General features: G+C 50.9%; 1 protein-coding gene and 1 long non-coding RNA gene across 3 annotated transcripts; one reads left to right on the forward strand and one right to left on the reverse strand.

The window, feature by feature from the left end:
• Positions 1 to 28,147: 28,147 nt before the first annotated feature.
• On the reverse strand, positions 28,148 to 60,101 carry LOC149127379 (uncharacterized). 2 transcript variants are annotated; one of them, XR_016231515.1, is made up of 4 exons: positions 59,157 to 60,101; positions 38,254 to 38,356; positions 29,883 to 30,002; positions 28,148 to 29,407 (listed from the first exon to the last, which is right to left on the reverse strand). It is a non-coding gene; the product is annotated as an uncharacterized LOC149127379 (long non-coding RNA). The 2 variants fall into 2 exon arrangements; XR_016231514.1 differs by lacking the exon at positions 38,254 to 38,356 and having other exon boundaries at positions 59,157 to 60,096.
• A 2,316-nt stretch (positions 60,102 to 62,417) lies between these two features.
• On the forward strand, positions 62,418 to 65,765 carry DLX2 (distal-less homeobox 2). The gene is made up of 3 exons (XM_051848519.3): positions 62,418 to 63,201; positions 63,604 to 63,788; positions 64,272 to 65,765. The coding sequence occupies exons 1-3, from the start codon at positions 62,790 to 62,792 to the stop codon at positions 64,671 to 64,673; spliced, it is 999 nt and encodes a 332-aa protein (XP_051704479.1). The 5' UTR covers positions 62,418 to 62,789; the 3' UTR covers positions 64,674 to 65,765.
• The last annotated feature ends 4,799 nt before the right edge of the window (positions 65,766 to 70,564 follow it).

The raw sequence follows: 70,564 nt of genomic DNA on the forward strand, positions 1-70,564 counted from the left end.
CCCCTGCAACTGCGTGGGAGACCTGGAAGAAGCTGCTGGCTCCTGGCTTCATATTGGCCCAGCTCCAGCCATTGCAGCCAATGGGGAGTGAATCTGCGGATTGAAGACCTCTGTCTCTCCCTCTCACTGTCTAACTCTGCCTGTCAAATAAATAAATAAAATTTTTTTAAAGTTTTGCTTCTCTTCTCAAAAAATATATAAGCAGGTAAAAATTTTTTTAAAAAAAAAGTACATAAAAACAGTAGAATGGTGGCTAGCAGAGGCTGCAGGGAGTGGAGAATGGAAGCGATTATTAAATTGGTAGAATTTTTGTTTGGGATAGTGAAAATTTGGTTACAGGAATTGATGGTGGTGGTGACTACAACACGAATATACGTAACATCACTAAACAGCACACAGAAAAATTGTTCAAATGGTAAATGTCTCTAACAACTTATTTATTTGCTTTCTTGTTTGAAAGTTAGAGAGAGAGAGGACAAAGAGAGATTTTCTATCCTCCATCCTCCATTTGGTTTACTCTCCAAATGTCTACGATGGCTGGGGATGGGTCAGGCTGAAGCCAGGAGCCAGAAACTCCATCCAGGTCTCCCACGTGGATGGCAGGAACTCAAGTACTTGAGCCATCATCCACTGCTTCTCAGGTGCATCAGCAGGTGTCTGGATTGGAAGCAGACTAGCCAAGACTCAAACCAGCTCTCCAGTATGAGACATGGACATCACCAGCAGCAGCTAAACCCACAGCACCACAACACCCGTCCTTCAAATGGCATAGTCTATGCTATGTGTATTTTATCTCAATATAAAAAAAACTGGCTATATCCTTGTAATTAGTAATTCCAACTTTCAGACTCTATCCTCAGGAAACAGAAGAAGCAAAATTTAGTTGCCAGCATGAAGCCCACTTAAGTGTGTAACAGAAGGGGAGAGTCCGAAGGAAGCCACACAGCTTCTCGTGGACTGAGCATCAGGTGGCATTTGAAGCTTTGATGACAGATAGTCACTGATGAAGAAACTCCTCTCAATGTCAAACTGAGTCAGGAAGAAACAAAGCAAGACACACACCAGTACGAAAGGAGAGGAAAATAAATACACAAATAAACGGTATTCCAGAGGAAAATCCCCCTAAATTCATTAAATTCTGGCTCCTTTTACTTTCTCTAAACTTCTCTATGCTTTTCTAATTTTCCTTAATAAGCATACATTTTAGTTGGAGGGGAAAATACATTAGTTACTTCTAAGGTCTGAAAAGAATAAATAAGGAGAAACCGCCTTAAGCCACCACACGATGGGCGTCACAAAGGAAATGAAGGTGGGAGAGGCAGCTGGAACTTCCCGCAGGGGACAGCCAGAGACTCCGCTAACTCTGCTCCCGATCTCTCGCGGGGAATAGGAACCAGATTGTCCCGTGGCCTCTGGGCTCACCAGCCTAACCGCACGTGAGAGCCGCAGCTGGATTTGGGGAGGTCTTGAAAACCCACATGAAGGGCTCGGAGCTTCTGCAGAGGCGGTCAGGACAGCAAAGGCCGCTTTGGCAGCAGGTTCCAGGCGTCATCGAGGCGGAAGACGGAGGCGAAGGCCCAGGCAGGGCACCCAGGCAGTACAAGTGTGCAAAACAAAGGCCTCAGGAACCGCCATGTATACCCACGGCGAGAAATAAAACACAAAAGAGCCTCTTCCCCGAGCACATTCCTGTGCCCCAACCCACTCCCTCCCCCCCACCCCCCGGCACTGGGCAGTGCCTCCCATGCCAGCCTCCCCAGGGAGGCAAAATACCACCATTGTGTTTGGAATTTCGCGTTCTAATAATGGAGAGAAGCTTGGGCCAGCTTCCAGGGTCCACAAATACATGGCGATGAGACAGGGACTGTGCCCGGCCCCTTACATGCGAGATGCTATTGATTTTTTTTTTTCTTTTTCCTCCAACTCCAGAATTTGTCAGAGCGTTTTAGACTCCCAGACAACCCGCTGCCATGCTACCTCCCTGGGAGCTGATAGTTCTCTAAGGTCTATGTAGAGATTAAAGAGAGGGGAAGTTTCCATTTTAAAATGCAAATGTGTACTCTTCAATGTTAAAGCTTCACACCAGAACTCAACCCCCAGTCAAGGGCACTGACACAGTGGCCCTAAAAAGACCCAGGTGATTCCGATGTGAAACTAAGTCCTCACAGCAGAAACTGAACTACGCAGATGCATTGTTTCCACCAAACCGGAGCCTCTGCTATGGGCCAGCATATAACACCTTCTGAGTCTGCCTTAGGATAAGTGGGAGGGTCTGGTGTGGAAGAGCAACGCTTACCTGTCCCAGGACTTCCAAAATGTCCAAGGGGCCAGTGAGAGACACAATAGGTGGCTGGCGCACATACACAGCAGAGATGAGGGGCCCTTCCTGCTGAAATGACCAGAGACACCATCATGGTGGCCCCAGAGCTGTGCTTAGAAGGCCAAACATGGGGCCGGCGCCATGGCTCACTTGGTTAAGCCTCCGCCTGTGGCGCCGGCATCCCATAGGGGCACCAATTCTAGTCCCTGTTGCTCCTCTTCCAGTCCAGCTCTCTGCTGTGGCCCGGGAAGGCAGTGGAGGATGGCCCAAGTGCTTGGGTCCCTGCACCCGTGTGGGAGACCAGGAAGAAGCACCTGGCTCCTGGCTTCAGATCAGCGTAGTGCTGGCTGTGGCGGCCATTTGGGGAGTGAACCATCGGAAGGAAGACCTTTCTGTCTCTCTCTCTCACTAACTCTATCTGTCAAATAAATAAAATTAAAAAAAAAAAGACTTATTAAAGAAGGACAAACATTAGCAAAGCCACAAGGGAGAGCAACCAAAGGCAGAGAGAGGAACTTAAGGACGGCTGAGAGAAATGAGACACCTTTTTGCCTTCGACTGTAGTTCATGGGACATTTTAAACCAAAGGAAAGAGACAGGTGCTTGGTCCAGATTAAGACACTGCTTGGGACACCCACATTGCATTCGCAGGATGCCTGGGTTTGGATTCTGGCTTCACTTCCTACTACTGCACACCCTGGGAGGCAGCAGGTGATGGTTCAAGTATTTGGGTCCTTACCTCCCATGTAGGAGATCCAGATTGGCCTTGTGGCTATTGGCTCTGGCCTGGCCTAAGCCTGACTACTGCAGGCATCTAGGAAGTGAACCAGCAGATATGTGTGTGTGTGTATCTATGCACACACATCTATAGATATACACATACACACACGTATACTCATATGTGTGTATAAATATATATATGTATATATATATATATCCTTCTGCCTTTTAAATAAAAATGAAGATAAATGCATAAAATGTTTAAGCAAAAGGAGGTCTTCCCTTTGTCAGGGGAACTGAAGAGAGTGAAGCAGGGAAGGGCGTGGGAGGACTGTTCAGAGGCAGAGGTTGAGGAGAAGGAGGGACTGAGGACGGCTTCACTGCTCACTTGCTCAGGGCTGCCGTAGCCTCCCCCAGTCACCCTCCCTCCAGCCCAGCCTGCCTTTCGGGACAGTCTTGGGAATGAAGTAGCAAGAAACAGACACTTTGGGGAATCGCATTTGATAGGAACATTTCAAAACTAAATGTGAATGAATTCCATCACAGTCCAGAAAGACATGCTGATGCTTGCAAACAGATACAGGGTGCCAGGGAGCTGACTTGGTGAGCTGGAGAGTAGCAGCTGCCACTCTCACGCCGGGACATCAGTCCAGGTCCCCTTGTGTGTATGGCAACAAGCTAGAGAGGAAGCCAGGATACCCGTGCACATGTTCTCACACACTTGCCAAACCACTCCACAAGGAGCCACAGGCCTGGTTAACCACAGGGGTGCAGTGGGAGAAGTAATAAGACCAGATTCTGGCTCTGACCCAGCTTTGGGGGAACTTTTCTGCCCCTGGGAAGTCCCTTATGGCATGACTGCTTCTCGTGCATCTACTGTGAATGGGCAAGGCCCAACCCAACTCGGAGCTGCAGGTCCTCTGGTCCTGCCAGGTTGCCTATAGAGGAAAGATAAGAAAAGGACATAATGCTTCATAAAATGCCTTAAAATTCTCTGATAAGGAGCAGTCACATCCACACTGCAGATCATTTGCAGTTGTAGAAAAGAATGAAGGAACTCTGTATGAGCTGACAATGAAAGATCTCCACAGTATGGTACTGGGTGACACAGAAGTCACAGAGTAGAGGCCAGCATTGTAGCTCAGCGGGTTGGGCCCCAATTTGTTTTGTCAGCATCCCATATTAGAATGCCAGCACCAAGTTCCAGATCCCTCATTTCCAACCCAGCTTCCTGCTAGTGTGCCTCGGAAGGCAGTGAATGACGGCTAATGTATGTAGGCTTCTGCCACCAACAGGGGAGACCTGAGTGGGGTTACTGACTCCTGGCTTCCACCTGGCCCAGCCTGGGCTGTCATAGGCATTTGTGGAATGAACCAATGGCTGAAAACAACAGAACTACCCTCAGCTGACGCCCTGGGATCCTGAGGGCTGTCTGTCATGGTGCCCTAATTCCCCCTCTGCCAGAGCTGGGCCCACACCCTGGCTAGCCCGTCAGGGTATCCCCGTCCCCTAACTACAATTAGGAGTTCGGAGTTAGGCAAGTGTCCTAAGCTGGACCAATCTGAATCTTCCCTAATATTTCACACATGGGCACTAGAGGAGAAACGTTTCTTCCTCTAGGATCTTGAGCTGTATAGACCAGGAAATCCCAAGCAAAGCCAGGCAGAGGTAGAGTGGGAGGTGAGGCACAGAGCTGATGATGTCACTTGACATCCTGGACTTGGCCATGTCTGAAGCCCCAGTCACCCACATGGACTTCCCATCTGTGAGTTAACTCACTCTCCCTGGTGGCTTAAGCTGGTGCCTTAATATGCTTCATGTCACGCTAACCAAATACCTGGGCTGGGTACTTTGTTTACATGAGGTGTCTTCAAAAAGTCCTTGGAAAATGCATCTAAACTAAGCACAGATTTAAATTCTTTTGCACCAAAATCAACTTACCTTTTAATTCTATTTTTTCATGAATCCCCTCATGAAGAACAGAGATTTCTTTAACTCACAGTTTTGAAAGCTGAAGTCCAAGACCAGGAGGCCCTAGCTGGTTGGCCTCCAGTGAGGGCCTTCTGTGAGGCGGATGGCACCACATGCAGGCAATGCACAGGAGAGACCGCAAGGCCAGAGAGGAAGCGGGAGGCCAGGCAGAGGCAGACTCGCTCTTTTATATCAATAGGCTCCCAGGAGAACCAACCCACCCCCCAGGAACAGCTTCAATCCTTCAGAGAGGTCATGACCCAATCATCTCCCACCAGGCCCCACTTCTTTGGTCCCACCACCTTTCAATGCTGTTCTATTGAGAACCAAGCTTCAATATGAGTTTTTGCTTTTGTTTTCTCTCTTTTTGGGGGGGAGGGGAAATGTTGGAGGATCAGCCACAGCCAGACCACAGCAATGGCATTGTGTTGATTTTCTTTCCCTTGAAACCCAAAGGAACCTACCTAAAATCACCATTTTCTCACTGGAGAAAGAGAAAGAGAGAGAGAGCAAGAGAGAAAGAAAGAGAGAGAGAAAGAAAGAGAGAGAGAGAGAGAGAGAGAATGTATGAGAAAGAGAGAGAGAGAGAGAAGAAGAGAAAGGAAGAGAAGGGAGGGAGGTGTATTCAATGTCAAAGCAGAGTGTTATCTGTAAAATCTACTAGGGGAAGAGGAAGTGAGAGAGATTCTTTCTTGATGTATTAGTTCAGCCACAACCAGGACAAATCAACCGCAAATTCCTCAAATTCCCAACCATCTGAGCTTTGTCAGACTAACCTTGTTGATTTCCTGGTCAAAAATATTCTTAGCAACTGGATATCTGCTCCAAAGAAGTGTTTCTAAGTATACTTATCTTCAAGTCAATTAGATAAAGGACGCCAAAGCTCTCATGTTTGTCTAAAGATTACTTTATAGTATAAATGACAGCCCTTATAAAAACAGTTCACAATCTTACAATTCAATAGAAGAAAAACAAACCAATTTAAAAATGGGAAAAGGACCTTAAAAGACATTTTTCCAAAGACAACATAAAAATGGCCAACAGAAATATGAAAAGGTTGGACTGGCTTTGTGGCACAGTAGCTTAAATTGCTGCTTGCAATGCCAGAATCCCACATCTGAGTGCGGATTCCAGTCCTGTGCTACTCTGCTTCCCATCCAGATCCCTGCTAATGTGTCTGGGAAGCAATGGATGATGGTCCAAATGCTTGGGCCCCTGCCACCCCCATGGAGGACCTGAATGGAGTCCATGTTCCTGGCTGCAGCCTAGCCCAGCCCTAGCTTTTGCAGCCATTTGGGGAGTAAACTAGTAGATGGAAAATAGCGCGCTCTCTGTGTGTGTGTGTGTGTGTGTGTGTGTGTGTGTGTGTTTTGTCACTCTGCCTTTCAAATAAATAAAAATTTTTATAAAGAAATACGAAAAGGTCCTCAACATTACTAATAATCAGGGAATCCAAATTAAAACCATTATGGGCTATCACTCACACCTGTTAGAATCAAAAAGACAGGAGATAATAAATATGGTGGGGCCGGCCCTGTGACACAGCCAATTAACACCCTGGCCTGAAGTGCCTGCATCCCATATGGGCTCCAGTTCTAGTCCCAGCTGCTCCTCTTCCGATCCAACTCTCTGCTATGGCCTGGGATAGCAGAAGATGGCCCAAGTCCTTGGGCCCCTGCACCCACATGGGAGACCCAGAAGAAGCTCCTGGCTCCTGGCTTCAGATCGGCGCAGCTATGGCCTTTGTGGCCATCTGGGGAGTGAACTGGTGGATGGAAGACCTCTCTCTGTAACTCTGTCTTTCAAATAAATAAAATAAATCTTTAAAAAATAAATAGGCCGGCACGGTGGCTCACTAGGCCAATCCTCCGCCTGCAGCGCCGGCACCCCGGGTTCTAGTCCCAGGCTGGGTTCTAGTCCCAGTTGGGGTACTGGATTCTGTCCTGGTTGCTCCTCTCCCAGTCCAGCTCTCTGCTGTGGCCCGGGAAGGCAATGGAGGATGACCCAAGTGCTTGGGCCCTGCACCTGCATGGGAGACCAGGAGGAAGCACCTGGATTCTGGCTTCGGATCTGCACAGCGCACTGGCTGTAGCAGCCATTTGGGAGTGAAACACGGAAAGAAGACCTTTCTCTCTGTCTCTCTCACTGTCTAACTCTGCCTGTCCAAAAAAAAAAATAAATAAAGTAAAAAAATAAAAATAAAAAATAAATTAATAAATAAATATTGGCAAGAGTGTGGAGAAAAGGGAACCGATGTTGGGAATGTAGTTTGGAACAGCCACTATGGAAAACAGAATAGAGGTTTCCAAAGAAATCGAGAATAGCAGGGGCTGGCTCTGTGCTGCCGGCAGCCTATATGAGTGCTGCTTCCATTCCCAGCTGCTCCACTGCCCATGCAGCGTGTGAGAAAGTGGAGATGCCCAAGTGCTTAGGTCCCTGTCTCCCAGGTGGGAGATCTGGATGGAGCTCCAGGTTCCTGACTCTGGCCTGGCCCAAGCCCGATCATTGCAGCCATTTGGGCATGAAAGATCTGTTTCTCCGTCTCTCCCTCTCTTTCTCTCTCTCTAACTCTGCCTTTCAAATAAATAAATAAATCCTTTAAAAAAAAAAAAAAACAGAACTACCATGTGATCCAACAATCCATTTTCTGGGCATATACCCTAGGGAGACAAAATCATCACCTCATGAAAATATCTACACTCCCTTGTTCTTTGGGCATTATTCATGGTAGCCAAGATATGGAAATAATCTGTCAACAGACAAGTGATAAAGAAAATGTGAGATATATGAAGGTACTTCAGAAAGCTCGTGGGAAATGCATATTATAAAAAACTAGGTATGAATTTCAAAATTTTTGCATCAAAATAAACTGGTCTTTTTAAAAACAACTATTATTAGTTTATTACACATCTTTTAAAAATTCACATATGAATATATATATATATATTTTTTTTTATTTGAAAGGCTGAAAGAGAGAGAGAGTCAGGTCTGACAGATTTCCCATGTGCTTGTTTACTTCCCCAAATGCTCTCAACAACCTCGGCTGGACCAGGCCAAAGCCAGGAGCCAGGAACTCAGCTCGGGTCTCTCACATGGGTGACAGGGACCTAAGTACATGGGCCATCATCTGCTTCCTCCCAGGGTGCATATTAGCAGGAAGGTGGAATCAGGAGCAGAGCCAGGACTTAAACCTAGGAACGCTGATGTGGGACACAGGTGTTTTAACTTGCAGCTTAACTGCTATTCCAAATGCCTACCCCTAAATTTACCTTTTAATGCATTTTCCATGAACTTTTCAAAGTACCCTTGTACAAGCACACACACACACACACACACACACACACACGCAAGCACTGGAATATTATTCAGCATGAGAAAAAGAAATCTATGGAATGCGCATTCAGCCTAGCAGTTAGGATTCCAATTAAGATGTCCTTATCCCAGGGCCGGGCGCTGTGACATAGTGAGTAAAGCCACTGCCTGCAGTGCTGGCTTCCCATACGAGCGCCGGTTCAAGTCCCAGCTGCTCTACTTCCAATCCAGCTCTCTGCTATGGCCTGGGAAAGCAGTAGAAGAGGCCCAAGTCCTTGGGCCCCTGCACCCTCATGGGAGACCTGGAAGAAGAAGCTTCAGGCTCCTGGCTTCCCATTGGCCCAACCCTGCCTGTTGTGGCCATTTGGGGAGTGAACCAATGGATGGAAGACCTCTCTCCTCTCTCTCTCTTTCTGCCTTTCAAATAAATAAATAAATATTTTAAAAAAGATGTGACCCCACAGCAGAGAGCCCGGGTTCTATGTCTTGCTCTGGCTCCTGGCTCTAGGTTCCTGCTCACGCAGAGGCTGGGAAGGCAGTAGCTTTGGCTCAAGTGGCTTGGTTCCCACCACCCATGTGGGAGAACAGGATTGTGTTCCTGGTTCCTCAGTTCAGCCCCACCCAGCCCTTATCAATGTGGGCATTTTAAGAGTGAACTAGTGGATAGATTCTCTCTCTCTCTAATACTTTAAGATTTATTTATTTATTTGAAAGGCAGATTTAGAGAGAGAGAGAGATCTTCCATCTGCTGGTTCACCCCCCAAATGGCCTTAATGGCTGGAGTTGGGCCAGTCTGAAGCCAGGAGCCAGGAACTTCATCTGGGTCTCCCATGTGGGTGCAGGAGCCCAAGACTTGAGCCATTTTCCACTGCTTTCCCATGCACATTAGCAGGAAACTAATGAAGTGGAGCAGCCAGGACTCAAACAGGCATCTATATGGGATGCCAGCATTGGCTTTACCTACTACACCACAAGGCCAGCCCTTGTTTTGTTTTTATTTATTTATTTATTTAAAAAGGAAATCCTGCTAATTGCCACAACATAGATAGAGCTGGAGTACTTTATGCTACGTGAAACAAGCCAAGCCAACAGGGAGAGAAAAATACTGTACAGTCTCACTTACATGTGGAATCTAAAAACAAACAAACAAAACAGGATGGTCATTTGGTACAGCCGTTAAGACACTGCTTGGGATGCCCATGGACTATATTACAGTGCTTGGATTTGAGTCCTGGCTTCACTACTGATTCCAGCTCCCTGCTAACATGCATTCTGGAAGGTAGCAGGTAATGGTTTAAGTAGTTGAGTCCCTGCCACCCACATGGGATACCCAGAACAATTAGAAACTCCCTCCACCTCCTACATCTAGGGTTGTTAGACACATTATGTTATCCATACAACTAAAAAAGATCCAGCAATTGAAAATCTGTTCAAAGAATATTTAATATCCTGAACAAAATTCTCTCATATTATTCTACTTTTAAGTATGTTATAAAATATAAACAGTTTAAATGGATATATAACATTTAATATTTATGTATCATAAGTCTGAGTGGTAGAATTATAGATGACTTATTTTCTTCTTTACATAATTACACATTTCCAAATTTCTCACAATAAAGCTAATCTTTGTAAGTAAGGGAGAAATGTTATTTGAAAAAAAAAAACTGCTTGACATCAAATCATATATTTTTCCCATGGAAAAAATAATATGCCCTCCTCCATGCACTAGCATACAGTAAACATTTTGTGAGACCCAGGTCTCTTTAGAAATTGCTAGACAAAAACCTGGGAGCATTTGGATGTAATATTTGGGTAGGAAATTCGTTCCAGACAAGCAGAAAACCCAGCAGCTATCAAACAGAACACTCATAAAAGTGACTCCATCAACATTTAGAATTGAAGAATGATAACTACCACACACAAAGTCAAAAGACGGAGTAGATAGTCAAAGGCCTAATTTCTTCAATATTTAACAAGCATTTGCCTTTCTCCTCTTTCCCCACCATCGTGCGGAGTGCACCTGACCCTCACCGTGTCTTCTCACAAGACTTTCAGAACCAAGAGATTCCTGGCCCAAACACACGGTCACTCCGTGCCCCCCACGGATTTGGATGAAAACCAGTCATAGAATCAGGTGTAACTCAAAGAGGAGACACTGGAGAAGGACCACGCTGGCTCCACAAGGAACTGGACTGGAGACGGATGGCACACACACATACGCTGCATCAGGTCACTGTCTTCTTAACCACATCCAGCTGGAGCTGTCGCCACTGTCTGCACAGCTGGACATGCTTGACTGGGGCTGTGACCAGGGGGTCGGTTCGCTGATAAATATGTCAAATCTTTGGTGGGGGTGGGGAGCATTGCGATTCACGAGAAAATGCCAGCAATCCAGTAGAAATAGGCAAAGCACATAAACCATCCAGTCCTAGAATTCAAACAGCTTTTACTCACATGAAAAAGAATTCACTCAAAACTTAAAAGTTGCAAATTAGCTCAGGCAGATCTCATTTGTTAACCTCTTCCTGGACAAATACCTCAGTGTTATCAGGATGGGCAATGGCCTGCGGTCGTTAATACGACTGAGAATGGAGGCCACCTTTTCAGGGTTAATTGGCAAGATCTAGAAAAATAAAAAACTGCAAATAATCTTCAAAGGGACAATTCTACCTCCAGAAATTCACCCTGTAGACCCAGCTGCATAGGTAATCCAAAATGCACACAGCAGATACTCAGTGCAGAACTGCTTCTAACATCAAAGGGCTGGAAGTGACCTCAGTACCCTACACACCTGATGTGATAACCTGGAGGTGCTGGCACAGCAGAACGCCCGGCGGCCACTCTGAAGGAACGCGTGGATCCTCACGCACCGCCCTGCGACCATGTCCAGGACACAGGATAAGGGACAGGGGCGGCCCCATCCACGCAGCTGGGATGTGCGCCCAGCATGTTAGGAGGTAGCTGTGTCCTTGTGTTCCGTAAGGAATCACAACAAAGTATTCGCAGTATCTGCCCGCTCTGAAATCAGGAGAGACGGGCACGGATTATTTTTCCATTTGGAAGGCCTGCTAATGCTTAAAATAGACATGAAGTCAACATTTAAGACAATGGGGGGGGGGGGAGTGGGTGAGGATTCCCTGGCGCCTTGAGCTTCGGTATCACCAGGAGTCCCCACATTCCACCCAAGCAAAGAGCGAGTCAAACTGGGGGAAGAAGAAAGGCAGGACGGGGGGAAATCAGTGGAAGGAAATGTACAACGTCGTGCAGATATAAAGAAAATAAAAACGAGGCAAGGAAGGCTTGGCAGGAGGCACGCACGCCCTCTCTCCTCCAGGGGCGGCCGGGAGCTCAGTCGCTGAACTCGCTCCCTGCCCCCAGGGTGGGGCGGGCCCGCCCGGCAGGTGCAAAGCTGCAGCTGGCCCTCGGTCGGCCTGCCGGCCCCTGCTCCGCCCCGCGCGCATTCGTAAGGCCACAGTGCGACCCAGCGGGCCGCGGGGAAACTGCGCGGCCGCAGGCCGGCACCCGGCCCCGCAGAGTCGCCGCCTCCTGCCCGGCCACCGCGCTGCAGGAGAGGTGCGTGCCGGGGTTAGTCTCCTGCCTCCAGCGTGCGCTGAGACCACGCTGCTAAACCTGGCGGCCCTTGCTACTCCACGCTCACCCAGGTGAAAATGAGTGTGCTGGAGCTTTGTGGTTGAGGGATTCAGAATCCCAGCCATCTGGTCCTTGCTACAGTCCCAGAAAGGAGCTGTAGGTTTCTGGCTGAAGAAGAAGGGTACCAACCGAGTAAAGCCTATAGATGCCAGTTGTAGAGGCAGGCTCCGCGGAATGGCCACTCCTGCCTGCCCTGTCTGCCCGCCCGCTGCCCTGGGATTGTGGCTCGGCTCTCACCACAGGCCGCTGTGATCGGGATCTGCACGTCATCCTGCCTAGCAGACCCTCAACCTCCCTGAGCTGAAGCCCAGCCCTCCTCACCTGTGACAGGAACAGCGGGAAAGACAAAGCCTGCAGAGGTTAGGAGCATAGGGCAAGTCACAGCAGCCACACTCCCCTATTTTACTGGCCTCCTGAGTGGATTCCTGAACACCAAGTAACCGTTCATTATGCTGAGCCCTTGAACCACCGGTCTCCGTTTCTCAAGGAATCCCCTAGCACATTAGTTTGAGGCCACAGTAAACCCACATAACCTGTGGGCTCACGTGGTGGTGCAGTGGGTTAAACCACCCCTTCCTTGGCTTGCTGGCATGCCACATCCAACTCTGTTGAGTTCTAATTGCTAGGGCCCCTGCCACCCATACAGGAGACCCAGAGGAGCTCCTGGCTCCTGGCTTCACCCTGGCCCAGCCCTGGCTGTTGCAGCCATTTGGAGAGTGAACCAGTGAATGGAAGATCTTGTTCTCTCTGTGTGTCTCTCCCTGTCACTATGCCTTTCAAATAAAATCTTAAACAGACATGTAACTTAAAAAAAAAAAAAAGATTTATTTACTTATTTGAAAATCAGAGTTACACAGAGAGAAGGAGAGGCAGAGAGAGAGAGAGGTCTTCCATCTGCTGGTTCACTCTCCAGTTGGCCACAACGGCCAGAGCTGTGCCGATCTAAAGCCAGGAGTCAGGAGCTTCTTCTGGGTCTTGCACATGGGTACTGGGACCCAAGGACTTGGGCCATTTTCTACTGCTTTCCTAGGCCATAGCAGAGAGCTGGATCAGAAGTGGAGCAGCCAGGACATGCACTGGTGCCCATATGGGATGCTGGCACTGCAGGTGGTGGCTTTACCCACTATGCCAAAGCCCAGCCCCCAGCCATGTAACCTGAATATCAGGCAACCACATATGCGGTGAGCTCACATTTTACAAAGGAAAATTCCCTGAAGACACAGACTGGGTTTGGGGAAATTGGAGCCCACTTGAAAATATGCTGTGGCATAGTAGGCTAAGCCTCTGCCTGCAGCACCAGCATCCCATTTGGGCACTGGTTCATGTTCCAGCTGCTCCACTTCCAATCCAGCTCCCTGCTAATGTGCCTGGGAAAGAAAAAATGACTCAGGTCCCTGAGCCACTGCCAGACGCATGGGAGACCTAGAAGAAGCTCCTGGCTCCTGCCTTTGGCCTGGCATAGCCTCTGTCCTTGGGGCCATTTGGGGAGTAAACCAGCAAATGGAAGATTTATCTCTTTCAAATTAATAAATTGCCTTTCAAATAAATAAATCTTTTTTAAAAAGATAAATATTTAGGATATAAATAATAAGGGAATAAAATGGCTGTGTCTATGATTGGTGTCATTCAGTTGTGCATAAATGTTTAAATCACATACTTGACCCTGCACCTGCATGAGAGACCAGGAGGAGCACCTGGCTCCTGGTTTCGGATCAGCGTGATGCACCAGCCAGTGCACGGCGGCCACAGCGGCCATTGGGGGGGTGAACCAACGGAAAAGGAAGACCTTTCTCTCTGTCTCTCTCTCTCTCTCACTCTCCACTTTGCCTGTAAAAAAAAAAATCACATACTTGAAATAAGATAGTAATTTTGAAATACTGCTCTTTGTTCCTCTCTCACATTTTATGAATTTTATTCAAACTCTTATCCGACTTTCTCAATGTCTTAATCATGGCAAGATGCACTTCTGACAGCATCTAACACAGTCTCTTTAATTAGCATGCAGTATTCGTTTGAATAAAATGAATTGGCCATTGGCCATTTTATCCTAAGCCCTAAGTATGCACATTCCGGGCTTTAAAACCTTCCCACCCTGTAGTTTGGGCTTGAGATCACTTCAACATGGCCACAGGCTGTCATGCTTTTTCTTCACCGCTGGCTCGCCTAGGGGAGGCCCTAGCCTGCACTGGTCAGCGAGGGTCCAGCTGCAGGGAGTCACAACAGAAGCATCACCGACGCAGCAGGTGTGGGGGAGCACCTGGCAGGCAACAGACTTGAGGCCGAGCTTCTGGGAGTAATTCCAAAGCCACACGGGAGGCCTGACCAGAGAACAAGAAGCCACAGGCCAAACCTGGCTCTGCCGTCGCATGTAGAATGGCACCACCTCCCCAGCATAAGATGCCAGCCGAGTCAAAACATGGCTGCTACGCAGTCCCTCTGTGCACGGGTCTATATGTCTACCTGGTCTCTCTCCCCCTTCTCATAAAACCACCAGGGTTCAGTCACGGGGGCTCTACTCCTGATCACTTCCCAGCACCCCCCAAACCCCACAGCCACATCGTTTCCACCCTCTCAGAGCCTCACAGCGGGGTCAGCTCTCAACACGGAAGTCTTAGAGAACCATTCCAAGCCACAGCAGCCCCCATCTGCCTCCTTCCAATGGCAAGGTTTATGCAAGTGCACCTGTTAGCACCTAAAGTACATCAAACATGCTCACTGCAGGATGGTCCAGAAACTTTGGTTATAACTTTCCAGCTTCTTCAATCTAAGAACAGATGGTGAGGGGCCGGTGCTGTAGCACAGTAGGTTAATCCTCTGCCTGCAGTGCTGGCATCCCATATGGGCGCCAGTTCGTGTCCTGGTTGCTCCACTGCCAATCCAGCTCTCTGCTATGGCCTGGGAAAGCAGTAGAAGATGGCGCAAATCCTTGGGCCCCTGCACCCACGTGGGAGACCAGGAAGAAGCTCCTGGCTCCTGGCTTTGGATCAGCACAGCTCTAGCCGTTGTGCCCACTTGGGGAGTGAACCAACAGAAGGAAGACCTTTCTCTCTGTCTCTCCCTCTCATTGTCTGTAACTCTAACTCTCAAATAAAATCTTAAAAAAAAAAAAGAAAAGAATAGATGGTGAGCAAGTCAACAGTGTCTCATTATATGCCTGAGGGTAATTACTAATTTTGTGTTGTTTCTTCCTCCCTACCTCCAATTTCATCAGAGAACTTTCTCCCCAAATTTTTTTACTTATTTGAAAGCAGGGAGAGAGAGATCAATCTTCCATTTGCTGGCTCACTCCCCAAATGCCCACAACAGCTAGGGCTGAGCCAAGCCAAAGCCAGGAGCCTAGAATTCAATCCAGGTGTCCCACATGGGTGGCAGGGACCCAACCAAGGGAACCATGTCCATTACCTCCCATGGTGCACATTAATAGGAAACTGGATCAGAAGTGGTGTTAGCATTCACCCGGGGACTCCAATTTGGGATGCAGGCATCCCAAGCAATGCCTTAATCATTGCACCAAATGCCTTTCCCCAGGTAACTTTCAAGCAACTAAAATTAGCGTTGATTGAAGTGATTTCAAGAGCAACCAACAATGCTCAAAATGCTCAAAAAGAATGGGGAAAATGCCCTGAAATATGAGCTCTTGGAAGCCCTGGAACCCATGGAGATGTCATCTTTTCTCAGGAAGTATTTGGGAGGAAAAACCCTAGCCTCATATCTGTGCATGCATGGTAGCCACACCAAGAAAAGGTTTTGTTGTTGTTTTTTTTTAAGAGTGTTGGGACTGGTGCTGGGGCGTACTACGTTAAACCTCCTGCCAGTTCGTGTCCCTGCTGACTCCTCTTCCAATCCAGCTCTCTGTATGTGGCCTAGAAAAGCAGTAGAAGATGGCCCAAGTGCTTGGGCTCCTGCACCCATGCAGGAGACCCTGAGGACGCGTCTAGATCCTGGCTTCAGATTGGTCCAGATTCGGCCATTGCAGCCATTTTGGGAGTGAATCAGTGAATGGAAAACCTTTCTCTCTATCTCTCCCTCATCTGTAACTCTACCTTTCAAATAAATAAATGAAATCTTTATATACATATATATGTAAACAAAAAGTTTTATGGGCAAATGCATCCATTTCCTAGGGTTCCTTTAATGAGTCATGGCAAACAGAATGGTTTAAAGACAACAGAAATGCATTCCCTAACAGTTCTGTGGGCCAGAAGTCAAAAACCAAGCCGTGCAGAGTGCAGACTTCCAGCTGGAGGTCCTAGGGGAGAAGCCTTCCTGGACTCCCAGCCCCTGGTAGCCAGCAACATTCCTTGGCCTGTGGTCACATCACTCCAGACTCGGCCTCCATCTTCATGTTATTTCTCATCTGTGCCTATCTCCTCCCCTTCTGTCTGTCTCAACTATCCCTCTGTCCTTCTCATAAAAGGCCACCTTCAGGGCCGGCATTGTGGCATAGCAGGTAAAGCCATTGCCTGTACTTCTGACATCTCATATGGGTGTCAGTTTGAGTCCTGGCTGCTCCTCTTCCAATCCAGCTCCCTGCTAATGGCCTGGGAAAGCAGTTAAAGATGATCTGAGTACTTGCACCCCGGCCACCCACATGCGAGACCCAGAAATAGCTCCTGGCTCCTGGCTTCAGATTGGACCAGCTCTAGCCAATGCGGCCATTTGGGAAGTGAACTAGCAATGGAAGACGCTCTCTCTCCAACTTTCAAATAAATAAAATAAATCTAAAAATGAAAAGACCACTGTCATTGGATTTGGGCCCCACTCATAGTCCAGGATGGCCTCATCGCCACACCCTTAACTTAACCACATCTGCAAAGACTCGCCAAGTGAGGTCACGTGGATGTACCTCTCGAGGAGGCCGCCATTCAGCCTTCTGCAGTAAGTGAAGGAGATGCTGGCCTAACCAAATTAAATCCATTCTCGGCCACAGGATTTTGCAAAGCATTTAGCTTGTTGTATGTGTACTGTGAGTTTCCAAGAGCAAAGTATTGTCAGGCTGTGGAAGTCAGGGTCCAGGAGGACTTTACCTATCCCAGAGAAAGTACCCAGACATTTATTTATGGGAGAGACTGATGCCTGCCTGCCATGGGTCCCTGACCAGAGCCCCCCACACACACACACTTCCTCTGGGGACACAGCATTATGTGCTTTCCCTACAGACAGCTGTGTGGTGCCTCCCCTGCGTATTCAGCCGGAATCCTGCCTGCCAAGCAATGCTCTGCAGAACACAGAACTCACCTGGCCTTGTCACCACCTTGGTTTTGGGCCCTGGCCTCCAGAACCTTGCAACAATAAGCTTCTGTTATCTTGAGCCCCCTAGTCTCTGGTGTTTTGTCGCAGCTGCCCTGGAAAACTAATATGGAGTCCCTTGAAGACACTGCAGTTTTATTTTTTTAAAAATGCTTGAAATGTCTTCAAGAATTCTTATTATTGGGGCCGGTGCTGTGGTGTAGTAGATTTGAGCCTCTGCCTGTGGTGCTGGCATTCCACATGGCCGCTGGTTCAAGTCCTGGCTGCTCCACTTCCATGCAGCTCCCTGCTGATAGCCTGTGAAAGCACTGGGAGATAGCCCAGATACTTGGGCCCCTGAACCCATGTGGGAGACCCGGAAGAAGCTCCTGGTTCCTGGCTTCAGATTGGCCTAGCTCTGGCCATTGTGGCCATTTGTCGAGTGAACCAGTGGATGGAAGACACCTTTTTTTTTGTATCCCGCTCTCTCTGTCTGTAACTCTCTCTCTCAAAAAATAAATAAATCTTTTTTTAAGAAAAGAATTCTTACTGTTGACCATAACCACAGTCCTGATTTATCTAATTCACTCCTGATTTATCTAATTTTGAGATTAGGGAAGTGGACTATTTATACATCTCAGGGAAACGTGTCACTAAATATTGCTGTCTGTGGATTTTACTTCCATGTCAATGTGCTCCAGTGGCAATGCTCTAGCACCCGGGCCTTGAGTTACAAGTGCCATGAGTATCCTCTGATGAAATCCTGCTTCCAGGCTGGGGACAGGGACAATACAAGGGAGCCTGGAACATTGCTCAGAAAGCAAGGAAGTGCTGAAGACCGACCAAGACACGCCACAAGTGCATGGGGGCCAGTTTGAAAGGACTCCTGCTACCCGAATCTGGAATGATGGGAGCAGCAAATAGAATCATGGAATAGGATGGTCACTGACTAGAACACAGTGAATTACCTTTTTAAAAAATCTACAGTCCATGGTGATCCTCAAAAGGGAGAGGGAGAAAGAGCCGTTTTTAGAGAAATGTCACCTGATAAATACAGCAGGAATGATTGGATTATAAAAGAACCATTGGGGCAGGTGTAGTGGCATAGTGGGTAGTGGGTAAAGTCGCTGCATGTGATGCCAGCATCCCATATGGGGATTCATTTCCCAGCAGCTCCACTTCCGATCCAGCTCCCTGCTTATGGCCTTCGAAAAACATTGGGAGATGGTCCAAGTGCTTAGGCCCCTACACCCAAGCGGGAGACCTGGAAGAAGCTCCTGACTTCACATTGGCTCAGCCTTGGCCATTGCAGCCACTTGAGGAGTGAACCAGCAGATGGAAGATCTCTCTCTCTCTCTCTCTCTCTCTCTCTGCCTTTCAAATAAATAAATAAATCTTTTTAAGGAAAAAGAAAAGAACCATTTTTGCAGCCTGTAATAAAATTATCAATTCAGGCAATGGATGCTGACACTATAGGGGAACCGCGTATTTACATGGATTTAAAGTGTGACTGCACAGAGACCTTGGTAATTATAGGTGTCAAAATGGAAGGATATGGCAGGCACCTCATAATATGTTACAACCTCCAGACCTGATGCCAAAAGAAATACACACCATCTCATATGTAGCACTTTTGCCAAAATTGTTTCTCTAAATGTAATCATGAGGAAACAGACAAATTCAGAATTTGGAACATTCTACAAGACAACTAGCTTCATTTGTTCACAACAGCCAGTTTCATTGCAAGCGTTTAGCCTACATCCACTTTCAGAAGGCATGGTTTTTTGGTTTTGTTTGTTTGTTTGTTTGTTTGTTTGTTTGTTTTTTGACAGGCAGAGTGGATAGTGAGAGAGAGAGACAGAGAGAAAGTTCTTCCTTTGTCCTTTGCCGTTGGTTCACCCTCCAATGGCCGCCATGGCTGGCGCGCTGCAGCCGGCGCACCATGCTGATCCGAAGGCAGGAGCCAGGTGCTTCTCCTGGTCTCCCACGCGGGTGCAGGGCCCAAGCACTTGGGCCATCCTCCACTGCCTTCCCGGGCCACAGCAGAGAGCTGGACTGGAAGAGGAGCAACTGGGACAGAATCCGGCGCCCAGACCGGAACTAGAACCCGGTGTGCCGGCGCCGCTAGGTGGAGGATTAGCCTGTTGAGCCGCAGTGCCGGCCATGAAGGCATGGTTTAAGAGCAGGCTCCACAGGGCTGCCACAGTGGCTTAGTGGCTAAAGCCACCATCTGCAGTGAGGGTGTTAGGTAGGAAGTAAGATATGAGCTTATGTGTGTGTGACAAAGGCCTAAAGAAAAGACGTCTATGTCCAGCATATGCATCTGCATCTCAAAGTCATCCCGATACCGTTTCAGGGGCAGCCCAGTATTCGCATCCTGCCCTGCCCCCTCCTACGCGATAACCTGCCAGGTGGGGTCCCTGCCCCTTCTGCCTGACAATCTTCCACCATCTCCCAGATGCAGCTCAGTATCTGCATTTCAAATACCCTGCTCTGGATCCTGGGTTAGGACGGTGCCAGCTAGGCTTCCTCCTGTCTGATACCTTCAGGGGAAAACTCAGATAGCTCAGATAGGAGCTTCTTAATATTTACATCCATAAAATCCTTTGTGAAGACAAAGACCCATCTCCTTAAAAACCTCCAGCCTCAACCAGACAGCGAGCTCAGCCCTCTGCCTCTCTGCTGAGTCGCCTGCCTGCCCAGGTGTAATCTCTCCACTCAACCATGTAATCTCACTCTCCCCCCACCCCAGTCCGAGCAACTGGGCACTCTCTCTCAGGTTCTGTCTGGACAGGTGCCCATCCATTCTTATGGATGTCCCTTCCCTAATAAACTTTGCTATTTTACTTTCCACTACTCTCTGTCTCATGCCAGAATTCTTTCTTGCATGAAGACAAGAACCCTGCCATTCACTGGTAACTAAGGCATCCCATGTGGGCGCCAGTTCGAGTCCTGGCTGCTCCACTTCCAATTTGGCTCTCTGCTATTGCCTGGGAAAGCAGTAGGAGATGGCTTAAGTTCCTGGGCCCCTGTACCCTCATGGGAGACCCAGAAGCAGCTCTGGTTTCAGATTGGCATAGCTCTGGCCATTGCAGCCATCTGAGGAGTGAATCAGTGGATGGAAGACCTTTCTCTCTCTATCTCTGCCTCTCTGTAACTCTAGTTTTCAAATAAATAAATAAATCTTTAAAAAAAAAAAAAAAGAGAGAGAGAGAGAAGGCTCCACTCCCAATTCCAGCTTCCTGCTAATACATGGCCTGGAAAGCACATGGCAGCTCAACTGTCCCTCCACCCACATGGGAGACACAGACTGAGTTCCCAGTTCCCAGCTTCAGCCAAGCCGAGCTCCAGACATTTCAGGCATTTGGGAAGTGAACCAACACATGGGAGGGTTGGCCTCTCTCTCCCTCTCCCTCTCCCTCTCCCTCTCCCTCTCCCTCTCCCTCTCCCTCTCCCTCTCCCTCTCTGCCTCTTAATTAGTTAAATGTTTAAAAACCAATGTCATGAGAGAAAGAAAAGAAAAAGTGGGGCATTCTTTCTTAAATGAGACTGAAGACATTTCATGAATTTGATTGAATCTCATATTAAAAAGGAATAGTTATAAGAAGCCAACTGGAGGCATCTTGCACTTCAAAGTCCTGCCCAGACCCTGATAACCTCCCAGGTGGTCCCAGCCCTTCCCCCAAGGAAAACTCCCAGGAGAATTCTCTCCTCAGGACCAAATGGGTTACCTGACCTGATAACATGGGGCAATAAAACCTTCACAGATGCCCAAAAGGCAGTCCCTCTGCTTTGTCCAGCTCCCATGCCAGCCACCAGCAAATCTGGGGAGGAATTGGCTAATTTTCACCCAACAAACCCTTCCGCCAGGACTCTCCACCCTTTGTCCTGGAGGAGAGGGGGAGGTGGGTAAACAGACTCCATTAAAAACCTAGGGAGTCCAAACGGACTGCGCTCAGCCCTCTGCTTCTTGGCTGAGCCGCCCACCTGGCCTGCCCAGGTTTATTCCCGCCCAGATGTATTCTCTCCATTCAACTGTTAGGTAGGAAGTCAGAAATAAGCTTATGTGTGTGTGACAAAGGCCTAAGGAATTGACATCTAGGTCCAGCATCCGCATCTCAAAGTATCTGCACTTCAAATGTCCCGCCCGGGTCCTGACTGCCTTCTCTACCCATAACCATGCTTTCTTTCCTCTAAGGCAGGGGCGACGCCAGCCAGGTTTCCTCTATCTGATAACTTCAGGCGGAAAACTCAGAAAGGAATTTTTCGTATTTACATCCAACAAGTCCTTTGTTCAGGAGGAGGAGAAGGAGAGGGGGAGGGAAGGCAAGATCCATCCCCTTAAAAACCCCAGCCTAGGGCCGGCGCGTGGCTCACTTGGTTAATCCTCCACCTGTGGTGCCGGCATCCCATATGGGCGCTGGGTTCTAGTCCCAGTTGCTCCTCTTCCACTCCAGCTCTCTGCTGTGGCCAGGGAGTGCAGTGGAGGATGGCCCAAGTGCTTAGGCCCCTGCACCCGCGTGGGAGCCAGGAGGAAGCACCTGGCTCCTGGCTTCAGATCAGCGCAGCACCAGCCATTGCGGCAATTTGGGGAGTGAACCAATGGAAGGAAGACCTTTCTCTCTGTCTCTCTCTCTCTTGTAACTCTACCTGTCAAATAAATAAAAAAATAAAATAAAATAAAATAAAAACCCTGCCTATATGTTAACTGGGCACTCTCTCTCAGGTTCTGTCTGCGTGCGATCGCGCTATTGTGGTTATGTCATTGTTCCCAGGAGAGGCACGCTAAGGTAACGTCACAATGTCTGCAACTGCCAAATGCTAGCAGTGGCTAGATGGAGGTGAAGGAAATCCAGGTGTTAATGTGTCATCCAATCAACTTTCCTGAGGGTATGAAAGCTTTCAACTAAACTACTGTGGTGAAGATTTGACTGTGACTTCTGCACAGTGGGTTTCCTTTTTCCCATTATGATCCTGGATGGCCAAACATCCCCCTGTGTCTTTTTAGATTATCTTTCTACCCAGTGTCCTCTGCCCTGACCCTCCCCACACATACTTCATGCTACACACACACACACACGTTCCCAGTAAAGCAATTTCCATGTCCAGAAACGTGCAGGGCTCTCCCGCCCACAGGAGTCCCAGTGGGAGCATTTGTCTGCATCAGCACCCCACGTGTTTATCATTACCTCACCCATGTGTGCAGCTTCGGGAATCTGTCGCTGTCTCTGTAACTTAAACACGAATCACCCTCCCAAGTACCAAGAGGTAACACCATGTGACTCCCTCATGGTGTGTGGCAGGAGGGGGCCACACCCCAGGTCCTCTGCTCCGATGAAGAGCCCACTGGTGGCCTCTGAAGTCTGCAACAGATGCCCAGGTGTGCTGGGGACATCACTGGGCTAAAAACGGGGAGCCACCCGGGGCAAGTGACACTCTGCCTCTCTGTACTTCAGTTTCTTGGTTTACGAAAGGGACCGTCTGAAATGAACACTTCTGGTTTTTTCACTTGAGAGGATGAGAAAACACACTCTCTTCTGTTGCTTCACTCCCCAAGTGCCCTGAACAACCTGGAGCTAGGCACTCCATCCAAGTCTCCCATGTGGGTGGTAGGGACTCAAGTACTTGAGCCATCACCTGCCGCCTCCCAGGATGTGCGTTGACAGGAAGCTGGAAGTGGAGCTGGGACTGGGACCCAGGCACTCTGATGTGGGATGAAAGCGTCTGTATGCAACGAGTGTTTTTTGAAGTTCCCTTTAAGCAATAACAGTCTATCATTCAAGTCCTTGCTTTTGCAGACACACAGAGTGCTTCAAAAAGATTGTAGAGAAATGGGACTTAAAGATGAAGGCTATTTCAATGCAAAAAAAAAAAAAAATTGAAATCCTTGCATAGTTTTTTCATAACACCTATTTCCTATAAACTTTTTGAGGATCCTTCCTATATACCACCATGACCCAAAAGGCAAGGCTGGAGTCAGTCCTCCTTCAGAACAGTCCTCAAATTCTAGTGAAGTTGCACCCTGAGCTCCTCCTCTCACAGCAACCATCAAGACCTAACCCAAGGGCACAGAGGGTTAAACCCACGGCTGTGACACCGACATCCCATATAACCGTGGGTTTGGGTCTCAACTCTTCTACTTTCAATCCAGCCTGCCACCCACTTGGAAGACCTGAATGGAGTTCCAGCCTCCTGGCTTTGGCCTGACCCAACCCTGGCTCTTGCATCCATTTGGGGAGTGAACCAGCAGTTGGAATATCCATCTCAATCTTTTAATCTCTCTCTCTCTCTCTAACTCTATATTTTCAAATAAATTAAAAAAAAAAAAAAAAAAGCCAGGGAGTCCCAGCTGTGCTGCTCCCAATGCAGCTCCCTGCTAATGCACCTGGGAAAGCAGCAGAGGATGGCCCAAGTACTTGCACCCCTGCACCCACACGGGAGGCCTGGAAGAAGCTCCTGGCTCCTGGCTTCAGATTGGCTCAGCTCTGGCTATTGCAGCCATTTGGAGGGTGAACCAGTAGATGGAAGACCTCTCTATATATATTTCCCTCTCTCTATCTATAACTCTGCCACTCAAGAAAATAATACAACTATCAAAAAAAGTTTGTAGAAAATTACGTAAGAGGCAGTCATCTGGCGCACAGTGGTTAAGACACTCCTTGGGACACACACCCCACACTGGAGGGCCTGGGTGCAAGTCCCAGCTCCACTCCTGATGCCAGGTTCCTGTTATTATAAATCCTGGGAGGCAATTGTTTATGGCCCAAGTACTCAGGTCTCTGCCACCCATGTGGGAGACCCAGATTGAGTTTCAGGTTCCAGGCTTCAGCTATTTGGGAGCAGATGGAAGCTCGCTCTCTCTCTCCCTCTCTCTCTCTCCCTCTCTCTCTCTCTCTCTCTCAAATAAATAAAAATAAATCTTTTTAGCCCGGCGCCGCGGCTCACTAGGCTAATCCTCTACCTGCAGCACCGGTAACCCAGGTTCTAGTCCCAGTTGGGGCACCGGATTCTGTCCCGGTTGCTCCTCCTCCAGTCCAGCTCTCTGCTGTGTCCCGGGAGGGCAGTGGAGGATGGCCCAGGTCCTTGAGCCCTGCACCCCATGGGAGACCAGGAGGAAGCACCTGGCTTCTGGCTTCGGATCAGCACAGCGTGCCAGCCATAGTGGCCACTTGGAGGGTGAACCAATGAAAAAAGGAAGATCTTTCTTTCTCTCTCTCTCTCTCTCTCTCTCTCTCATTGTCTAACTCTGCATGTCAAAAAATAAATATTTTTAACTAAAAAGAAAGAAAAGGCCACCATGCACCTTCTAGGAGCAGATGTCAGCTGGCAACTCATCAAGCCTCAGAACTGAAATGTACTGCACCCATAGTTACCCAAGCACATAAAGAGAGCATCAGAGGAAGACATTCGGGGCAGGTGCTGTGGCACAGCAGGTTCAGCCACCCCTGGAACACCTGCATCCCACAGCAGAGTGCCAGTACGAGTCCCGGCTCCTCCATTCACGATCCAGCTTCCTGACGATGCACCTGCAGAGTGGTAGACGATGGCTCAAGTATCTGGGTTCCTGTCACCCATGTGGGACACCCACAGAGGTTCCTGGCTTCGATCTGGCCCAGCCCTAGATGTTGTGGACATCTGGGGAGTGAACCAGTGGAAGATCGATCTCTCTCTCTGCCTTCAAATACATACATAAATCTTTTTAAAAAGAGAGAGGACATGGTTCTCTGCTTCCTCTGAACACTCTCAGATACACAGCCCCTGGGGAAACCCTGACAGGGCAAAAGGAAAGGAGGTGGCACGAAGTCTGGGTGGACCTGATAGAGGAAATCAGTCAACTTCCATGCCAGGCACCAACAGGGTGAAAAAGCAAATGGAAAGTCCTGGAGATCAGTGATAAGTGGAGGAGAAAGAACATGCTAGAAAAGGATGTTCTGGAGATGGATTCACTTCCACATGAAGCTCAACGCCAATACACTGCAACTCCACTCTCTACCCTGGTCGCTTTTATAAATAATGATAGGAAATATTTAAAATACATCCTTCCCCAATTAACCATTCAAGCCAATCAGTGAGCATCTCTAGGGTCTGGAAGAACTAACTGCGTTCTTAGGATAAGCTGGGGAAGCTCAGATTCAGCTAGAACCAGATCAGGCCATGAACCCAGGCCAAATAGAGCCCCCTGTCTTTCACATAACACAGGCAAGAACACACTTAACAAAGTAAAAAGAAAAGCAAAGCAACAGGAAGCGGCAGGTGATGGCTCAGGGATCTGAGTCCCTGCCACTCAAGTGGAAAACCCAGACTGAGCTCTGGACTCCGGACTTTAGCCTGGCCCAGCCCCGGCTTTTTGTAGGCATTTGAAGAGTTAACCAGCAGTTGAAAGATCTCCATTTCTCGCGCACTTGTTCGCTCACTCTCGTTCTCTCTGTCCCTGCCTTTCCAATAAAGTGAAAATAAGTGAATAAAAATGAAGGGTAGGTGTTGCAACGTGGTGGGTTAAACTATTGCTTGGGATGCCCACATCCAATATCAGAGTCTGGGCTGAGTTCTGCCTCTGCTGCCAATCCAGCTTCCTACTAATGTGTCCCCTGGGAGGCAGCAGTGCTTAGGTCCTTGTCACCCATATAGGAGACCTGAGTTCTCGGCTCCTGGCTGCAGCCTGGCCCAACCATGGCTTTGAGGGCATTTGCAGAGTGAATCAGCAAAATCAGCAGATGGAAGATTCTCCCCCCACCTTTTAAAGTCCACCTGTGTGTGTTTGAGCTGAATATATCTATACTACTTGCAACCAACACACTGAACTCTCATTAAATCCAATGGTTGGGGTCTGTTCAGCTTCACTCTCTTAGTAGGCTAAGTATAAAACCAGATCATCTGCAAATAATTAAACCTTGTCTTCCCCTTCCAACGTCCTAAGTCTTCCTTCTGTTTCATCTCAACGGCACAGCTACAAACCTGGAAACACATCAGTGGCGGCGGGGGCGGTAGGTATTCCGGCACCCTTCCTGGCGTGGAGGAGGCCTCTGGTGTCTCCTCGTTCTGGGGTTCACAACCCGAGCCCAGCAGGCTCTTGTGTGCTCATTTCCGCCCACTTTACTCCCATCGCAGACCACTTAAAATAACCCCGATACAATAACGTAAGCCTTAATAACACCGGCACGGTTAGCGCTCAGTTTCCTTTCCATCCGTAACACACAGCGTGAGAGCATGCCTCTGCCTCTGTGATGTACACACACACACACACACACACACACACAAGACGTCACACGTCAGCGGAGCGACGCTTGTGCTTCACATCTGCAGGCTGCCGGCCAGGCAGTGCCCGAGCCCTAGGAACACCACGGCCCCTGCTGCGAACCTGCTTGTTCCCGTGGGAGGTCCCGGCAGCACTGCACGAGGACATGGGTAGCAACGGTGTGCCAAGAGTGAACAGGATATTGACACAATAGAAAAAGAGTCACTTCTCCTGCCTCTGACCTTGAGCCTGGGGGATTCTGGCCCGTCCATCCCTCGGTGGTTCATGCCTCCTCCTGTGCACAACCAAACTCTTCTACCAGCTGCCACCAGGTACTGACCGTGTGGTCACACGCACAGGGGACCACATGGTCAGGCGCAGTGCCTGGGCAGAGAGGTCTTCTCTAGGAACCACGCAGTGACGTCACCCCCAGATGCTGTCAGAACAGCGTGAAAGAAGACTGGTGTCATGTCTACTTTCCTGGGGATGCAAGACTATTCGCAAGACTTCTCTTGGGCTTCCCGCACTGTGGCAGCAGGACAGCCCTTGGGGAGCTCTGGCAGGCGGTGACAACAGCAGCTTCTCTTCCCTGCCAGTTAGGTTGGCACTGGGTCTCCAGACGCCTACACCCCGAACCCTGTTTGGACAGCTCACAACCTTCCTCCCACTCTGTGGCTACAGGAACCCCGCACTGGGGGCAAGGGGCGAGGGAAGGGTACCCACATGTGTCCCTGATGGTGCTCAAGGATTGGGGGCAAAATGCAGGCTGCCTTGTTTCCCTCCTCCACCCCCACCCCTACTTCTGGTGTCTCTAACCCCTCAGTGAAAGCCTGGAGCTAGCTATATATTCCAGCACCATTCCCAATCATTCTACTGCTTATCTCCAGATCCATTCCATTCCCTGGTTAGCTTCATTCCAGCCCCTAGCCCTGCCTGACCAGTGCTGATCTGTGAACTCATCTCAGCAAACAGAGCCCTGTTTATTAGTATTATTAAGCTAACAATTAATAATTGTAAGGGCCAGCGCTATGGCGTAGCAGGTTAAGCCATCACCTGCAGCACTGGCATCCCATCTAGGTGTTGGTTCAAGTCCCAGCTGCTCCACTTCCAATCCAGCTCCCTGCTAATGCATCTAGGAAAGCAGCAGCAGGTGGCCCAAGTGCTTGGGCCCCTGCTACCTGTGTGGGAAACCCAGATGGAGCTCCTGGCTCCCTGCTTTAGACTGGCCCAGCTTAGCCTTGTAGCCATCTGAGGAGTGAACCAGCAGGTGGAAGATCTGTGTGTAAGTGTGTGTCTCCTCTCTCTCTCTCTCTCTCGCTCGCTCACTCTGCCTTTTGAATAAATAAATGCACCTTTAAAAATAATAACTTTATCCAACACAAATATTTATTTTTTTACTCTTCACAGCAATGCTCTGAAGTCAATACTATGATTACTCCCAGTTTACAGATGAGAAGACTAAGACTCCAGGAGATTAGATGACTCGCCCAAGGTCACACAGCTTATAAGCAGCAGAGCTGAGCAGATCCCAAACTGGGAACACTGAAAAGAGCTGAAAGGGACAGTACATGAAAAGGAGCCACCAGGGGCCAATGTTGTGGCTTTATTGGTAAAGCCGCCACCTGCAGCATCCGCATCCCATATGGGTACCTGTTCTAGTCCTGGCTGCTCCATTTCAGATCAGCTCTCTGTTATGGCCTGGGAGATCAGTGGAAGATGGCCCAAGTGCTTGGGTCCCTGCACCCACATGGGAGACATGGATGAAGCTCCTGGCTCCTCACTTCAGCTTGGCCCAGCTCTGGCCAGAGTGCCCATTTGGGGAATGAACCAGCAGATGAAAGATCAGTGTGTGTATCTCTGTGTGTGTCTCTGTGTGTGTGTCCCTTTCTAACACTGCCTTCCGTATAATCCTAGAAAAGGAAAAGGAAAGAAAAAGGAACATCCAGGCCCCGAGAGAACCCAGCTCAAGCAGCCTGGGAATTGCCCGGGGCGGCCTGGGAGCTGGAATCACTCAGGGAAGCAGATGGACGTGGAGAAGAACAGCGCGTGGCACGGCTGGGCCTGCAGGTGGACGAAGCACAGATGAGAGGCGCAGCAGCAGATGAAAGCCACAGAGATGCCAGGAAGGCACAGATGGAGCCGGCCGGGCTGGGTGGAAATTAAGGGCAAGATGAAGGCCATGTCGTCATGAGGCCTGAACTTTTATACAGGAGACGTCAGGCAGATCTCCCAGGCAGATTCCAGCAGGGAGAGAGACCATGTGACAAGGCTCAGAAGGAAAAGATTGAGGGATGGGGTTTGAATCAATGGGAACTAGAAGAAAGGTATGATTAGTGAGAAGAGAAAGAGGCCAGCACATGCCCGGCCAGGTATTAACTTTGAAGGCACATGTAGATGAATGGACTCCCAGCAAGGGGTAGCTGCTGAAGACCAGATGCAGGGGTGGATAAATGGAGAGGCTGGGGTCAAAGGAAGTGAAGGGATCCTCCCATCACACACCTGCCGCCCACCTGTGCAGAAGCCAGCCATCAGCTCACCCAACTGCCTGTCAATGTAGAATGAGCCTAAGGACATGGGATGGCCCCAGCGCCCATCTCTGCCCATGCCTTGTGTGGCAGCAGCTTTTTTCCAACTGAGCGGTCAAAGTCAGAGGAAAATGTGAATTACAGCATGACCAAGTGAGAAAATAACAAAGTCCCTGGTAAGTTAGGGAGCAGGTTCTGCATCTTGAATCCAGACTCCTTCTTGTGCTCCGTCTGTGGTTGGTACTGTTGTCGAGGAAACTGTGAACTTCTCAATGCCCTGAGGATCACCAGGAAGTGGTTAAACAGACTGCAGTTTAGCTATCCTCTGGAATACTGCGCAGCTACCTAGAACAAGGAACTGCACCCGCGTGCACTAAGGTGGGTAAACACCCAATATTCCTTGTTAGAGGAGAAAAGCAAGCTGGAGATTGTATGAAGGGACTTTCGAAAGGTCAAGGAAAAGATAAGCTTAGGAGTAGACATTTGACCTAGTGGTAGGGTTGCCTGCCTCCCACATCAGAGTGCCTGGGTTCAATGCCAACCTCCAACTCCTGTCTCCAGTTTTCTGCTAATGCAGACTGTAGGAGGCAGTGGCTGATGACTCAAGCAGTTGGGTTCCTGCCATCTATGTAGAAATTAAATTCCCAGTTCCAAGCTTCAGCCTCATAGCAGGCATTTGGAGAAAAACCCCTCCCCTCCCCTCCCCTCCCCTCCCCTCCCCTCCCCTCTGTCTCTCTCTCTCTCTCTCTCTCTCTCTCTCTCTCTCTCTCTTTCTGTGCCTCTCAAAATAAAGTGTGTTTGTTTTGCTACAAAAAATGTTTGAAACCCCCAGGTTTTTCATCATATGTATTTCCCATAAGCTTTTTAAAAATCCCATGGATATATACCACAATCTCTCTTATTCCAAAAAGGATACTGCATGGTGCCAAAGCAAAAGATAATCAACATGTGCACGTGCCATGCTCCACAGTCATTCACGCTTTCAAGATGGATTTTCCAAGCATCTTCTTCATCTCAGGCACCGGCATGAAAACCCCTGGAGTTTGTCAAGGAGACAGACGACAAAAGAAAGAACTAAGTCAAAGATGTAAATGCTATGCACACAGTGCTGGGGATAAAAGGCAGCAGGGAAAAGCGTGGGAAGTGAGGGTTAGGAGGGCATTGCCCCATCTGGGTGACTCTAAAGAACTGAGGGGGCTGATATCCAGAGAGGAAGCCGGAGAAACACTACAAGCAAAGGTCCTGAGGCAGAGGGCCCAGCTGGGGAGACCGGGCTTTCCGGACCGTTGTGAAAACACCGCTTTTACACAAAGCAAGGCTGATATGCATGTGAAGGAAACCCTTGGAAGATGTCAATCGTTGCTGATTGAGAAATGGGACTAGCAATAACTGAAAATTTTTAGAATAAGTTTTATCTTGTAAATTTTTATAGTTTGAAATTTTACTGTGTCTATGCATTTTATTGGTGCTTTTTAAGCTAATTGAGGGGCCAGCACCGTGGTGTAGTGGCTAAAGCCACTGCCTGCAATGCTGGCATCACATTTGGGTGCTGGTTTGAGTCTTGGCTGTTCCACTTCCAATCCAGGTCCTTGCTATTGCACCTGTAAAAGCAGTGCAGGATGGTCCAAGTGCTTGGACCCCTGCGCCACGTGGAAGACCCAGATGAAACTCCTGGCTCCTAGCTTTGGCCTGGCCCAGCCCTGACCAATGTGGCCATTTGGGGAGTGAACCAGCATATGGAAGATCGACCTCTCTCTCTCTCTTTCTCTCTCTCTCTCTTTGCCTCTCCTGCTCTGTAACTCTGACATTCAAATAAATAAATATGTCTTTTATGGTGGTTCATGCTGGATTTATAACCCACATAATGTGAATTTGAGGAACCTCTTCCTCTAGGTAGCCAAACAAAAAAGTACATTTTCACCAAAACTTGTCTTCTTTCCTGCCTAGACAGAGGAACTAGGTAGCTTCAATGGACCTGAGAATCCAGCAGAACCAGCCACAATCACACACAGGACAACTGAGTACCTGCAAATATTTGAGAACTAAACTCTCCTTAATTGCAATGCTAAGATTTCTGCCCTAAGAGGAACTTAAGCCTTGTTATCATGACATGTGAAGGTTATATAAGCATATTTCTAAGCATGTGCCTACATGAGCTTGTGCCCACCTCTACCTGTGATGACAAGAACTTCCCCTCATTGGCCGGCGCCGCGGCTCACTAGGCTAATCCTCCACCTTGCGGCGCCAGCACACCGGGTTCTAGTCCCGGTCGGGGCACCAGATTCTGTCCCGGTTGCCCCTCTTCCAGGCCAGCTCTCTGCTGTGGCCAGGGAGTGCAGTGGAGGATGGCCCAAGTGCTTGGGCCCTGCACCCCATGGGATACCAGGATAAGTACTTGGCTCCTGCCATCGGATCAGCACGGTGAGCCGGCTGCGGCGGCCATTGGAGGGTGAACCAACGGCAAAGGAAGACCTTTCTCTCTGTCTCTCTCTCTCTCACTGTCCACTCTGCCTATCAAAAAAAAAAAAAAAAAAAAAAAAGAACTTCCCCTCATTGTTTTTTTCAACTTTTATTTAATGAATATGGAGGGCCGGCGCCGCGGCTCACTAGGCTAATCCTCCGCCTAGCGGCGCCGGCACACCGGGTTCTAGTCCCGGTTGGCGCGCCGGATTCTGTCCCGGTTGCCCCTCTTCCAGGCCAGCCCTCTGCTGTGGCCAGGGAGTGCAGTGGAGGATGGCCCAGGTGCTTGGGCCCTGCACCCCATGGGAGACCAGGAAAAGCACCTGGCTCCTGGCTCCTGCCATCGGATCAGCGTGGTATGCCAGCCGCAGCGCGCTGGCCGCGGCGGCCATTGGAGGGTGAACCAACGGCAAAGGAAGACCTTTCTCTCTGTCTCTCTCTCTCACTGTCCACTCTGCCTGTCAAAAATAAATAAATAAAAAAAAATTTAATGAATATGGATATCCAAGGTACAACTTTTGAATTATGGCAGCTTTTCTCCCCGTGGCCTCCCTCCCACCCACGGCCATCCCATCTCCCACTCTCTCTCCCATCCCATTCTTCATCGTGATTTATTTTCGGTTGTCTTTGTATACAGAGGATCAGCTTAGTATACACTAAGTAAGGAGTTCAGCAGACTGCACCCACACAGACACACAGGGTGTACAGTACTGTTTGAGTAGTAGTTTTACCATTAATTCTCATAGTACAACACATCAAGGGCAGATGTCCTACATGGGAAGCAGGTGCACAGTGACTCCCGTTGTTGATTTAACAATTGACACTTTTATTTATGAAATCAGTAAGCACCCGAGGTTCTTGTAATGAGTTGCCAGGGCTGTGGAGGCCTCTTGAGTTCACCAACTCTGACCTTATTTAGACAAGGCCATGATCAAAGTGGAGGTTCTCTCCTCCCTTCAGAGAAAGGTAATTCCTTCTTTGATCATCTGTTCTTTCCACTGGGATCTCACTCACAGAGATCTTTCATTTAGGTAATTTTTTTTTTGCCATAATGTCTTGGCTTTCCATGCCTGCGAGACTCTCATGGGCTTTTTAGCCAGATTCAAATGCCTTAAGGGCTGATTCTGAGGCCAGAGTGCTGATTAGGGCTTTTGTGATTCTATGAGTCTGCTGTGTGTCCTGCTTCCCATGTTGGATCATTCTCTCCTTTTTAATTCTATCAATTATTTGCAGACACTGGTCTTATTTATGTGATCCCTTTGACACTTAATCCTATCTTTTTTATCAATTATGAACTTAAACTGATGACTTTAACAAGTAAGATGGCATTGGTACATGCCACCTTGAAGGGATTGAATTGGAATCCCCTGGTACGTTTCTAGCTCTACCATTAGGGTTAAGTATGGGTGAGCATGTGCCAAACTGTACATCTCTTCACTCTCTTATTCCCACTCTTATTTTTAACAGGGATCACTTTTCAGTTAAATTTAAATGACTATGAATTATTGTGTGTTGATTGAAGAATTCAACCAATGGTATTAAGTAGAACAAAAAAAAAACACTAAAAGGAATAAAATAGTAAGTTGTTCCTTGACAGTCAGAATAAAAGTTGAAAAGAAAAAAAACAATGTTTTATGCCATAAAATTACCAATGTGATGTCATAAATCTACCACTGCTTTGTAATAATTCTGTTTTGATGTCATAAACAATTTCTATCATAATTGTGATGTCCTAAAATCCACTGTTATATCATAATCAAGTATAATGCCATAAAAGTGTTATGTCACAATTAGAAAAAACATAAACATACCATCATGATGTCATAAAACATTTTTGATGGCAACATAAATTGTGGTATCATAGAAAACATTATGATGTCATAGTTATCCTAATCAATTATGATGTCATAAACCTACAGTTTCATGTAACTATGAAAAAAAAGAACTTCCTCTCTTGCTCATTAATTTTCCCTAAGATTAAAGTTTCCTCCCTCCCTCTGATTGTGGAACTGCAGATTTAGAAATGATTCCTTGTGGTCTGCTTATTTGCTGCAAATAAATTACTTTGTGTAACACTAAAAAAATAAATAAATAAATAAATTTTTTAAAATTTTAAAAATAAGCTAATTCAAAATCCTAAATATCTATTTTTGAGTATTAAAAATCATCAAACAAATAAATACATAAACACAATTAAGTGACTTCTTTTACAGGGCTCTGTGTCAGATTCTTAGGCTCTATATTTGTCTATCTGGCATCCACTCATTCCAGGCCAGTTATATTACCTACCCTTGTTTATTGTCTATATTCTCCAAACTCTGGCATCTGGAGAGAGACTGCCCTTCCTAGGGGCTAACTACTGCCTAAACATGACAACTTGCCTGCAAGCCCATGTTTTACAGGCAAGGTAACCAATCCGAAATCTCTAGCCCCAACCCTCTCCTCATCTACCTCTCATACACCAAGCCAATACTTTCCCTGCTCTAAGTCATCCCGGGCCAGGTGCCAGGCATAGGGACAGCCCTGAGGCCCCCGGGCCTGCAGACGCTTTCACCCAGCCAAGAACGTTGGACAGGTCTCCACATTGCACATGCAGGTGCAGTTCATTCCTTTACGTCGTTGCGCAGTGTCCTAAGAATAGCTATAGCACAACCTCTCTGTTTTGATTTCATTTCTTTGAAAGGTTGACAGACTGAGAGAAAAACAGGGAATGAACCATCTGCTGGTTCATTCCCCCAAATGCCCATAACAGCCGGGGCTAGACTGGAAGGAAGCCAGGAGCTAAGAATTCAATCCAGGTCTCCCACGTTAGTGGCAAGAACTGAACCACTTGTGCCACCTGCTGCCTCCCAGGGTGCACTTTAGCAGGACCCTGGAATGGAGAGCAGAGCAGGACAAATACAGGCACTCCTGATATGGGATGCTGGTGTCCCAAGCAATAGCTTAACTGCTGTGTCACTCGCCCTAGGCACAATCTATTTTTTTGCTTTGTTTTAAAGATTTATTTTATTTATTTCAAAGACAGAGTTACCAGAGAGGGAGGGAGGGAGGGAGAGGGAGAGGGAGAGGGAGAGGGAGAGGGAGAGGGAGAGGGAGAGGGAGAGGGAGAGGGAGAGGGAGAGAGAAAGAGGTCTTCCATCTGCTCATCCACTCCCCAGATAGCTGCAACAGCCGGAGCTGCACCAATCTAAAGCCAGGAGCAAGGAGCTTCTTCTGGGTCTCCCACGCAGATGCAGGGGCCCAAGGACTTGGGCCATCTTGTACTGCTTTCCCAGGCCATAGCAGAGAGCTGGACCAGAAGAGGAGCAGCCGAGACTAGAATTGGCGCCCAAATGGGATGCCAGCGCTTCAGGCCAGGGCGTTAACCCACTGTGCCACAATGTCAGCCATGACATAATCTATTTAACCAGCCATTTACTAACAGTCATTAGGAGGCTGAGAATTTTACAACCTGCAAAGTCAACAATAACAACAAATCAAGGGGGAAAATGCAGTCCAGATTCAGGCTGCAACATTTGCTCTGGAACTGGCCAGAGGCTCTTAGTCATTACCAAAACCAGCCAGGCGAAGCTGTCCCCTGCCCTGCCCTGCCTTCCCCACAGGGACCCCGACAAGGTCTCCAGCCTTGTACTTCCGCCTCGCTTCCTTCTTCTGCCTCCTGACCATGCTGCTATCCCCGCATGGGGTCTGCATGGCACGGCACAGCCTCTGCTCTTGTGAAATGTGGTGACAAAAACCCTCCAGTGACATTGACTGCTCTGTGTCATCAATCAGTCATACCTCCCCAAGTCTAAACATGGATATAAATCTTAGAACATGTAGAGTTGTGTCTTTAAAAGTCCAGGGTGGGCGTTCAGTGGATTGATGCCACTTGGGACCCCGGCATCCCCTATCAAATGCCAGTTCAAGTCCAGGCTGTTTTACTTCTGATCCAGCCTCCTGCTAATGAGCCTGCAAAGCAGTTGATGATGGCCACGTACTTGGCTCCAGCCACCCATGTGGGAGATCTGGATGAGGTTCCAGGCTCCTGGCTGTAGTGGGCATTTGGGGAGTGAAACAGTAAATGGAAGATTTTCTCTGTATCTCTCTCTCTCTCTCTCTCTCTACCTCTCCCTCTCCCTCTCCAGACATCACTTTACTTTTCAAATAAATAAATACATTTAAAAAATCTTTTAGGGGGGCCAGCACTGTGGTGCAACGGGTTAAAGTGGCAGCCTGCAATGCCAGCATCCCATATGGGTGCCGGTTCAAGTTCCTGCTGCTCCACTTCCAATCCAGCTCTCTGCTATGGCCTGGGAAAGCAGAAGATAGCCCAAGTCCTGAGCCCCTGCACCTACGTGGGAAACCTGGAAGAAGCTCCTGGCTCCTGGCTTCTGATCAGCTCAGCTCTGGCCGTTGTGGTCATTTGGGGAGTGGACCAGCGGATGGAAGACCTCTCTCTCCTCCTCTCTCCCCCTCCCCCCCGCTCTGGCTCTACCTCAGTCTGTAACTCTGTCTTTCAAATAAATAAAATACATCTTTGAAAAAAAAAATCTTTTAGGGCCAGTGTCGTGGCATAATGGGTAAAGCTGCTGCCTGCAATGCCGGCATTGTGGGAGTCGGTTCAAATCCAGGCTACTCCACTTCTAATCCAGCTTCCTGCTAATGGCCTGGGGAAAGCAGCAGAAGATGGCCCAACTGCTTGGGTCCCTACCACCCATATGGGACACTTGACTGAAGCTCCTGACTTCCGGCTTCATCCTGGCCCAGCCCTGACTGATGAGGCCACTTGGGGAGTGGACCAGTAGATCTCTCTCTCTCTCTCTCTCTCTCTTTCTCTCTCTCTCTCTCTGAATTCTTTCAAATAAATAAATCTTTTTTTAAAATTAAAAAATAAAATATCTAAGAAAAATTAAAATCCCAAGGTGTGTGGAAGAGGAGGAGTGAGCACTTGCCCAGTGTTTAAGATGCTGCTTGGGACACCTGCATGCTATGTCAGAGCGTCTGGCTCTGTCCTGATTCCAGCTTCCTGCTAATGAACACCCTGGGAGGCAGCAGGTGATGTTTCAAAAAGTTGGGTCCCTGCCACCCACGTGGGAGACCCAGACTGAGTTCTGGATTTCTGGTTTTGGCCTGATCCAGCCCCAGATGTTGTGGGTATTTGAAGAGTAAACCAGTAGATAGAAGATATCTGTCTCTCATATCTCTCTCTACTTTCAAATAAAATAAATAGTAAATAGCTTTTTTTTAATCCAGGGATTTTTCAGGTCAAGAAGAAGAGCAATCATATGGTTTTGTTCAATTTTCATTTAAACTTCAAATTAACTCATTCTCCCACTCACTCACTCAGCCTACATGGGAAGTAGGAAATGCAAAACCAGGAAGGGACAAAACCGCAAATAGCAGCTGCTGTGGTGACTTAACTCAGCAGACCGTGCCCTGGTAAAAACACATCACATCCTTCTCCAACCACCCTCAAACTCTGCTAGAGGTAGGAAAGCCTCTACTATAGGAAACAGGTGTAGACGGCTTTAAACTTGAAGAAGTCTGTAAAGTAAGCCAGGACGGGGGCTTTGGCTAGTTCTTCATTCTTTTTTTTTTTTTTTTTTTTTTTGGATAGGCAGAGTGGACAGTGAGAGAGAGAGACAGCAGAGAGAAAGGTCTTCCTTTGCCGTTGGTTCACCCTCCAATGGCCGCTGCGGCCGGCAAGCTGCGGCCGGCGCACCGCGCTGATCCGATGGCAGGAGCCAGGTACTTATCCTGGTCTCCCATGGGGTGCAGGGCCCAAGTACTTGGGCCATCCTCCACTGCACTACCTTGGCCACAGCAGAGAGCTGGCCTAGAAGAGGGGCAACCGGGACTAGAACCCGGTGTGCCGGTGCCGCAAGGTGGAGGATTAGCCTAGTGAGCTGCGGTGCCAGCCACTTTGGCTAGTTCTAAAGACTGATGGGTCACAGAAGAGCACCTGCTACAGCTCTCAATTTCTTTAAAATTCACTTTCACTTATTTGAAAAGCAGAAATACAGAGATCTCCCATCCTCTGGTTCACTCCCCCAAATGCTGCAACAAGTTGGAGGGGGTGTTGGGGAGGCCAGTGCCAGGATTCTGGAACTCAACCCGGGTCTCCCACATGGATGGTGAGGACGCAGGTACTTGAACCATCACCTGCTGCCTCCCGTGATGCACACCAGCAAGAAGCTGGAATCAGAAGCACAGCTAAGACTGGAACCCAGGGACGTGGAGCCATCTCAAACTTTATAGAACAGGGATTGAGAGGCTGAAAGCTAGAGGGAAGACCACACTTATAGAATAAGAAAGGTTCAAGACAAGCCACCAGGGACCTAAGAGAAGCTAAAAGTCGAAACAGAATGTAAATCGGAACTGACATACATGGGTGGCATACATGGGTGGCAGGGATCCAAGTGTCTGAGCCATCACCACTGCCTCCCTGATTGCACACTGGCAATAAGCTGGACCAGAGTGGAAAAAGGACTCAAACCCAGGCCCTCTGATTTGGGATGTGGGTACCCCAATTCCCACCGTCTGTGTGTGTATGTGTGTGTGTGTGTATAAAGTAGACATCTTATTTAACATTCCAATAACAGCCATATTTACATATTACATAAGTGAATAAAATCTTAAAATAAGAAAAACTGCCTGCACTGAAAGAACCAATCTCCATATGGAGTAATTTTACTTATTCTGTTTATAAAAATTTATAATAATTTATATAAAAATTATTTTATCCAAAATTAGATGATTTTTAGTAATCCACACAATTGTGATGTCTTTACAAATAGGTGTATATTAAAAACTTGAAAGAAAAATTGTAGCATTTTTTCACATACAGCTTGCTTTGGAAAGGAAGATAGTTTCTGCTCTTTCCAGGAGCTTCTACTGCTACTTCGGCAGTTTTCCTTGGTTTGCTCTTTCCTCCATCAGCTGGGCTTGCTAAGGGAGAAATCAAAATCAAATTTATTCCTACTGTAGGAGATGACCAAGAAGGTGGTTTTTCTGTGTCTGTGCTTGCTTGTCTTGTTTTTACAGTCCTCATTCTTTCCACTTTTTGCTTTCCCATAGTTTCTACCAATTTAGCATCGTCTTCCAGTTTATCTAGAAGCCTCTTTTCTTCAAAAAGATTTAATTACTATGCATTGAAAGACAAGGTGTCAGAGTGAGAGGGCAAGACTGAGAGAGAGATTATCCATCCACTGGTTCATTCACCAAATAGCCACATAGCCAGGGCGGGACCAGGCAGAAGCCAGAAACTCCATCCAGGTCTCCCACTATGGGTGGCCCATCTTCCACTGCCTTCCCAGGCACATTAGCAGGGAGCTGGGTGGGAAGCAGAGCAGCCAGAACTCCAACTGCTGCTCTGATACGGAATGTGGGTGTCCCGGGTAGCAGCTTAACCTGTTGCACCATAGCACCAGCCCCAGGCAGGAAATTTAAATGGGGCCCTTCCTTGCAACTGCAACATTAGATGGCAGAGAACAACACACACGGAGCAAAACTCATACCCCAGAATATTACAGCTCCATGGAAAGCACATACCAAAAAAAAAAAAAAGCCATCCTGGGGGCAGGAGCTGTGCCTTAGCAGGTTAAACTGAATTTCAGTTCCAGTCTTCCAATGCAGTAGCTTGCATCCCATATGAGAGTACCTGGGTTTGAATCCCAGCTCTGCTCCAGATTTGAGTTTCCTGTTGACGCAGACCCTGGGAAGCAGTGGGTGATGGTTCAGGTAACTGGGTCCCTGATATCCAAGTGGGAGACCAGACAGAGTTTCCAGATCCTGGCTTTGGCCTGACTCAGACCAGCTGTTGTGGGCACTTGGGGAGTAAACCAACCAGTGGATGGAAGGTCTCTCTCTTGCTCACTCTCCCTTTAAAATACATAAATAAATCTTTAAAAAGAAGAGCAAGGAAATGATTATGGTAAAATCATGATAGTGGTTACCTTGGGAAGGAGGGGGCACTGGGAAGGAAGGGACCAGGACAGGACATGTGGTAGGAGGCTGTGGGGAGACAGCAATGTCCTATTTCTTTTTTTTTTTTTTTTTTTAATTTTTGACAGGCAGAGTGGACAGTGAGAGAGAGAGACAGATAAAAAGTTCTTCCTTTTGCCATTGGTTCACCCTCCAATGGCCACCGTGGCCGGCGCGCTGCAGCCGGCACACCGTGTTGATCCGATGGCAGGAGCCAGGTACTTATCCTGGTCTCCCATGGGGTGCAGGGCCCAAGCACTTGGGCCATCCTCCACTGCACTCCCTGGCAACAGCAGAGAGCTGGCCTGGAACAGGGGCAACTGGGACAGAATCCGGTGCCCCAACCGGGACTAGAACCCGGTGTGCCGGCGCCGCAAGGTGGAGGATTAGCCTAGTGAGCCGCGGCGCCAGCCAGCAATGTCCTATTTCTTAACCTGACAGCACTTTCATGGCTTATTATAACTATTTTACAATTTTCCATCATGTTTTACATTTATGCTATATGTACTTCTTGTATTATCCTGTACAATTAATAAAGGTTTGAAATAAACCAATTACCTTCAATTTTATGATCATGGAAGTCCCTCTGAAATTGTTAAACTTATCATGAGTGTCTTATTGGGTTTTTTAGAGACTTATTTATTTACTTGAAAGGCAGAGCTACAGAGAGGCAGAGGCAGAAAGAGAGAGAGAGAGAGAGAGAGAGAGGTTTCCCATCCACTGGTTCATTCCCCAAGTGGCCACCACGGCCTGAGCTGGACCAAGCCAAAGCCAGGAGCCAGGAGCTTCTTCTGGGTCTCCCACATGGGTGCAGGGGCCCAAGGACTTGAGCCATCCTCTACTGCTTTCCCAGACCATAGAAGAGAGCTAGATCGGAAGTGGAGCAGCAGAGACTCAAACTGACACCCATGCAGGATGCTGGCACTGCAGGCGGCGGCTTTACCCGCTACGCCACAGCACCGGCCCCATTGAGTGTCTTAATACAGCTTGATTGGTGCACGAAGCATCAGCAGGGAACAGAAGCCATGTATCTGGCGACTCACAACCACTGATTCAAATAGAGAGGAGCTATTGAATAAGCGTATTTCCCCACAGTGGTGACATTTGGCTCTCAGAGTATCCCAAGTGTGTTCTAAAAATGATATGATAAGTACTGTATTATACCTAATGTCCTTTAATGTTTAATTGAGGTATCCTTCATGTTGCTAAGCCTCATACCAATTAAGCTAATGTTTCCAGGCCACGAAAAGCAATTCAGAAGAATTGCCACATCCTCGGAACACTAGAACACCAGGCTCTGGAGATGCTACTCTAAAAGTGGGTGCAGGCAAATTTCAAAATGCAAATGAATGCTATAAAATTAAGCCTCATTAAAATGCACTTACCAGTTTAAGTGGAGGCTGATTTTGTAGCCACATTTGGAATTTAGATTCTTACTACTCTCAAACAAATGCTATGTAAACACAACAATTAAGTAATCAGATTCTTTGCCCACCTTCTGCACTTTCCACTTTGAACTACTGATGGCCTTCAAAACACAAATCCTGACAATATCCCAGTAAGGAAATGGAGTCTCTAAGTTTTGGAAGCATGCTTTTTAAAAATTTTTAAATGTGGCAGGCGCCGCGGCTCACTAGGCTAATCCTCCACCTAGCGGCGCCGGCACACCAGGTTCTAGTCCCGGTCGGGGCGCTGGATTCTGTCCCGGTTGCCCCTCTTCCAGGCCAGCTCTCTGCTGTGGCCAGGGAGTGCAGTGGAGGATGGCCCAGGTGCTTGGGCCCTGCACCCCATGGGAGACCAGGAAAATCACCTGGCTCCTGCCATCGGATCAGCGCGGTGCGCAGGCCGCAGCGCGTTGGCCGCGGCGGCCATTGGAGGGTGAACCAACGGCAAAGGAAGACCTTTCTCTCTCTGTCTCTCTCTCTCACTGTCCACTCTGCCTGTCAAAAAAAAATTTGTTTAAATGTATTTATTTTTATTTATTTGAAAGGCAGAGACACAAAGAGAGAGACAGACAGACAGACAAAGATCTTCCCTCTGCTGGTTCATGTCCCAGATACCCACAACAGCCAGGGATGGGCCAGGAAGGAGCTGAAAGCCAGGAATTCAATCCAGGTCTGCAACATGGGAGGCAGAGACCTAACTACTTGAGCCATCACCTGCTGCTTCCCAGAGCGAGCACTGGTAGGAAGCTGGAATTGGAAGCTAGACCGGAACTCAGCCCCAGGCACTCTGACCTGAGACGCAGCTGTCCTAAGTGGTATCTTCACCGCTGTGCCAAATGCACGCTCCTGGAAACACTCTTTAACCTTGTTGAGAGCAGACCCTGAAGCTCACAGGCACAAGAAAGACTTACAGAGACCCTTGGCAGCTCAGCCCAGAAGCTCAGCCCGGGCCTCTCCTGTCCTTGTCTGCCAACCCCAGGAGCTGGCCCTGCCTTCTCCAAGCTGGCTCCCTGCCTCCCAGCCATCGAGGTCCTTGCCCTAAGCCTGGCTGCAAAAGGGCCATGGTCTCCTCAACACACGCTTCATCACTGCTCTACGTTGGGAAAAGGACAGAGTGTGACAAAGGCACAGAATCCAGAGACCAGCAGTACCGGCTCACCACGTGTCAGCCCAGACGCCTCACAACCTGACAGCGAAAAATCCCTAGAACTTCCTTCTACAGGGCAGAGCAAAGCATCAAAGCCCAGAGAACTGGTGCAATCTGTCTGAGGCCAAACAGCTGACAGAACAGGGCCCAGCCAAGCCATGCTTAATGGAACTGACTTTCCTGCCTCTCCGGGCATCATATCTTTTTTCATTTAAAGATATATTTTATTTATGTGAAAAGCAGAGTGACAAAATTGGAATCAGAGGTGGAGGAGGCAGGACTCAACCAGGCACTCTGGCATGGTATGCATCATCTTCAACTGCTGCACCAAACACCGCCCCTTGTTTTTTACATATATGAATTTTTAACTTAGTGGGAACAATGATAACATTAATGGTCAGTTTCTCATCTGAAACAATAGAAACCAGAAGACGGTGCTGAATATCTTTAAGAGTTTAAAAAACTGTCAACTCCAAGTTTTACACTGAGTTGGGGCCAGCGCTGTGGCGCAGTGGGTTAAAGCCCTGGCTTGAAGCGCCGGCATCCCATATGGGCGCTGGTTCAAGTCCCTGCTGCTCCTCTTCTGATCCAGCTCTTTGCTGTGGCCTGGGAGACCAGTAGAAGATGGCCTAAGTCCTTGGGCCCCTGCACCCACGTGGGAGATCCAGAAGAAGCTCCTGGCTCCTGGCTTCAGATCCGTGCAGCTCTGGCCATTGCCGTCATCTGGGGAGTGAACCAGTGGATGGAAGACCTCTCTCTCTGTCTCTACCTCTCTCTGTAACTCTGTCTTTCAAATAAATAAAAATAAAATCTTTAAAAAAAAAAAAAGTTCTACACTGAGTGAGAATATCCTTCAAGAATGAAAGCAAGAGTGGGAGTCCGGCACAGTAGTTCAGGTGCCACTTAGGAAGCTCACACCCTGTATCCCAGTGCCTGCTTTCAAGACCTGGCTCCACTTCCAAATCTGGCTTCCTGCTAATGCTCACCCTGGGAGGCAGCAAGTGATGGCCAAAGTAGCTGGGTTCCTGCCATCCACAAGGGAGACCTGGATAGAGTTCCAGGCTCCTGGCTCTGGCCTATTCCAGCCCTGGCTGTTACAAGAATTTGTGGCGTGAACCAGTGGATGGAAGATTCTCTTTCTGTCTTTGTCTCTCTGCCTTTCAAATAAAAAAATGAAAAGAATGAAAGAAAATACAGTCATTTTCAGATAAAAGGGAATTAAAACAATGCATCACAGCAGACAAGCACTACATGAAAAGCTAAAGGAAGAAATTCAGGCTGAAGGTAAACAACACCAGGTAGAAACTCAGATCTTCATAGAGAAATAAAGACTACCAGAAATAGTAAGTATGTAGATAAATACAAAGGAGTATCTTTCTTACCTTATTTAACTATACACAACTATTTAAAGTAAATTATAAAGTGAACCATAATGAAGAAGGGGATGGGAGAAGGAGTAGGAGGTAGGACAGGAGTCGGAGTGAGAGGGTGGATATGGGTGAAAGAACCACTATATTCCTAAAGCTGTACCTATGAAAAATGCATTCATTAAATAAAAGCTTTAAAAAAACTAAAAAAAGTAAATTATAACAAAGTATCATGGTATTTATAGCATGCTTTTATGTAATACATAGAACAACTATAACATAAAGCAGGAAGTCAGCAAACTTTATTTATTTATTTGACATGCAGAGTGATAGAAAGAGGTAGGAAGAGAGAGGCAGATATATTCCTTTCACTGGTTCACTTCTCAAATGGCTGCAATGACTAGGCCTGGGCCAGACCAAAGCCAGGAGCCTGGAACTCCATCCAGGTCTTCCATAAAAGCGGCAGGCACCAAAGCACATGGGCCGTCTTCTCTCACCCTTCCCAGGCACATCAGGAGGGACCTGGAGTGGAAGCAGAGCTGCTGGGACTGGAACTAGCACTCCAATATGGGATGCCAGTGCTGCAGGCGGCAACTTAGCCTACTGTGCTAGACCAGACAGGAAATCTTCTAGGTACTCTAATGAAATGGTTGGGTACCAGCATTGAGGTGCAGCAGGTAAAGCCACTGCCTGATATGCTGGCATCCCATATGAACCCTGGCTTGAGTCCTGGCTCCTGGCTTCAGCCTGGCCCAGTGCTAGCCGGTGTGCCATCTGGGACATGAACCAGCAGATAGAAGAGCTCTCTGTCTCTCTAACTGACTTTCAAAATAAATGAACAGCTTTAAAAATAAATAAATAAAACATGTGGTCTCTGTAGCAACCATTCAACCCAGCCATCATAGAGTGAAAGCATCCACAGACAATGCATAAATGAATGAGTGTAGTTCTTTTTTGTTTTTTTTTTTGTGTTTTTTGTTTTTGTGTTTTTTGTTTTTGTTTTTTTGTTTGTTTGTTTGTTTTGACAGGCAGAGTGGACAGTGAGAGAGAGACAGAGAGAAAGGTCTTCCTTTGCCATTGGTTCACCCTCCAATGGCCGCTACGGCTGGCACGCTGCGGCCGGCGCACCGCGCTGATCCGAAGGCAAGAGCCAGGTGCTTCTCCTGGTCTCCCATGGGGTGCAGGGCCCAAGCACTTGGGCCATCCTCCACTGCATTCCCTGGCCACAGCAGAGAGCTGGCCTGGAAGAGAGGCAACCGGGACAGAATCCGGCCCCCCGACTGGGACTAGGACCCGGTGTGCCGGCGCCGCTAGGCGGAGGATTAGCCTAGTGAGCCGCGGCGCCGGCCTGTTTGGTTTTTTAAAGATTTATTTATTTATTTATTTGAAAGTCAGTGTTACACAGAGAGAGAAGGATAGGCAGAGAGAGAGAGATGTTCCATCCGATGGTTCACTCCCCAATTGGCTGCAACGACTGGAGCAAACGAATCCGGAGCCAGGAGCCAGGAGCTTCTTTCCTAATGCCTGAGGTCATTTTAGTAGTGAACCAGCAGATGTTAAGATCTCTGCAGGGGAGGGAGGAGGCGGGGAGGGAGGGAGGAGAGGAGGGAGGGAGGAGAGGAGGGAGGGTTGACTTTGCTTCCTGGCTTTGGAGTGCTCTCTCAGCAGACGCCCACAACACCTCCTCCTGCAGTGCACAGTGCACAGAGGCAGCCAGAGCCACCAACTTTTCTCCTGGTCTCAGATCCCCTCGGGCGGTTACATAACAGGAAGTTCTTCTAGAGAGACAATCCCCGCCCCCAACTCCTGCACACTGGAAGGCAAGTTCTATAGAGTGGGTTTCCAGCCAGTTCTGCTAACACGGAACCACAGGGACTTTTCTGCCATTCAAGGAGCCATGAGCCAAGGTCCAGCGCTCAGTTTGGCAACAGGGAGACGGGAGATGGCAAGGAGGGGACTCTCCTTTGGACACCTTGTCTCAGCCTTAGCTGCTCCTTGTATCTGCCGTTTCTATGTTATCTAGAATTTTCTTTACTTTTACTGGTCAATCTCTCATTACTTCAATGCTCAGTTTTATTAGTAACTCTTTATATTAAACCCTCGCTGTTCAAATGACTATATAGTTTCTGTCTTTTGACCCAAACTGCACTGATATGGCATTTTGAATAAAAAGACAAATAGGTCAAAAGAAAAAGATGTAAAAATATATATACCCTGTAGCAGTGGGCACTGTGGCACAGTGGGTTCAGCTGCCTCTTGGGAAACCCGCTTCCCATATCAGAGGGCTGGTTTGAGCTAAGCTTCCTCCAGTTTGATCCAGCTTCCTGCTAATAACACCTAGGAGGCAACAGTGGATGACTCAAGTACTTGGGTCCCTGCCACCTTCCTGGGAGACTTAGACTAAATTCCAGGCTCCCAGCTTCAGCCTGACCCAGTCCTGGCTATTGCACAATGATAAAAATTTAATTCATTAGGAAGATAAATCATAAGTGTTTATATGCTTAAAACAGAACAAGTCATAAATGTTTATATGCATAAAACAGGAATTTGACACACAGGTTAAGATGCCACTTAGGGGGCCAGCAATGTGGTGTAGCAGGTAAAGCTACTGCCTGTGAAACTGGCATCCCTTATGGGTGTCAGTTTGAGTCCTGGCTGCTCCACTTCTGATCCAGCGCCCTGCTAATGAGCCTGGGAAAGGAATGAAAATGCTTGGGTCCCTGCCACCCACATGGGAGATCTGGACGCAACTTCTTGCTCCTGGCTTTGGCCTAGTTCAGCCTTGGACATCGCAGCCACCTGGGGACTAAACCAGCAGATGGAAGGTCTCTCTTTCTCTGTAACTCTTTCAAATAAATAAATAAATCTTAAAAAAAAAAAAAAAAAAAAAAAAAAGACACCACTTAGGAAGCCCACATCCTACATCTAAGTGCCTGGATTAAAGTCCCAGCTCCTTTAAAACATAAAATTTATTGGGGCTGGCACTATGGCATAGTGGTTAAAGCCACCACTTGCAGTGCCAGCATCCCCTATGGGCACCCGTTTAAGTCCCAGTTGCTCCACTTCTAATCCAGCTGTCTGCTATGGCCTAGGAAGGCAGTAGAGGATGTTCCAAATCCTTGGGCCCCTGCACCCACATGGGAAACCCAGAAGAAGCTCCTGGCTTCAGATCAGCTCAGCTCCAGCCATTGAGGCCATCTGGGGAGTGAACCAGCAGATGGAAGACCTCTCTCTCTATCTCTCTGCCTCTGCCTCTCTGTTACTCTGCCTTTCAAATGAATAAATAAATCTTTAAAATTAATTATTTATTTGAAAGGCAGAGTGGCAGAGAGAAAGGGAGAGAGAGACCTTCCATCTACCGGTTCACTCCCCAGATGACAATATATCAGCTTTCAGTAGTTTTTCATATATATATATATATTTTTTTAAGGCACAATGAAAGACAGAGAAAGAGAAATTGCTTACCCATTGGTTCACTATCCCAAATGCCCACAACAGCCAGGGCAAGGTCAAGTCAAAGCAGGAGCCAGGAACTCTATCCTGGTCCCCCATGTGGGTTGCAGGGGCCCATATACTTGGGCCATCTTCTGAATCTCTTCCCAGGCCATCAGCAGGGAGCTGGATCAGAAGTAGAGCAGCCAGGACTCGAACTGACACCCATATGGGATGTCAGTTTCACAGGCAGTAGCATTTTAACCTGCTGTGCCAAAACATAGGCCCCAATGTCTTATTTCTTTATCCCTCCCCATAATGACGCTCTTTGCAATATGACTTTGCTTCTCTTCCAACCAAGAGGTGAGGTCTACTTAGGGTGACCAATCATTCTAGTTTGCCCAGCATGAAGGGGCCTCCAGGCACATAGGGCCTGGGGAACCAAAACTAGGAAAATCACGGGAAAAGCAGGATATGTCTCTCACCCTAAGTTCATCTCCCTTTTGAAATCTGAGCTGTCTTTGGGACTTCTTTAGGACAACAGAATCCCAAGGAAGTGACTATATGCTGCTCCAAGCTTAGAGCTCCAGTGGCATCATGTATTTCTCCTCTTGCTCAGAACCCTGCCCCTCCCACGTGGACAGCACACATGGCCTGCTAGATGATAAAAGACCTGTCTCCCAGTCGCCCTGGTCACCTCAGCTGAGAAGTTAAGCCAACTGCCAGCCATAGCAGTGAGATCATTCCGGGCAAGCCAGCTTCCAACCCCATCAACCCGCAGCAGACACAGGAGTAAGCTTAGGAAAGACCAGCTGAGCTCAGCCAGATCAGCAGAACCACAGACATGAGAGTAAGAATAAGGCTGGGACGGATGCTGGCATCCCTTATGGGCACTGGTTCAAGTCCAGGCTGCTCCATTTCTAATCCAGCTCCCTGCTAATGCACCTGGAAAAGCAGTTAAAGATGGCCCAAGTCCTTGGGCCCCTGCACCTGCGTGGGAGACCTGGAAGAAGCTCCTGGCTCCTGGCTTCAGATTGGCCCAGCTCCGGCCCTTGCGGCCAATTGGGGAGTGAAACACCAGATGGAAGATCGATCTCTCTCTCTCTCTCTCTCTCTCTCTGCCTCTCCTCTCTCTGTGTATAACTCTGACTTTCAAGTAAATAAGTAAATCTTTAAAAAAATTTTAAATAAATGAATAATCTTGAAGAAAAAAGGAACTAAAAGAAAAGAGAAACTGTGCTAAAGGCCTGTGAAGAGAATGAAAGATAAACTACAAGGTGGGAGAACATACCTGCACACAACACATCCAACAAAGGCTGCAATACATAAAGAACTCTCAAAACTCAATAGTTACAATGCCAAACAATTCAATCAGGATACGGGCAAAAGACTTGAATAGACACTTCACCAAAAAAAAAAAAAAAAGGCAGGTAAAATGTACAGATAAAATCACATATCATGTACAACTAGGTAGATTTAAAAACCAACATCATAAACCGTTAGGAAGATACAAACTAGAGCCACACCTATGAGAGTAGCTAAAATAAAAATAATCACAACACCAAATGTTGGTGAGGATGCAGAGAAACTGAATCATTCACACACTTCTATGAAAATATAAACTCCTACAGCTGCTCTGGCAAACAGTAAAAGTACCACACCGTTGGCTTTTTTTTTTTTTTTTAAGATTTTCATTTATTCATTTGAGAGGCAGAGTTATAGACAGAAAGAGGGAGAGACAGAGAGAGGGGTCTTCCATCTGCTGGTTCACTCCCCCAAACAGCCATAACAGAGCTGGGACACGCAGAAGGCAGGAGCCAGGAGCTTCCTTTAGGTCTCCCATGTGGGTGCAGGGGCCAAGCACTTGGGCCATCCTCCACTGCTTTCCCAGGCCATAGCAGAGAGCTGGATCGGAAGTGGAGCTGCCAAGATTAGAATTGGTGTCCATATGGGATTAGAACCGGTGCCTATATGGGATGTAGAATCGGTGCCCATATGGGATGTCAGCACCTCAGGCAGAGCCTAAGCCCACTACGCCACAGCGCTGACCCCTGCCAGGTGGCTTTTGTAACAGCGATGTCTTCTCTTACAACTCTGGCAGCCAGGCGTCTGAGGTCAAGGTGTGGGAAGGTTTCGTTTCTCTGCGGCTGCTCTCCTCGCTTGCAGAGGGCTTTACCTCTGTCTCTTTGCATGGCCTTCCCTCCCCCACATCTGTGTCGCACTCACTTCTTATAAGGCCACCGGTCACGATGGACTAGGATGCACCATACAACCTCACTTTAACTTAATTACCTCTTTAACGATCCCACCTCCCACTGCAGTCACATCCTGACGTTCTCAGGGTTAGGGTTTCAACTGATGAATATTAGTAGGGGACACAATTCAAGCCCACAACAGGAAGTCACCTTAAAAATTAAACCTATAATTTCTTTATCCAGTCTACTGTTGATGGGCATTTAGGTTGATTCCAGGTCTTAGCTATTGTGAATTGAGCTACAATAAACATTAAGGTGCAGACAGCTTTTTTATTTGCCAATTTAATTTCCTTTGGGTAAATTCCAAGGAGTGGGATGGCTGGATTGTATGGTAGGGTTATATTCAGGTTTCTGAGGAATCTCCAAACTGACTTCAACAGTGGCTTTACCAGTTTGCATTCCCACCAACAGTGGGTTAGTGTCCCTTTTTCCCCACATCCTCTCTCTTCCTTCCTTCCTGCCTACCTGCCACTAACATGAGAGATCTGAATGGTGTCATGGGCTCCTGGCTTTGACCTGGTCGAGCCCTCTCTGTTGTAGACATTTGGAGCATGAATTGTCAGATTGAAGATCTGTCTCTGTGTATCACTCTGCCTTTCAATTAGATGAAAATAAATAAATATGGGTTTTGTTTAAATAAACTAGAGACCAGTGCTGTGGAACAGTGGAATCAAGCCACCATCTGCAGCACTGGCATCCCATATGGGTAAGGGTTCAAGTCCTGGCTGCTCCACTTCTGATCCAGCTCTCTGCTAATATACCTGGGAAAGCAGCAGGATATGGTCAAAGTGCTTGGGCTCCTGCACCCATGTGGGAGACCCTGAAGAAGCTCCTGGCTTCAGCCTGGCCCAGTCCCAGCCATTGCAGCCATTTGGGGAATGAACCACAGATGGAAGATCTCTCTCTCTCTCTCTCTCTGTGCCTCTCTCTCTCTGTAACTCTACCTTTTAAATAAATAAATTTTTAAAAATAACAATAAACTATTGATACATACAATAATCTGGATAAATCTCCAGAATTATGTTAAGTGAAAAAGACAATTCCAGGGAATGGCGTTGTGGCATAGCAAATTACACACTGCAATGCCGGCATACCATAGGAGCACCAGTTCAAGTCCTGGCTACCCCACTTCCAGTTCAGCTTCCTGATAATGCACCTGGGTAAGCATTGGAAGATTGGAAGTGCTTGGTCCCCTGCACCCATATGGGAGAGTCAGATGACGTTCCAAGCTCCTAACTTCAGCCTGGCCCAGCCCCAGCCTTGTGGCCATTTGGGGAGTGGACCAGTGGATGGAAGATCTCTCTCTCTCTCTCTCTAACTCTGCCTTTTGAAATAAATAAATCTTTTTTTTTAAAAAAAAAGCCAGTTTCTAAGGTTTCTTAGAATTCTTATTTATTTTAATTTTATTTGAAAGTCATACAGAAAGAGTTGTTCCATCTGCAGGCTTATTCCCCAAATACCTGCAACAGCCAGGGCTGGGCCAGGCAGAAACCAAGAACACGGAGTTTAATCCCGGTCTCCAACATGGGTGGCAGGGCCCAAATACTTGAGCCATTACCTGCTACCTCTCAGGATCCACATTAACAGGAAGTTGTATCAGAAACAGAGCAGGGGCCGGCGCTGTGGCATAGCGGGCAAAGCCACTGCCTGCAATGTCAGCATCCCATATGGGCCCCAGTTTGAGTTCTGGCTGCTCCACTTTCGATCCAGCTCTCTACTATGACCTGGGAAAGCAGCAGAAGATGGCCCAAGTCCTTGGGCCCCGCACCTATGTGGGAAGACCGAGAGGAAGCTCCTGGCTCCTGGCTCCGGATCGGCACAGCTTCGGCCATTGCGGCCAATTGGGGAGTGAACTAGCGGATGGAAGACCTCTCTCTCTCTTTCTCTCTCTCTCTCTCTCCCTTCCTCCCTCCCTCCCTCTCTCCTCCCTGTGTAACTCTGACTTTCAAATAAATGAATAAATCTTAAAAAAAAAAAAAAAGAAAACAGCAATTCTGCAGCTCTCACATAAAAGATAACTTAAAAAAAGAAGAAGAAGAAGAAGAAGCAGCAGAGCAGCTAGGACACCAACTGGGCACTTTGATATGGAATGTGGGCATCCCAAGTAGCGATTCAACTGCAATGCCAAACGCCCACCCTCCAAAGTTTTCAGACCATATGATTCCATTTAACATACTAGCTAAATGATAAAACGTAGGAATCAAAACTAGATTAGTGGTTTTCAGGGTTTAAGAGGTGAAGGTGGGAGGTAGATGGATATGGTAACATGCGGGGTCTCTGTGATAATAGAAATGTTCTGTATCTTGGGGCTGATGTTGTGGTACAGCAGGTTTAGCTGCTGCCTACAATGCTGGCATTCCATATGAGTGCTGGTTCAAGTCCCAGCTGCTCCACTTCCCAGCCAGCTCCCCTCTAATGGCCTGGGAAAGCAGCGGAAGGTGGCCCAAGTCCTTGGGCCCCTGCACCCACGTGGGAGACTCAGAAGCAGCTCCTGGCTCCTGGCTTTGAATCAGTCTAGCTCTGATCATTGTGGCCATCTGGGGAGTGAACCAGCAGATAGATCTCTCCCTGTCTCTCCCTCTCTCTATGTCTGCCTCTCAAATAAAAAAATAAATCTTTGGGGCTGGCACTATGGCACAGTGGGTAAAGCCACTGCCTCCAGTGCCAGAATCCCATTTGGGCACCAGTTCAAGTCCAGGCTGCTCCACTTCCAATGCAACTCCCTGATAATGTACCTGGGAAAACAGCAGAAATGGTTCAAGTCCTTGGGCCCCTATACCCACGTGGGAGACCTGGAAGAAGCTCCAGGTTCCTGGCTTCAGATCGGCCCAGCTCCGGCCATTGTGGCCATCTGGGGAGTGAACCAGCGGATAGAAGACCTCTTTCTCCTCCTCCTCCTCCTCCCTCTTCTCTTTCTTTCTCTCTCTCTCTCTGCCTCTCTGTAACTCAAATAAATAAATAAATTTTTTTAAAAAGTTTAAAAAAAAAGGTCATATGGTCAGAGAATCAAAACTGTAATGGAACCCTCCACAGAGCTCAGCCAGGGCCCAGTGAGAACTGCTCAGCGGGAAACTTCCTGGAGCCAGGACAGTGAAGCCTGGCTGTCCCTTCCTTCCCTGGTTGTCTTCCTCTGAAGGTATAGTTATTTATGCTATGATGACTTTATTTCTTTTTAAAGTTCATTTATTTATTTAAAACGCAGAGCAACAGGCAGGGCTGGGCCAGGCCAAGCCAGGAGCCCAGAACTTCATCTGGGTCTCTCACGTGGGTGGCAGGCACCCAAGTACTTGAGCCTTCATTCGCTGCCTCCCAGGGTGCACATTCGCAGAAAGCTGCACCAGAAGCAGAGGCAAGACTCGCACCCTGGCACTCCAATGTGGGGCGTGGACAACCCAAGTAGTGGATGAACCTACTGCACAACAGCCACCCCTTACTTTGTTTTCAAAAAAACAACCCTACGCAGCACTTTGTTAGTCTATGAATGGGGTTGATGTAGGTGAAGACCCTGAATTACCCCTGGGTGTCATTGTCCTCTTACCCAGACTTGGAATGGCTCCTCAGTGTTCAGCCTTCCCCGGAGTATGGTAATGACTTACGTACAGCTCCAAACGGAACCAAAGCACAGCATCAACTCAGAACTCAGCCACGTGGTAACCCAGGCAGGAGACATACCGTGAAAAACCAGGGAGCAGAACAGTCTTAAGGTAGCCCAAAATGACATCATTGAGTCCCTACACTGGTATTCTTCCCACGCCTGCGAGCCACTTGGGCCCTTTTAATGGCCATTTTTCTGGAAGCTTGTTTTTCCCTATCTGCAGTTAGTTCATTAGCAGTACTCGGCTGTGTACTGCCTTTGCCCTGGCTCGCCCCGTTAGCCTAGGTACCTGCAGATGGAAGTGGGCTTAGCACGTGTGACAACTCCTAAACATAATAAGCACATGCCCGAGGCAGGAGTGACACTGACAGGGAGGGGAGGGCCCACGTGGCAGGGTGACAAAACCTCTCCAATCCATCACCTTTAAATGGAAGCGCATGTGATTTGGGCTGAGACCTGCCAAAACCCCACTAATGATCACGTTCAGACTTGGGCTCCTCATGGTAACAGCCAGCTGGGTTAACCTGTTTCTTTTCACGGGCTGAATGCCTCCAGGTCAAATAGTTTTTCTATGCTTCCCTCCATCCAGTCTCTGGTTTTCACAGATTACAGATGTTCTGGACTTTTCCCTGTGGTTTGCTGAAGTCATCGCACCCTCACTTCAAGGTCATTGTGTTAGTTATGGTAGCTAAACTGTTATATTTCTTAAAAAAAAAAAAATCAGTAGCTTAAAATACTAGAAGGTTTGGGGCCGGCACTGTGGAGTAGCAGGTGGAGCTGCTACCATTGGTGCCGGCTTCCCACGTGGGCACTGATTCACGTCCCAGCTGCTCCACTTCCAGTCCAACTTTCTCCTGTGGCCTGGGAAAGCCGTGGGGAATGGCCCGAGTCCTTGGGCCCCTGCACCCTTGTGGGAGACCTGGAGGAGGCTCCAGGCTCCTGGCTTCGGATTAACACAACTCCAGCTCTGGTAACCATTTGGGGAGTGAACCAGTGGATGGAGGACCTTTATCTCTCTCTCTCTCTCTAACTCTGACTTTGAAATTAATGAATGAATCTTAAAAAAAAAAATACTAGAAGATTTGGGAACAAGTTGTGGTAGCTCAGAGAGCTAAACCACCCATGTACATTCCATATAAGAGTGTCAGTTGGAGTTCAGGCGGCTCCACTTCCAATCCAGCTTCCTGCTAATACAGATGATGGCCCAGGTGCTTGGATGCCTGCTACCCATGTGCAAGACCCAAATGCAGTGTGGGCTCCTGGCTTCAGCCTAGCCCAGACCTAGTTGTTGTGGCCTTCTGGGGGAGTGAACCAGCAGATGGAAGATCTCTATCTCTGTGCCACTCTGCCTTTCAAATACATAAATAAAGCTTTAAAAATAGTAGAAGTTTGGGGCCGGTGCCCCAGAACACTAGGTTAATCCTCTGCTTGTGGCGCCAGCATCCCATATGGGTGCTGGTTCTAGTCCCAGTTGCTCCTCTTCCAGTCCAGCTCTCTGCTGTGGCCCGGGAGGGCAGTAGAAGATGGCCCAAGTGCTTGGGCTCCTGCACCCGCATGGGAGACCAGGAAGAAGCACCTAGCTCCTGGCTTCAGAACAGCACAGATCTGGCTGTTGCGGCCATTTGGGGAGTGAACCAACGGAAGGAAGACCTTTCTCTTTGTCTCTCCCTCTCACTGTCTGTAACTCTACCTGTCAAATAAATTAAAAAAATAATCTTTTAAAAAAATAGTAGAAGTTTATTTCTTGGTCAGGTAACCTGCCAAAGTGTTGAAGACTCCCCTGGTGTGACTTTCCTCCCACGAGTCCCCTAGGGCCCTGTCAGCCGCACAGTGATAGCCTCTTCCAGTCAGGAGGTGAGGGAGAGGGAGGACTCTCAACTCCCTTGCAAAGGTCATGTCCCAGGGGCTACCAGGTTAAGCTGCTGGCATCTCACACAGGAGTGCCTGTTCCAGTCCCAGCTGCTCCACTTCCCATCCAGCTCCCTGCTATAGCCTGGGAAAGCAGCAGAAGATGGCCCAAGTGCTTGGGCCCCTGCTAAGGTGTAGGAGACCCAGATGGAGTCTTGGGCTTTTGGCTTCAGTCTGGCCTGGCCCTGGCTGTTGTGGGCTTTTGGGAAGTGACCTAGCAGATGGAAAATCTCAAAATCTCTGACTTTCAAATAAATAAAAATGAAATAACTGTTTTAAAAAGGTCTTGTCCCAGGAGTGGCACATATGACTTCCACTTGTGTTCCCCTGCCTAGAATTGAGTCACATGGTTGCATACAACTGACTGCAAGAAGGCTGGGGAAGGGAAACAGAGTAGGGAGGCCAAAGTTGGTCTATTCCGCCAGCACTTGTCAATAGTCCAAATGATAAAGTCTTATAGTGATTATACCCTGAGTTGAGGCACATAGAAGTTAAATAACTTTGCAAGGGTCACACAGCCAGTGCTTTGTTCAAGTTAGGCTTTGAGCCCAGAGTCCAGAGTTCTGACCACCATACATTTTATTGCCAAAAATACTAGAAGAAAATATAAGTAGCAGGGAGAAGAAAAGGTGGAGAAATATTTCCGTAACCTTGGGGTAAGGATAGCACCTGTGACCATGACCTGAACAGCCAGAAGTCACAAAAGAATAGAGTCACACATTTGGCCACACCAAAATTAAATTTTCTGAATTGGAAAGCAAACATAAAAGAGAATTGGGGATGCATGCTGACTATAAACACAAAGTTAAGAGCTACAGTGTCACAATATGTAAGGATTTCCCTCAAGGCTACTTTAAAAAGAAAATGGATCGAAAACACAAACAGGCAATTCACAGATGAAAATCAAATGCCTTGGCCAGCGCTCACCAGGCTAATCCTCCGCCCACGGCACCGGCACCCCGAGTTCTAGTCCCGGTTGCTCCTCTTCCAGTCCAGCTCTCTGCTGTGGCCCAGGAAGGCAGTGGAGAATGGCCCAGGTCCTTAGGCCCTGCGCCCGCGTGGGAGACCAGGAGGAGGCACCTGGCTCCTGGCTTTGGATCGGCGCAGCGCACCAGCCATGGCAACCACTTGGGGGGTGAACCAACAGAAAAAGAAAGACCTTTCTCTCTGTCTCTCTCACTGTCTAATTCTGCCTGTCAAAAAAAAAAAAAAAAAATCAAATGCCAAAAATAAAAAGATGCTCAACTTCACTAATATAAAAGCTATGCAAGGCCGGCGCCGCGGCTCACTAGGCTAATCCTCCGCCTAGCGGCGCCGGCACACCGGGTTCTAGTCCCGGTTGGGGCGCCGGATTCTGTCCCGGTTGCCCCTCTTCCAGGCCAGCTCTCTGCTGTGGCCAGGGAGTGCAGTGGAGGATGGCCCAGGTGCTTGGGCCCTGCACCCCATGGGAGACCAGGAAAAGCACCTGGCTCCTGGCTCCTGCCATCGGATCAGCGCGGTGCGCCGGCCGCAGCGCGCCGGCCGCGGCGGCCATTGGAGGGTGAACCAACGGCAAAGGAAGACCTTTCTCTCTGTCTCTCTCTCTCACTGTCCACTCTGCCTGTCAAAAAAAAAAAATAAAATAAAATAAAATAAAATAAAATAAAAGCTATGCAAAGTAAAATGTGACGATATCAGATTTCAAAAGTTACGGAAGATTTACTTTAATACTCAGCCTTGGTAAGTGTTTTGAGAAATGGGCCTCCTCATACACTGCTGGTGAGCAAAGAGTTTAAACTGCTACTTCCAGGGGCCATTGTGGTACAGTGGGTTAAGGAGCCACCTGCAATGCCAGCATCCCAAGTCCCAGACAACCCACTTCCAATCTAGCTTCCTGCTAACGCACTTGTGAAAGCAGCAGCAGATGGCCCTGCCACCCAAATGGGAAACCTGGGTTGAGTCCTAGGTTTCTGGATTTGGCCTGGCCCAGCCCAAGTCATTGCATACATTTGGAAAATGAACGAGCTAATGGAAGACACCCTCTGCCTTTTCTGTCATTCTGCCTTTCAAATAAATAACTCCTTTTAAAAATTGCTACTTTTTAAAGGAAAGCTTTATGGTATCAAAATGTTGAACCCCAATTAAGTTATTAGCACTCTAAACTTACATACAGAACTGGACATGTGGGCAAAGCTCTCTAGAAGGTATTCACTCTGATGTGGTATGTAAGTATGTAAATATAAAAGGATAGTTCAAGAAATTAGAGTGCAAAAAAATTACGTGCATTCCTTAATAGTCCTTAAAGAGAAGATGGTTGCTTGACATGGAAAGAAAAGATTCCTAAAAAAATCACAAATGTATTCAGTTTGATCTCATTGTTTAGAAAACAAAGATCCTGAGTATATGTTTGCATACAGTCATGTACTTATGTTTACAAATGCATTGAGGAAGCCCTAAGAAGCCTTCGGCCCAATTTTTTTTTTCTTTTTTTGTGATTCATTTAATTTTATTTGAATGTCAGAGTTACAGAAAGGGAAGAGAGATCTTCTATCCCCTGGTTCTCTACCCAAATAGCCACAACAGCCAGGGCTGGACCAGGCCAAAGTCAGGAGCCACCAGCTTCATCCAGGTCTCCCACAAGGGTGCAGGGGCCCAAGCATTTCTGCTGCTTCTGTCACAGGTTCGTTAACAGGGAGGTGGATCAGAAGTGGGGCAGCTGGGACATGAAGCACCTGCTGCTCCCATGGGATGGTGGCCTCACAGAGAGAGGCTTAAGCCACCCCACCACAGTGCGCGCACATGGACCAATATGTTTCTAGTCTGCTTCTCTGACAAACCTTTGTATTCCCTTGTGGTTTTTTTTAATAAAAAAATTATTCATTGGTGCATTTACTTATTTCAAAGGCAGATTGGGAGAGAACCTGGACCAGGCCAAGGCCAGAGGCCAGACCTTCCTCCACGTCTCTCTCATAGGTGGCAAGGACCCAAGCACTTGAGCCACCGTCCATCCGTACCTTGTGACTCTTATGGATAATATTTTATTTTGTTTATGAAGGATGCAGGGAGCCAGGCAGAGCTACCCAATGCCAGTGCAAGTTTCCTCCCTGCACTGCTCTCTCCATTTTCAGAAGCCAACAGAAGGGGCCGGGTATGTCCACAGGAAAGTCTCCAGTGGCCTGCCACCACAGCACCCTACCTAGCATGCCAGCATACTCGGTGGAGTGGTTCAAGGCCACACGGACTAGACTCAGTGCTGAGGGAGGCCCCGCACCCCTCATCTCCAGGTCTGACCTCTCCCCAGCGCACTGGGATCACCCACAGCCAGCTCCCATAGGCCAGCCCCTGATCTGTTCCTCCCTCCCCTCAGTGGCCAAGAGAGGGCCTGGGGCCCATAAGGGAGGCGGCTGGCTAGCAGAGAAGCCAACACGTGGTCCCAGGAGGCAGGCATTTTTATTAGGCACCTTCTACAGATGCAAACAATAACGCAAGGGGAAATCAAGTCCTTCTTCCAGGGCCACGAAGTAACAGCAGGGGTTCCCGCCGCAAATCTGGCTCCCATGCACGGGAAGTGCCACTGCTCTCTGGGTGAGCAGCCGGCAAAAGAGAGTAGGAAGAGTCCTGGCGGAAGGTTCTAGACGTTTCCTTCCAAGTTCTCCCAGTTCAGTGATGGAATGTGTGCGCTCGCGCCCGCCTTTGCCTTATCCCCTGGAGAGACACTAAAGTGAAAAGGACCGGACCAGGATGGGAGACCTGGAAGTCAGACGGACGCTAGCCGGTCAACCCAGCGCTACGGGCGCCCGCGCAGAGCTCACGTCCGCGCCCCAGTGGCAGGGGCCGCGGTTACCACCTGACCGCAGGAACTAACACAAACGCGGGACGAGAGGCGCCGGGACCAAGCCCCGCGCTGCTTCGCCGCTCCCGTGCGCAGCCCGGCCCGCCGGGAGAGCCAGCGTCCCCTGCCCTGAGCGCGGGAGCCAATCAATGCCGGACCAGAGGCGCCAGGACCCAGCCGACTCCTGCCCTGGCCTGCAGCTGGGGGCCCGGAGCTCAAGGGAGCCGCCGCCTTTCAGGTTTGAGAACAAACGTGTTTCCAGCCATGGCCACCGCCACCGTGGGGCTGCTCAAAGTGCAGAGTGGACACCCCAGTGGTCTGTGCATCTGCAACTTTTGTCCTGGGGCAGCGAGGGGGCACTTACTCCACCCGCGCTCGTCGCCCCCACGTCCTGGGCTCCGAGATGGGGCAGCCCGGCCATGGAATGAGGACGCGTTTCTCCCGCCCATGCCCGGCCTGTGCGGCCTGTGCGCTGCGACGCCAGCGGCTGGACGCCTGGGAACCTGGGGGAACCCCTCGCCAGGTGCGAGGACCCCGGCTCTGGCTCCCCGCTGTAGCCACCACGTAGAGGGTGAAGTGAGACAGGCAGATGAGGAAGCTGGATCCGAACGCCCTAGAAGCGCGGTGCACGGCCAGCCCGGCGCGGCGCCAAGGTTACGGCCGGGAACGAGCGGTGTGTGGGCCCCGCGGACGATCCCGACGGAACCTCAGCGGGGACAAAGAACTGGGTGCCCGGGGGTGCCCGCCCGCGCCCGGGACGCTCGCGTTTGTTTGGGAATCTCGTTGGGGACCGCCGGGGGCATACCTGCTGCTCAGTCCGGTCCGTCGAGCCGCTTCCTCGTCCGCGGGGTGGGGGGTGGGGGGACCTCCTTCCAATCAGCCCCGAGGGGCTGGAAGGCCGTGCTCAACCTCGGGGCGGCCCAGGCCCTTTCCCAACTGTGCCACTGCGCGCGAACGGCCAATCCCGGGAGAAGCAGGTCCCGCGTGGCCTTCCCCAGGCCAGAAGCCCGGCGCAGTGCGACGGCAGCGGTGCCTCTGCGGAATCCCGACTGCTGCGTGCGCCCCCGGGCCAGCGAGTCTGTCTAAGCCCAGGTTTCTCCAATGTGGCTGATGGGCCGAGCACGTGGGGGCGACTCTGCGCGTCAGTGAGATCGGGAGCAGCAAGCCCCGGGACGCCCCGTAAACGCTCTCGCGGCAGACGGCGAGCTCTGAGGGCCGGGGTTGCTCGGCGCGGGGGAGAGGCGCGGCTGAGGCGCCCGAGCGCTCGGCGCAGGGGCGCACGACCAGCGGCCGCTCGGGATGCGGAGAAGCGAGGCAGTCCCTTTGCAGGAGAGGGCAGGACCGGGCTGCGGCCGAAGCGGTAGCCAGTGGACCAACGAGAGTCGCTGCCGCCGAGGGCTTCCGGCGTCCTCTCGCCAGGGCTCTGCAGGGGAGCTGGGGGTAGAGAGGGGGTGTGAGCGCCAAAAACACAGACCCGGGAGTATGAGGCCTCAGGGGCTCCCCGTGTCGCTCGAGCCGTGCCAGAGCGCAGGCGGCAACCGCGACGGGACGAGAGCGCAGAGCTGGCCGTGTCTCAGAAGCCAAAACCCGGCCTCCGCCAACGTCAGGTTCCAGAATGAAGCCCAAACGCAGTTCCTGGAGCTCCTAGTTCGGGGAAAGTAGGAAGACGGGGCTGCGAGAGGGCATCCTGCGTGCCCGGGGCCCTGGCGAGGGAGCGCAGCCGTCTCGCAGTAGCACGTGCAGCCCGCGCTGCCCTGGGGATGGCAGGGTCACCCCACCGCCAAGCAGAGACGAGGCGCTGGGCCGGGTGCGGCCGCCGGAGGGGCAGGGTGCAGAGCCGCGCCGTCCAGTTCGCAGTCGGCGGCGGGAGCCCGGCGCCACTCCCCCAGGCTCACAGGTACTCTGGTGCCGCCGCGCCCCAGGGGAGCGCCCTTTACCTCTAAGGAGGCGGCTTCCGTCCTCGGGGCCTCAGTATTCCTCTGTGCAATGGGCACAAGATTCAAACCTGGAAGGGCTCAAAGATGGGGGCGGAACAGACCGAGCCCATGCAGACAGGCAGGCTCCCCTCATCCCCACCACACCCCCTTCTCCAGGCCCCTGCGGAGGGAAGAAGGCATCTCTCTCTCTTTCTCTCTTTCTCTCTCTCCCTCCCTCCCTCCCTCCTTCTCTGTCCTTCTCTCCTCCCCTTAGGAGGGGGCATCACCCTGTTCTGAACCGTGACAAAAGAGCCAAGTTCTCCCCCCCACCACTGTCCCCCTGGCTTTAAGCCAAAGAAAGGAAGTCATCTGGATATTGTGATGTAGTACCCAGCCAGTTTGGACAAACTCAGACCTGTGTTCAACTTACCAGAATTAATACCTCGGGTTTATACCGGAGTCTCCTCTCTTCCCTCTTACACACACACACACACACACACACACACACAAAGTTTATTCTCCAGATCAGAGGGAATTCGAGCCATATTGCCTTCTAGAAAAAAAAAATACCATGGTCCAGATCAGCTAACCTGGACGTCAGGCTGCTAATGGAGTTTGGGAAGGAATTAACTACACCAGAGTGGCCACCACAGAAAAAGTGCTCAAGGGCAGGGTCAAGGGCACGGTGGGAAGGCAGGAGTACTGCCGCTGGACGGGTTTTTTATTTTTATTTTTATTTTCTATATTAGGTGAAAACAGCTACTGCTTTACTGGCAGAAAGAAAGAGTTGGAATTTGAAGTCAAGACCCCAACGGACAAGCGGTTCACCTTGTAGCTGCAGCCCGCCACGCAGAGTGCTTTCCAATAAACTCGCTCTTCCCCATCTCGGGACCCTCCTGAACCCAACGGAAGGCTGGAACTACCGCCAGGCCGACTTGAAGGCGCACTACCTGCCTCATTATTCCGCTGTGTGAAGGCTGGGGTTTTAATTACACGCTTGCTTTTTCTGGGGAAGAAGACGGAAGATTATATTTTTCAAAGTATCAACTTGTTTTCCATTAGGCAGTTGTTGTAACAAGTTCCTTCGGCGACATGTTATGTCTTTAGGAAAGGGTGCTTCAGATGGCGCGCAGCAGCACAATTTTGTGGCTTTTAATTACTATTTTGTTCTTTTGGGGGGTTTCAGAAGCTGGCGCCTGGGCGTGATTAGACCGTCTACCGAGCCCGCCGCAACCTCGCACGCCGCCCACCAGGTGGCGCCACAGAGCAGGAGCTGCCGTGGACGCCTCGGACTTGGGAGTCCAGCCAGGGTGTGTGTCCGTCACACTCTGGCCAAGTTCCCAACCGCCGGGAGTTGGAGATGCAGAGGAGATCGCCGCCGCCGACTTAAAAAAAAAAATTTTACGACGGCAGGGCAGAACAGGGTCCTAAGGTGCCAAGCTGAAAAAAATAAATAAATAAAACAAGGGTCAAACAAAGTGCACGAGATAAAACTTTTTATATTTGTTGCAAATTTACCAAGACGTGATTAATCTCGATGGATCAATCTGGATTACGGCATTTCCTTTTTTTGTACAGGTGTCGGCTATAGGGTCAGAATGCACGTTGGAGGCCGTGTGGTCAGTCGGGTCCGCCTGCCCACTCAAAGGAGGGCGTCCCCGACCATCACCCACCCACTCAACACGCGTAATTAGCCGGAGCCTCTGCAGGTCGGCAGCGTGCAAGCGAAAGTGGTTTCAAATGCAGTATTAGTAATAATACCCCTGGGTTTATATAGCTTTCCTCTGGAGCAACGAGGGGGACGCGTGTGGCTGTGCTGTAATTAATTGTCCTAATAGCCCCGCGGGCTGGGCGGGAGGCAGGTGGCCCTGCACGAGGTCTGCGGGTCGTCTTGGTCCATTGACTCCGTCCAAGGCCAGGCGGCCCGTTTCTGGGCACCGCTTCGACGAACACGTTGGAAAAGTGCCCTCGCGCGTGCAGGTGGCAATCGCGGGCCGGGGACTCTTCTAGGCAGACCCGCCCGGCTCCGGGGCGCCCAGCGGCGCGCCCCGCGGCCGGCCGCGGCCCGCCGCCCCTGATTGGCCGTTGCTAGGTGACGTCGCCCGCGCTCACGTGATGCGCGTTAAATGCCCACCCTGCGGGAGCCCGCCCGCCAGACAATCGTAAAGCCGCGCGGGGCCGCTCACCTGCTCCCGCCTCCCGGAGCCGCGACCCGGCCCCGCCAGCCAGCCCTGCCCCCTGCACTGCCCGCCCCCCGCCCGAGCGCGCGCTGGGCAAGCGGCCGAGAGAGGATGCGGCGGACCGGAGCCGTCCCGAGCGCCGCGCGCTGACCGCCTCCCCCGGAGGAGGAGGAGGAGGAGGAGGAGGCGGCGCTAGACGGTCGCCTCGATTCCTGTTTGCCTCCCCCCTCCCCGCCACCCCCGTAATTACATTGGCCGCTGGAGGGGACCGAGAGAGACGAAGGAGGCGCCTCGCGGCCCCCGCAAGCCCGCCGCCCCGGCTCTTCCCCGTCCCGGGCCAGGATGACTGGAGTCTTTGACAGTCTGGTGGCTGATATGCACTCGACCCAGATCTCGGCCTCCAGCACCTACCACCAGCACCAGCAGCCCCCGAGCGGCGGCGGCGCGGGCCCCGGCGGCGGCGGCGGCGGCGGCGGCCTCCACAAGCCCCAGGAGTCGCCCACCCTCCCAGTGTCCACCGCCACCGACAGCAGCTACTACACCAACCAGCAGCACCCGGCGGGCGGCGGCGGCGGTGGCGGCGGCGGCGCGGGGGGCTCGCCCTACGCGCACATGGGTTCCTACCAGTACCACGCCAGCGGCCTCAGCAACGTCCCCTACAACGCCAAGGGCAGCTACGACCTGGGCTACACCGCCGCCTACACCTCCTACGCGCCCTACGGGACCGGTTCGTCCCCAGCCAACAACGAGCCGGGTAGGCACGCCGCTGGCGTCCGGTCCTTGGGATGCGTGGGGCAAACGTGTCTGGGGAGGGGCATCGGACACCCTGGCCTTTCGCACCGCCGCGTGTCACCGTCTGCGCCCCCGCGCGGTGCCAGCCTCCTGGCGGCCGCTTTGCCTCGCCACCTGTCTACCTCTCCAGCCCCTCCCGCGGGCCGGGCACCTGCCCTTCTCCAGGGCGGTCAGCTCCCGCTTCCTGTAGCGGCGCCAGTCCCGGCAGCGCGGCTGTGCCTGGAGCCCGCGCAGCATCTCCAAGAACCCTGGCTCGGGCCATGGCTCCGCCGAGCCCTGCAGGCCGGCGGGACACCCCTCCCCCCGGCCCAGGACACCCCCCCCCCCCGAGTCGCGCGGGTCTCACGATTCCGTTTCGTTGCAGAAAAGGAGGACCTCGAGCCTGAGATCCGGATAGTGAACGGGAAGCCAAAGAAAGTCCGGAAACCCCGCACCATCTACTCCAGTTTCCAGCTGGCGGCCCTGCAGCGGCGTTTCCAAAAGACTCAGTACCTGGCGCTGCCCGAGCGAGCCGAGCTGGCGGCGTCTCTGGGCCTCACGCAGACTCAGGTGCGGCGCGCGCCCCGCGGGGGCCGGGAGGGCGCTAACCTGGGTGCTGGGACGCAGGAGGCCTTGGGACACTGCTTCCACACGTGTGGTTTCAGGATTTCGAGGGCTTTCCAGAACTTCTAGGCCCCAAACTGAAAATTCCCAGGAGGCTGCCGCGAGGGATGGACGGAGGACTGGGGTGGGCAGAAGACGCAGCTCGCTACTGATTACGCGGGAGAACCACCCCCACCCTGGGCCCTCCGGACCCCACACGCGGCAGCCGCTCCACGGCGCACATTGCACAGGCGTCGGCCTTCTTGAGATCACCTCCACGCGGGGCAGGCGACCCGCGTGGCTGCGAGGCTGCCGCACGCGCCCGCTCACCCATCCGGAGCGCTCAGCTCTTAACCATGGGCTCGCGCCGTCTTGTTCTGCTCGCTCCCCTGCCCCATGCCCAGGTTCCCAAACCACTTATGTAATGCCCGCGTCCTTGTTTCCGTACAGGTCAAAATCTGGTTCCAGAACCGCCGATCTAAGTTCAAGAAGATGTGGAAAAGCGGCGAGATCCCCTCGGAGCAACACCCTGGGGCCAGCGCTTCGCCCCCGTGTGCTTCGCCGCCGGTCTCCGCGCCGGCCTCGTGGGACTTCGGCGCGCCGCAGCGCATCGCGGGTGGCGGCGGCGGCCCGGGCAGCGGCGGCAGCGGCGCGGGCAGTTCGGGCTCCAGCCCCAGCAGCGCGGCCTCGGCTTTCCTGGGCAACTACCCTTGGTACCACCAGGCCTCGGGCTCCGCGTCACACCTGCAAGCCGCCGCGCCGCTGCTGCACCCGGCGCAGACCCCGCAGCCCCACCACCACCACCACCACGGCGGCGGGGGCGCCCCGGTGAGCGCGGGGGCGATTTTCTAATCCCAGGGAGACCGCGCCAGAGACTGAGAGAGCAGAGACCAGTGATCCTCAGTGCTCGCCCCCGTCCCCAAGCGGAGGATCCCTGCTCCAGGCCCGCCACCGCCGGCCACCTCTGCGCGGGGCTGCGGTCCGGGATGGGCCGCCCAGGCCCTACTCCCGCGCGCGGCTGCTGCGCCCCCCCCCCCAGGCTCTTCCCGGGGGAACTGGGCAGCAGCGCGGCGAAGGTCGCCCCCACGGCCGCATTTCCGACCTGAGCCCCGGGCTCGGCCGTTTGGAGCCCCGCCTCGAACTTGCCGCACCCCCCACCCCCGCCCGGGCGAGGCCGTCCGGCGCCTTCCTCGCCCGGGGCCCTGAGCTGGGACGCGGAGAGGGCCGCCTCCCCCGCCCGCGAGGCTTCCCCGGCGCTCTGAGGCTCCTTTCTCCTCGCCCGCCCCCGGGCTCAGCTCCTGCCGGCCTCGGCCGCTGACCTCCCGGGGCCCGCCCTCCCCAGCGTGCCCCTGTGACCCGCGCGGCCCCGCCGTCCGCAGCCGTCGGAGCCCCCAACCCTCTTAGTCACCCCCCCTCCCGCGACGCCCCCTTAGCTCTCTCCTCATCCATCACCAGTGGAGTTTTTTTATTTTTATTTTTTTAAAAGTTTAGGTGCCTTTGCGGATGACCTCATTTTGATGTTGGAAAAAAATGATTTTTTAATATGTGGACACTGCAAAAAATGTGTTTAAATTATCTTTTTTAAAACCTATTCAGGATTATTAGCCTGGACTTCGACACAGAGTTTGTAAATAAAAGTGTCTGTGCAGATTTTCCCACTGATTTATTTGTATGAAGATCCTCATCTTTTCAGACATTTTTGTAAACCCCCGGTTGTGGAAACTGCAGTTTAGCAGGGACCTCAGCAACCCCTCCGTTTTATTTTTCACTTTGAAGAAAAACAAAAAAACTCAGTTAAATTAAGCTACTGATTTGGGTTTGTTTTGTCTTATCCTAAAGTCTTTGTTCTTGAAATGCAAGGTATTTTGGGGTTATTTATTATGAAAACAACATGCTCTTAATGTTGATTTTACAATATGAAGAGATTATTTAAATAAATTATTGTTTTCATTGGATGTGTGCGCTTTTTCCTGGGTACCAGGCTTCAGGCGGTCACGTTCCCGGAGCCCGAGCCGCTGCCCAGGCTGGGCACCCGGGCAACCAAGAACAACGCGTGCGCTTTTCGGAGGCTCCCAGCGCGGCCAGGCAGGGACGGGCGCGCTGCGCGCTGGGCCGCTCCGGAGAGCTCCCGCTCCGCCCCCGCCGGAGTCCCCGCGCGGGCTTCTTTAGCCCGCGGCGCGCTGACTCACTCAGCACCCGGCGGCTGCAGCATCCGCCCGCCGGCCCCTCTGGCGCCGGCGCCACCGCCCCTCGCCTGGGCGGTCTTGGCCGCCCCCGCTCCCGCCTTGCTAGCCAGGCGGTGCACCCGAGCCGCCAGGAGGAGAACTGTTGTCCGGGCCTGCGCCCCGGCCGGCCGCACCCTGGGGTCAGACCCCTTCATTGGGACCACCCGCCCCCCGGCCCGATTTGTCCTGCGGCCCGTGGAGGGCTGGCTAAGCCAAGAACTCTGAGTCACTCTGGGGAGGCACGGTTGGCTGCTTTGGAATGCGGGGTGACCGGGGACACACTGCCACTTGCTCTCACAGCCATCTCCACTCAGCCTCCCCCCTACACACACATGGGCAGGCGCTTTCAAAGTCACACTCATGTTCTCCAACACTCACACCTGCACTGAACACCCTCACACACAACCAGAATCCCATGCATACAACACTGACACAGAAGTCCATGCACACCTTCAATCATATGACACAGGAACTCACTCGTGCATACACAGATAGACATGAGACCAATGCACACTGCTATGGGCACGGAGTCTGCCCCACACACTCCTGGCTAGAAAGGGCCACCCCCCACTGAGCTCTTTTTTTTTCCCCACCTTGGGCCCACTGAGCTGCCTGTCCAGCTTTGGAAGTGACCCCACTCTGTGCCATCGCCTGCAAAGGCCACTGGTTAGTAGGTAGACCACGCAGGCATGAATGAATGAAAAGCCTTTCTCCCTGCAAGTGCTGGGGCCTACAGTTGGGCGCTTCCTGGCTGCCATCACTGTGTGACCTTGGGCAACTCACTTACCCTCTCTGTTTCAGTTGGGTAGACCCCCAGGATAAAATAACACAAGCTCTGGCTCAGAGCTGTGAGCATTTCACGGGGCAATGATGTACGTCCGTGCTTGGCACATGGTGAGCACTCAGCACAGTTCAGCTGTTTAGCATTACTGTGTTATCACCGCCCCGAAACGGAGGTTTTGATTTTCGCCTCTGGTTAGGAAGGAGTGTGTGGGGGAGAGCAGCATCCTTTGGCCAGAAGAGCTCTCCCACCTTCCTTCACCCGAGGCTGGAAGCCCCGCCATTCCCTCAGAAGAGACCCACCTCTGCTGGAGAGGAAATTGACCACAGGACACAGAAGCCGGCACCGGCTCTCGGACTGCAGGCCACCTCTGCTCCCGGAGGCTTATGCAGGCCATCCAATGTCTTCAATTTACTTCTACCAGAGACACGAGGTGGAGGTGTGTCTGGACTCTGCATCAACCTGAGTTTTCTGATTGTTTTGGGGCGGGGACTGCTGGACCGAGTCTGGTTTACAACAGAATAGGGTCCAGGGCGTTGGGGCTATGGAAAAGGCGAGGGGTCGCGCCAGTCCAGTGTCCCTTGGCAACTCTGCATTGTTTTCCCGGGCTAGCGAGGCCTGGGCTGCAGCCCGATGACCCACTCTTCTGGGCTTCGCTAAGCAACCGCCGCCTGACAGCCCCCCACCAAGTCCCCCTACTCCCACCACCCCATCTCAAAATTCCATGTTTTTTTTTTTTTCTGGAGTGCCAGAAGCGGATGCCAGCCTTCCTCCTGCGTTCACTTGTGCCCTCCCCTCCCTCGCGCGCACTCCCCTCCTCCCGCCCGAAACCAGCGGGGAGAGACGGGGCAGTAAATTGGCTGGTGTCGAGGATCTGCAGCAGACAAGATGATTAAGAGGCCTACGCCGGAGCGCCCGGGGCAGGGAATGTCAGCCTAAGTTGGAATCACGCAACAGGCCTTGGCATGAGCAGAGCCTGGGAGCCAGGAGGGCGGGCGGCCCCAGCTCCGGGGTGGGCCGAGGCCCCACAGACTCGCCGGAGTCACCGAACCTGGCACCCGGCGGCGGCGGGGTCGGGCCGGGCCACGGCGCTCCTTCCCTCGGGGAGCCCGCAAAGCCGAGGGCAGGCGGGTTGCAGGGGCCAGGGGAAGGGGGCGTTTCCGCAGACAAGGAGAAGGGCAAAGAGAAGGGATCGCGGAGACGCGCCCGCGTCCCAGAAGCGAGGGGGCGGGGAGGGGGAGGGGTGGGCGAGAGGAGAGACAAAGCGCGGCTCGCGGAGGCGGGGGCCGGCTCCAGCCCCGCCGGGGGCAACGCGCTGGCAGCCGTTCTCACAGCCTCCCCGCCCGCCCGGAGACGCGGAGCCTTGTGATCAGCCCGCCGCCGCGCAGACCCTCTCCCCCCGCGCCCCACTGCGCTCCCCCAAAGCGCGAATGAAAAATGGAAATGGGAAGCCGCGATCTCGGCTCCCTACGCTGGGAAACCAGCCGCGCTCGGAACACACATAAATCTTCATTGTAATTCCCTTCCATTTGCTCCAGTAAAATATCGGGCTGGAGACAGGATATGACAAGCGCTGGGAAGCAGTGGGGGAGGGAAGCCGAAGAGAGAAAGGTGCCCGGCTCTCTCCGCTCCACCCTCTGGCGGGGCTCTCCGCACCGGGGCTAAGCGCCCGCTCTGCGGGGCCACCTGGCCGCCCTGGCCCTCTGCGCCGCTTCACGGCCCCTGGCCCCCAGTCCCGCGCGCGAGGCCTTCGCCTGCCACGCCGCACCCGGCCAGGCGCGGTGCTAGGCTCGGATTCCCGTCGCCTGGCCCGCGGGCTCCGGGTTGTGGAGGGCAGAAAAGAGAGGGAACGGATCCCGGGCCTAATCAGCCCTGCCGCATGCAATATGGGACCGTTTAGGACGCTTCCCCCTCGGCCTGCTTTCAGGATCACTGGTGAAAATTGTGAATATCCGTCCTGTGTAAGGATTTCCGAGGCTGCTGGGGCGACTTTAGGGAAGTATCAGGTTTAGTGGGGGCGGAGAGCTTTGTGCACAAACACTTCTGTCTTGGGAGGCTCGGAGGGCGAGCGGCAGAGGGAACAGATGATTCCCTCAGCGGTTAGGGGCCCGCCAACCCCCAGCGGCGTCCTGGAGCCTTGCCTTCCAAAAAGTCCTTCTGACGGACACTAAGTGGACGCAGCTCCCCGACTCCGGGCGCCCCCCCCCCCCCCCCCCCCGGCACTCGCTCAAAAGTCACACACCGGCTTCTTTCCCTCCAGGGAACAGCGACCACCAGTGGCTTTAACCTGTTTCAGGGTCAGAGACTCCTTTGAGAATAAAGCTACAGATCTTTTCCTAAAATAAAGACACGTTCCTTTTAATTAGACCTTGAGGCCCAGAGTCCTGCAAGCGGTTAGGTGGGGAGCTATCCTGGAGGCCGCTTTTCGCACACTCCCTAGGCGCCGGAGATCACTGGGGATTTTTCATAGGGTTCGGACACTCAAAACAATCCCGGGGCATCTTCTCCCCTCTCTGGTCGTCCTTTCCTCCCCACCAGGCATCTGCTGGGCAAAACGCCCCCTCCCCCCCCCCCACCACTGCAAGCGGATGCAGAGGCCCCTCACCCGTCCCCCCAATCCCCCCCCCCGCGGGAGTTCCCTCCCTGGGACCGGCTTGGCAGTGATTGCCACATTACAAGATGTTACATTCCGCCCCGGGGCCTGGGGCTGGGAGGGGCGGGGGAGACGCTCTGTTTCAGAGAGAGCAGGCGGGTCTTGGAGGAGCAGCGGCGCGGCGCCTCGGCGTGAGAGCCCAGATCCAGTCTGCAGACAGACCTCCTAACACCCCCTGGCAGCACCAGCCTCCCGCTCTCTCTACCCGGCCAGGCGCAGACCGACGGGGTCGTAGAGTTTGCGGGCTGCGTGGCCGCGTTCCTGGGTCGCTCCAGGGGCCCGTTTGGAGGTGCCCAGAACTCTCGGTGCCACCCGCTGCGTCCCGGGTCGGGTCGCGCCTCCGCTCTAGGAGCTGGGGGCCGAGGGTTGAGCGTGGAGCCCGGGAAGGAGGAGAATGGGTCCACAGACTGGGCCGGGGCGCCGGGCAGAGACAGGATTACAACTAAGGGGCAGAAGAGAACGAGGCATGCAAAGAGCCCCGGCTCGGAGCGCGCTCGGTGATCCCAGGGGGCTGACTTGGGCCCGCACGGCGCTAACATGGCGGGCTTTCCGCTCCCGCCCCGCCCCTCCCGACTGTGGTCTAGGAGTCTTCGACTCCCCAAAGGGGAAATCTTCGCCCCCGGGACCGTGGGGAGCTGTGGCCGAAGAGTGCGACTGAGTCCCGGCCGCTCCTGGGGGCCGCGCGGGCGGTGGCGTCGGGTGCCCGGCGCCGCCGCCTCCCCTCGGCTCAAGGGCAGCGCCCGCCCCGCCCCTCCCTCAACTGCCTGGCCTCGGCTTCTTAAAGTCGCAGGGTGTCTCAGTGCCCGAGACAAGCGCCGCCCAAGTGGGCAGAGTGCTGGGGGCGGAGGGGCCCTCGGTCTCGGGACAGTGGAGACAAAAGAAGGGTCCAGGCAGGCGCAGGGCAGGCCCGGGGGACCCTCAGTTCCTTTCATTGTCATGCCCCCACCCAAGTAGCGGGCTGTAGTCGGCGGCCGCGGGCGCGCTCTCCCGGGGGGCTCGCCACCTGGCACTGACAACCGCAGTCGGCCGGCCCCGCAGCCCGCACCTTCACTGCGCCGTCCCAGCCTGGCCGGATTCTGGAGGA

Source organism: Oryctolagus cuniculus, chromosome 3 (assembly GCF_051225735.1).
Source record: "Oryctolagus cuniculus isolate XC-2025 breed Fujian yellow rabbit chromosome 3, ASM5122573v1, whole genome shotgun sequence".
Classification (NCBI taxonomy): domain Eukaryota; kingdom Metazoa; phylum Chordata; class Mammalia; order Lagomorpha; family Leporidae; genus Oryctolagus; species Oryctolagus cuniculus.

Bases quoted from the DNA above. Each gene is read 5' to 3' on its own strand.
- DLX2 (XM_051848519.3), top strand. From the start codon at position 62,790: ATGACTGGAGTCTTTGACAGTCTGGTGGCTGATATGCACTCGACCCAG. The intron at 63,202-63,603 runs GTAGGCACGCCG...GTTTCGTTGCAG, and splicing joins CCCAGCCAACAACGAGCCGG to AAAAGGAGGACCTCGAGCCT. The intron at 63,789-64,271 runs GTGCGGCGCGCG...GTTTCCGTACAG, and splicing joins TGGGCCTCACGCAGACTCAG to GTCAAAATCTGGTTCCAGAA.